At 51.7% G+C, this 60,948-nt stretch overlaps 3 protein-coding genes across 3 annotated transcripts; 1 reads left to right on the top strand and 2 right to left on the bottom strand.

Annotated features, from left to right (window-relative positions):
• Positions 1–258: 258 nt before the first annotated feature.
• On the bottom strand, positions 259–23,209 carry LOC139685218 (olfactory receptor 14I1-like). Its single transcript, XM_071581856.1, has 2 exons — positions 23,163–23,209; positions 259–1,466 (listed from the first exon to the last, which is right to left on the bottom strand). The coding sequence occupies exon 2, from the start codon at positions 1,441–1,443 to the stop codon at positions 1,042–1,044; it is 402 nt and encodes a 133-aa protein (XP_071437957.1). The 5' UTR covers positions 1,444–1,466; positions 23,163–23,209; the 3' UTR covers positions 259–1,041.
• Positions 11,855–35,915, top strand: LOC139685212 (olfactory receptor 14J1-like). The gene is made up of 2 exons (XM_071581851.1): positions 11,855–12,297; positions 35,424–35,915. Exons 1-2 carry the CDS (start codon positions 11,866–11,868, stop codon positions 35,913–35,915), a joined length of 924 nt encoding a protein of 307 aa, XP_071437952.1. The 5' UTR covers positions 11,855–11,865.
• Positions 35,916–50,177: 14,262 nt separating this feature from the next.
• On the bottom strand, positions 50,178–51,155 carry LOC139685201 (olfactory receptor 14J1-like). Its single transcript, XM_071581830.1, has one exon. It carries the CDS (start codon positions 51,153–51,155, stop codon positions 50,178–50,180), a length of 978 nt encoding a protein of 325 aa, XP_071437931.1.
• Positions 51,156–60,948: the final 9,793 nt, after the last annotated feature.

The following is a 60,948-nucleotide window of genomic DNA, read 5'->3' as shown; positions in this document are numbered from 1 at the left end:
GGGAGGGGAGCCCAGCCATGGAAAGACCATGTGCTGCTGTCCTTGGCCAGGGATTCAGGGGAGCAGCAGCCACGAGTCAGAGGCACAGAGAGCGAGTGCCCACCAAGGCACCAGGGACAGTCCCAAGGGCACCAGGGCTGCTCCTCCACGGGGCAGCTGCACATTGGGCTGCTGAGACCCTCTTGAGAGCTGGGGCTGCTCCAACAGCTCCAGAGGGTGGAATAAATGGGAGCTGAGAGAAATAATTTTTTCCTGTGTCATTTAATGAGATCATCATCACAGGGATCCATCTGTACTTGAGTAGGTTGGGTTAAGAATAAGCTGAGAGAAGGCCAAGATAATACAGAGAAACCTGACTAATACCAACATGAGTAACCTGATCTAGTGAGTGCCACCCCTGCCAGTGGTGGAAGAGTTGGAACTAGATTGATCTTTAAGGTCTCATCCCAACAGAACAGTTCTGTGATGATTCAATTCTATCACAGGTATGGAACAGAAAAACGGAAAAAGAAAAGTTATTTCTGGCTATTCTTGAGGTACAATTGGAGCCCCAGTGGGGTAATTGGAAATCTTAATCTGAAGTGGACTGTGTTCAAAGACTTTGCAGAGGGCATCCTTGATTTCCTTGTTTCTCAGGCTGTAGATGAGGGGGTTCAATACTGGAGGAACCACTGAGTACAGAACTGACACTACCAGATCTAGAACTGGGGATGAGATGGAGGGAGGCTTGAGGTTAGAAAATACGGCAGTGATGACAAACAGGGAGACCACAGCCAGGTGAGGGAGGCACGTGGAAAAGGCTTTGTGCCGTCCCTGCTCAGAGGGGATCCTCAGCACAGCCCTGAAGATCTGCACATAGGAGAAAACTATGAAAATGAAACAACCAAAAGCTAAACAGACACTAACGACAAGAAGCCCAACTTCCTTGAGATAGGAATGTAAGCAGGAGAGCTTGAGGATCTGTGGGATTTCACAGAAGAACTGGTCCAGGGGCAGGGAAAATGTATTGGCTGTGTGCCATGTGGGCACAAGCTCTGCTGCTCAGGAGGGTCCCGTAGTGCAGGGGTTTGCAGATGGCAACGTAGCAGTCGTAGCACATGATCGTGAGGAGGAAAACTCTGCTGAGATGAAGAAGACAAAGAAAAAGAGCTGTGCAGCACATCCCATGTAGGAGATGGTTGTGGTGTCCCAGAGGGAGTTGTGCATGGCTTTGGGGACAGTGGTGCAGATGCAGCCCAGGTCTGTGAGGGACAGGTTGAGCAGGAAGAAGTGCCTGGGGGTGTGCAGGTGGTGGTCGCAGGCTACGGCGCTGATGATGAGGCCGTTGCCCAGGAGGGCAGCCAGGGAGATGCCCAGGAAGAGCCACAAGTGCAGGAGCTGCAGCTGCCGCGTGTCTGCCAATGGCAGGAGGAGGAACTGGCTGATGGAGCTGCTGTTGGGCATCTGCTGCCTCTGGAGGTGGGGCACTGTCCAAAGAGGAAATAACAGTGACAAATAAGATGAGACATTTTTCAAAGAGTCACAGCCATTTCCCAATACCCCTTTCCCTTCTGCTTACACTCCCCACTTTTCCTTTTTCAGGAAACTTTACTTCATATCCATGGCTGGAGCCCTGCTTGGTGCTCACTACATTTCCCATGAGGAGCAGCCCCTCTGCCCACTGGCTGTGAGGGTCACCCTGCTCTGCTCCAGTGGGGTGATGGGCATGGCGGGGGCAGGGCCCATCCTGGTGTTCAGCTGTGTCAGATGAAACTGCTCCTAAAGCAAAAGTTCTCATGGGCATCTGCACTCCCAGTTTTGAGAAGATTTCAGGATTCCAGAAGACAGTTTCAGAGGTTTGGGTGTTTTGTTTCTGACTCCCCTCATCTTCCCTGTGGAGTTTTCCTGGATGGCAGAACCCCTCAGCATTTGTGCTGCCCTGAGGAAGAGCAGAGCAGGGCTTCCCAAACAGGACGATGTCTGTGGCTTAGTGCAGAGTGAGGGGACCTGCTCTGTCCCTCTGCCTTCTTCCAGCTGACCTGGACTTGCACCTTCCTCAGACAAAGAGTGATCACACTCCCATCTTTGTTTGAAATACCACTAGACACTCTTGAGAGCAGAGAGATCCATCACAGATCACTCAATGTCTCAGCCTGGCTCAAGGTCTCAAGGACACACATGGTTCATCTCACCAACTCAACGGCATTTCCTGGGATGGGCACAGCATCTCTGCCCCTCTGCACTGGGGATTTCAGATAACACAATTGTGCTATGAAGATGATTTGCACTCTTGAGGGCAGCTCCCAGCTTGGAAGGACATCTCAGAGAAGAGCCAAGTGTCCTGACAATGGGGTTTGATTCTGGGAAACACACCTCATTCTCCAGGCACACAGAATTCACTACTGACAGCCCCAGAGGTCAGAGGAAAATTGGAATGTCTCATTCCCAGGGACCCACCTGCCTGAGGGGGATCACAGGATCACTGATTGACTCTGTAGCTTGAACTCCCATTCCCAGTGAACCTGACTGAGAAGGAGGAAACAACCCCAGCAACATGAGCAAGTTGAGGAAAAAGGAAATGCACACTGAGGGTCCGGCTGGGAGAAGCCAGGGCAGAACCAGGTGGGCACTCATGGCATTGTCACCCTGAGCCAGCTGTGCCACGTCCCAGACACCAACAATACCAGGTAGTTCTCAGCTCCTCTTCAGCTCCTCAGTGTTCCCTCTGCATGACAAACCACCAGGTATGTGGTTTGAGAGCCTGATAGAAATCCCTCCTTTCACCTTGTCCTTGAAGTATCCCCTGGAAAATATCCTGCAGTGCTCTGGTTCTGTAAGCAGTCCTCACCTATGAAACTCTCACTTGATAGCTGAACAAACCTGCCCTGCCCTGCCCTGCCCTGCTCCACCAGGGTTTGCTCTTTCCACCCACAGCCTCTCCCCCAGCACTGAGGGCGCTCCCCAGACCAGCTGAGAGCTGCCCCTGGCAGGTGGCAGAGCTCCTGCCCTGGCACAGCACCCTGGGCTGCAGGACCCTGCTCTGCAGGACACTTTGGGACAGCCTGGGTGGCACAGCCAGGGTTCAAACCCTACAGCCATCCCCGGGAGGAGGGAACCCTGCTGGGATGTCCCTGGGATGGTGCAGCAGAGAGTCCCTGCTTTGCAGCCCGTCCTCCTCTTCAGCACCAGAGACACTGTGATATCCCACATTAGAGACCCCCCAGGCTGTGGGATGTGCCAGCGTTGGGAGATCTTCCCACAAACTGCACATACATTGCCCTTCATGCAGACTTACCTTCTGAAAGCCTGGAAAGATTCCTCTGCTGTGGATCTTCCTCTCAACTTTCCTCACACCCCAGACTGTGTGTAACCTCTCTCTGCCCTGCTTTTCTGCCCTCGGTGTGTGCAGGCAGTGCCCTGAGCCCTGCTGGGCTGTGCACAGGAGCTGCTCCTGGGCAGAGCTGTCTCTCTGCAGCGCTGCCCGCTTGCCAGGAGCTCCCTGTGTGCCAGGAGCCCGGCCCAGCTCAGCAGCACAGCAACAGCCCAGGGCATTTAATGGCCCTCTGGGGGGTTTGGTGCTGAGTCCGTGAAGATCAGACCCTGAGGAAAGGTGCAGGAACCTCATGAGAAAGCAAAGTCAGAATGAAACTTTAAAGTTTCTTGTAATGCTAATGGGTCCCATTGAGGAATCAAACTCAGAAAACATTTCCAGCATCTTGTAAAATCACAAAGCTGGAAAGAGTAATGACAGGTCACAGAATCACCAAACCATCAGGGTTGGAATAGACCTTCAAGGTCCTCTGGTCCAACTCTGAGTGAAAACCACCATAATCATCCCTAAACCACTTCCCAGAGTGTTACATTGATGCCGAAGGGGGTTTTGGTTTCTGATTTTTCACATTTTGTAGATTTAGGAACACAGTAGCTATAGATTTTTTGTAGGTTAACATTTCTAGCTTAAGTTTAATGTTTTTCTATCTCTACCCCTGCCCCAGAACAGGCAGCAAGATTCTCTAGCTGTTTAGTCTCTTTTCCAAGGTAAAGAGCTGAAGGATATCAGAAGGCCTACAGAATGAAACATAAACCATGTCAGAGTGACCCAGAAGTCAGGACTGGAAGAACTCCAAAAGACCCTTGTGTGCCCAAAGAAGAGGAGGTGGATGAAGACAGAGGGTCTTGACCATCCCAGACCCAGTTCCAGGGGGTGGAACAGGTGTGGAACCAGGGCTGGACTGAGAAATGTGTAAAGCAATGATTGGAGGGATCTTATTATAAAAGCCATGGCAACTAGAACTGGAGGGCACGTGCATGTCATGTATTCCTGTGGGCCGTAGGCCTGTGATGTTAAAGGACCTTTACTTTTTATCTTACCCTACACTAACGTGGCTCAGAGTCCTGCTATGGGGGGGCACTCATGGCATCAACACCCAGGTGCCATGTGAACACTTCCAGAGACACCAACACTTCACTGAGTTACTTATTCAAGCCTATACACTCAGGGAAAAAAAATAATTAATATTTATTCTGAACCTCAACTGACACAATTAAGGGTTGTTTTCTCTCATTTGGTCACTACAGCCTTGATAGAACAGAACAAATCCCACCCCACCAAAACCTCATTTTTGGTCTTTGCTGAGAGCAATGAGGTCCTCTCTGAGCCTCTTCTCCCCCAGACTCCAGAACACCAGTTCCTTTAGCCGTTCCTCATGACACATTATTTCCAGACTCTTCCCAAGCTCCACTCCCTTCTCTGGACACACTCCAGGCCCTCAATGTTCTTTTTGCAGTGAAGGGCCCAGAACTGGACACAGGACTTGAGGTGGGGCCTCACCAGCGCCCAGTACAGATGGACAATCTCTGTCCTGGTCCTGCTGGCGACACTAATTTTCATACAGGCCAGGACACCATGGGGCTTCTTGCCCACATGGGCACTCTCTGGCTCATATTCACCTGCTCTCAAACAGACATCCCAATTCCCTTCCTGATGAGCAGCTTTCAGGACACTCTGCCCACAGCCTGGAGCATTCCATGGGGTTGTTGGGACCCAAGGTCATGATCTGACACTTGGTCTTATTGATCCAGCTTGTCCAGATCCTTCTGCAGAGCTTTCCTGCCCTCCAGCACATCCACAATCACACCCACCTTGGTGTTGTCCACAAATTTACTGAGGGTGCACTCCATCCCCTTGTCCAGATCCTCAATAATGATGTTAAACAGGACCAGCCCCAACACTGAGCCCTGGGGAACCCCACTGGTGACCAGCCCCACCTGGATTTAGTTCCATTCCCCACCACTCTCTGGGCCATCAGTCAGTTTTTCACCCCGCAAACAGTTCCCTCATCCCAGCCATGAGCAGCCAGTTTCTGCAGGAGATGCTGTGGCAGGTGGTGCCAAAGGCTTGACTGAATTCCAGAGAGACACATCCACAGCCTTTCCCTCATCTCCTGAGTGGGTCATTTTGTCATAGAAAGGGGGTCAGTTTGGTCATGCAGGATCTGCCTTTCCCAAACCCACACTGACTGACCCTTATTCCTTGGGTTCCTTCACGTGCCGTGTGATGGCACTCAGGATGATCTGCTCCATGGACGTCTCTGGTACTGAGGTCAGGCTGACAGGTCTGGAATTGTTCAGATCCTTCTGGCCCTGTCTGTAAATGGGCATCACAGTTTGTCAGCTGGGACTTCTCCAGTTCACCAGGAGTGCTGGGCAATGAGTGAAAGTGGCTTGGCCAGCTCTTTCTCCAGCTCCCACAGTACCCTCAGGTGCATCTCATGTGGGCAGGGACTTGTGGGGTTCTCACTGACACAGCAGGTCACTGACCATTTCTCCCTGGGTTATGGGGGCTTCACTCAGCTCCCCATCACCACCTTCCAGCCCTGGGATCTGGGTATCCTGAGCACAACTGCATTTGGTGTTAAAAGACTGAGACAAAGAAGTCATTAATTCCCTCAGCCTTTTCCTCCTGCCCTGACCCTGCGCTGCCTCTGCATCCAGCAAAGGATGGAGACTCCCCTGAGCCCTCCTTTTGCTGCCCATGGATTCAGAGACACATTTTTTGCTGTCTTTAACTGCAGTGGCCAAATTCAGTTCCAGCTGGGTCTTTGGCCCTTCACATTTTCCCCCTCCATAACTTCACCATATCCTTGTAGTCCCCCCAGGTTTTCTGCCCCTCTTTCCAGAGGTGATACACTCTCTTTTTTTTCCTGACATCCAGCCCATGGTCTGTGTTTCACCAGGCCATACTTTTTGCCCTCAGGATTGTCTCAGGCCACAGAGGCACAGCTCCTGGAGCTTTGAGATTTCCTTCTTAAAACACCTGCATCCATCCTGCACTCCTTTCTCCTTCAGGACTGACTCCAAAGGGACTCCATCCATCAGTTTCCCAAACTGGCCAAAGTCTGTCAGCTGTCAGTCCAAGGTGTCAGTTCTGTTGGTGCCCCTCCTTTCACCCACAATGGAAATCCCCATTATTTCATGGTCTCTGTGCCCAAGACAGCCCTGACCACCACATCACCCACCAGCCACAGAATCACAGAATGCTTTGGGTCATGAGGGACCTTAAAGAGCATCTCATTCCAACCCCAGGGGCAGGAACACCTTTCACTAGACCAGGTTTCTCAGAGCCACATTCTGCTTGGCATTGAACAACTTCTAGTGATGGAGCAGCCAGAACTTCTCTGAGAACCTGTGCCAGGGCCTCGCCAGCCTCACCATAAAGAATTTCTTACCAATATCTCATCTAACCCTTCTCTCTATCAGTGTGAAGCAATTTCCCCCTTCTCCTGTCACTCCAGGACCTTGTAAAGTCTCTCTCTGCATCTTTCTTCTTGGCTGCCTTCAGGTCCTGGAAGGCCACAATTAGGTCACCCCAAGGCCTTCTCTTCTCCAGGCTCAACAATGCCAATTCTCTCAGCCTTCCCTCATGGCAGAGCTGCTCCATCCCTCTGATCATCTTGGTGGTCTGTTCTGGACTCGCTCCAACAGCTCCTTGTCCTTGCTGTGCTCGGACCCCAGAGCTGGAGGCATCTCTGCAGGTGGGGCAACATTCAACCAGGTGTGTTCCAGCAAGGACAGTGTGGAACCTCCTGGAACCAAAGGGACACTGTGACACCACAGAACCTCCTGGAACCAAAGGGGACATTGTGACACTTTAGGCCCTCATGAGAAAAAAGGAATCCAGGGAGACTGTGGAAGCTCATGGAATCAAGAAGTCATTGTGACACTCCAGGGCTTTTGGAACCCAAGTAAACCTGGGACACTGTGGATCCTCACGGAGCCATGGGGCAATTGTGACATGTGGGAACCAAAGGAATCCTCAGATAGTTTGGAACCTCTTGGAATCAAGGGGCCATTGTGACACTTCAGGGCCTTATGGAACCAAAGGAACCCTGGAACCTTTTGGAACCTCATGGAATGAAGAGGCCACTGTGACACCTGAGGCCTCATCAAACCAAATGAACACAGGGACACTGTGGAACCTCTTGGATATGAGGGGCCATTGCGACACTGCAGGGCCTCAGGGAACCCAGGGAACACTGAGACATTTCAGAACCTTATGGAACCAGGAGCTGTTGTTACACTGAGGAGCCTGATGGAATGAAGGGGCTTTGTGACACTGCAGGGCATCATGGAGCCAAAGGGGCCCTGGGGCACTGTGGAGCCTCATGGAATCAAAGGCTCTTGTGACATTGCAGGGATTAATGGAACCAAAGGAACCCTGGGAGACTGGAACCTCATGGAATCAACGGGCCATAGTGACTTGTGAAGAGCCTTATGGAGACAAAGGGACCCTGGGGCACTGTGGAATCTCATGGAACTAAGGGGCCTTTGTGACTTGTGGGGAATGCTGGAATCTAATGAACCTCAGGACATTTTGGAACCTCATGACATCAAGGGGCCATTGTGGCACTGCAGAGCCTTATGGACCATGGCAGGATGTTCTGCCCTGATCAGGCCCAGAATCCACTCAGAGAATGCAAACAATGCAGGCTCTCTGGGCTGAGTTACCGCTGCCACCAAGGGGCTGTTTGGGTGTTGAATTCTGCTAAAACCAGCCTGGTTCACCAAACTGCAAATGCTCATCCTGCTTTTTGGAACAGGATCTGACAGATAAGCTGCTCACTGGCCTGGAAATTCATGACTAGCAATCCCTCACTGTATAACTCTAAAAGCTCTGTCCAACTTCCATATGGCAGATCCTTTCACAGACTGTCTTGAAGCATGTGGAGCTTCTCCCATGAAGCAGGGACGGCTCTTCATGGTCACTGCCCAGAGGTTAAGGGAAGGAGAGAGATCTGCTCTCTTTAGTTGTGTGAGAATTACATCAATCTCTGCTTAATGATAGTTTCTTTGCTGGCTTCAACACAACTGTTTTAAAATAACTGCTTTGACACAGTGCACTGCACTATTTTATGCTATAATAGACTCTACTAGGAGGTTTTTAGCTTTTCCACAGGATAGTACATATTTAAGTAAAGGATTAAGATCTTTTATCTGTTCACTTGTCTGTTCTTTTGTCTACTCATTTCCCATAATAAGTAATTCATTTTACATAAGTATATCTGATTTGCCATCACTAAAACCTGTGCGAAAAAGTGATTCAATAACACCTCTGTAATTTACACTGCAGAGTAAATCTGAGGCTAAGATCACACTCAGGCTCCTCTCTGAGAAGGAGTTTAGAAAGCAAGGGGTCCTTTCAGCCCCTCACAGCTCAATGAGGCAGCTTCTCTAATAAACATTGTCTGAGATTTCTATTTCCACCATCACCCCATGAGGTTCCACAGAGTTCCAAAGTTCTTTTGGTTCCCTGAGTCCCTGCAGGGTCACGATGACCCTTTGATTCCATGAGGTTCTGCAGAGAAACAATGATCCCTTTGGATCAATAAGACTCTGCAGTGTCACACAGGGCCATTCATTCCATGAGGTTCCACACTGTCACACTGGTCCCTTATGCTCCACAAGACCATGCACTGTTATAATGGCCCCCTAAATCCATGAGATTCCACAGTGACCCCATGATTCCATGAGGTTCTGCAGTGTCACAATGTCCCCTTTGTTTCATCAGGCTCTGAAGTGTCACAATGACCCTTTGATTCCATGAGGTTGCACAGAGTGACAATGATCCCTTTGGATCAATGAGACTCTGCAGTGTCACAATTCCGTAAGGTCCCACAGTGTCACACTGGTCCCCTGTGCTCCACAAGGCCCTGCACTGTGACAAAGGTCCCTTAAATCCATGAGATTCCACAGTGACCTCATGATTCCACAAGGTCCTGTGTCGGGGTAAGGTTGATTTACGGCGGTCAGAGGAGGCAGAGACAAACTCAGGCAGCAGTTAAATCAGAAGGCTTACACTGAAGACAAAGGACTTTATTGTTAGTTACAGCTTTACATTTATCTACTTTCTTCCACAGCAAGTCATCTCAGAACTGGTCAGTCAGCTCAGTTAAGCATACATGGAAACATTCTACTGGCCAAAAGGTCTCCTGCATTCTGTAGGTGGCTCCTTCCCCCTTAAGGGTGCACTGCAAACTTCTTTCATTCTAGAATACACTCTGAACTGCACCATATCAATCTCTTAATCAATTACCTCAGACATTAGGGGGTCCAGAGACCCATTGAGTTAAACCCCATAGTCCTGCAGTGTCACAGTGGTGGTTTCAGAGATGGTGGAGCTTTTACTTTTGTGGTCAGAAATAGAATGAGAAAGAAATAATGTCACCAAGGGCAGCTGGGGAGAAAGAGCCAGGGAGGAGGGAGAGATGTCAGTGCAGGAAGGGGCCAGCGAGGTGGGGCAGCCGGGGGATGCCGACAGCCTGCAGGGAAAGGGGCAGGGCATGGACACCGTAGGACAGCCAGGGCTGGAGAGGAGACAGGGATGTGCAGAAGCTGAAAGGCCCCAAGAGAGCCAATTTGTGCAGGCCTTTGGCCATGGCTGCTGTGTGTGCCCCTGATGGCATGAGGAGACAAGTGAAACTTGCAGCCCTGGGGCCTCATTGCCTCCTTGTCCCTGCTCAGCAGCCTGGGAGGTGCCACCCCATTGTGCTGCCCTTGGCATTACATGTTCCCACATTCCAAGTGCCCCAGGAAGGGTCTGAAGGAAGGAGGGAGGGCCAAGATCTCCCTTCCCAGGGCCTGGGAGTCACACCTTAGCCTTTTGAATTCTGAAACACAGCCAGTTTTATTAAAGATGAGAGTCATCTTTCCCTTCCTTGTCTATACTTGTGCCATCACTCCTTCCAGTTTTCTGCTCTAGCTGGAATCTGGGGACACTTTCTCAGTCCTGTCCCTCAGTGGGACCCATTAGCACCACAAGAAACTTCAGTGTTTCACTCTCAAATTGACTTCTTAAGAAGTTGTTTGAAGTTACACTGATGGACTGAGTTTAATGTAAACAACACAAACCCCCCAGGGGGCCATTAAATGCCCTGGGCTGTTGCTGTGCTGCTGAGCTGGGCCGGGCTCCTGGCACACAGGGAGCTCCTGGCAAGCGGGCAGCACTGCAGAGAGACAGCTCTGCCCAGGAGCAGCTCCTGTGCACAGCCCAGCAGGGCTCAGGGCACTGCCAGGGCAGCTCAGGGACACCAGCAGGGCACAGACAGAGCTTAAAGGGGCTCAGCATTGGGAGGATGACTCAGAGTTCTTGGAGGACAAATCTCTGCAGTGCTGGACATGGTGAGTCTGTGGGTGCAGGGCAATGCAGGGGCAGCTCCTGGAGGCATCTCCTAAAGCTGGCCCAGCCCCAGCTGATGGGATGTGTGAGGAGGGGGCTGTTGAGGGACACTTTGGAATAGCTGTGGAGCCGGGGGGTGCAGCCAGGGGTGCCCAGGGCTGTGGGGCAGAGCAGGGTCCTGCAGCCCAGGGTGCTGTGCTGGGGCAGGGACTCTGCTGTGTGCCAGGGTCAGCTCTCAGCCAACCTGGAGTGCTGCTCACAGGGCTGGGGGAAGGAGCAAACCATGATAGGTGAGAGCAGGATCCTTCCACTCTCAGGGTGCTGACGGTGGCTGGCTGCTCACAGCTCCAAATCACAACAGGACATTCAAGAATGGAGTTTTAAAGAAGCACAGAAGGTTTTGTGACACATGATTGGAATTGGTCCTGCTCTTTATGTCTTCTGCTCTGGCTTGCCCAGGTAGGCAATGGGACACAGAAATTAATTTCTCAGTCCAGCAGCAGGCACAAAAATTCTCCATCTTCTACAATTAGAACTGAATAAAACAGGCAATATGAGAAATCACCACACTGTGCCCTACAGGCACCATCAGTGTCCCTTTTCCAGCCTTCTCAGGGTTGCTCTGACATTACCATCGGAACCTGCACAGATATTTTACTCTGCAATCAGCTCTGAAGCACCACAAATGGAAGTGCAGGGCAGATGGGAAACAGAGCAGTCAGCACTGTATCTATCTGTGCTGACTATGAACTAAAACACTGAGAGCTGAGCACTATTATCTGTCCCATCCTAAGGATGTTCACACTTTCATTCACCAATTTTTAGACTTAATAATACCACTTGATTGATATGGCAATAGAAAAAAAACAAAACAAAAAACTGTAACAAAAACCTCAGAGAAACTCACTATTAAGTTCAACTAAACCTGTCTTCTGCAGTCCAGAATCTTCTGCCACAAGAGCAGAGTGAAATTTTCTTACACCTTGCACTCCTTGTGAGTACTGGAGCTTTCACAAACCAGTTTCCATGTGCCCACTGCATCAGGGCTGAACTAACTCCCTGGACCAGCACAATCAGCCCAGAGAGAAAAATTGCATCTGAAATTTTTGGATTGGGCAGTAAATTCTATGAGATATTGGCTGATTTTTCCCTTAGAAGTCTGTCCTAAATTGTCTCTATCTTTCCCTACTTGGACAGTGCTCCATTGCCAGATGAAGCTCATGTCGAACAGCAGCTCCATCAGCCAGTTCCTCCTCCTGCCATTGGCAGACACGCGGCAGCTGCAGCTCCTGCACTTGTGGCTCTTCCTGGGCATCTCCCTGGCTGCCCTCCTGGGCAACGGCCTCATCATCAGCGCCGTAGCCTGCGACCACCACCTGCACACCCCCATGCACTTCTTCCTGCTCAACCTGTCCCTCACAGACCTGGGCTGCATCTGCACCATTGTCCCCAAAGCCATGCACAACTCCCTCTGGGACACCACAACCATCTCCTACATGGGATGTGCTGCTCAGGTGTTTTTCTTTGTCTTCTTCATGGTGACAGAGTTTTCCCTGCTCACCATCATGTGCTACGACCGCTACGTTGCCATCTGCAAACCCCTGCACTACGGGACCCTCCTGGGCAGCAGAGCTTGTGCCCACATGGCAGCAGCTGCCTGGGCTAGTGGCTTTCTCAATGCTCTGCTGCACACAGCCAATACATTTTCCCTGCCCCTGTGCCAGGGCAATGCCCTGGGCCAATTCTTTTGTGAAATCCCCCACATCCTCCAGCTCTCCTGCTCATACTCCTACCTCAGGAACCTTGGGCTCATTTTGGTTGGTGCATGTTTATTGTTTGGTTGTTTCATTTTCATAGTTTTCTCCTATGTGCAGATCTTCAGGGCTGTGCTGAGGATCCCCTCTGAGCAGGGACGGCACAAAGCCTTTTCCACGTGCCTCCCTCACCTGGTCGTGGTCTCCCTGTTTGTCAGCACTGGTGTGTTTTCCTACCTGAAGCCTCCCTCCATCTTCTCCACATCCCTGGATCTGACATTGTCAGTTCTGTACTCAGTGGTGACTCCAGCAATAAATCCCATCATTTACAGCCTGAGGAACCAGGAGCTCAAGGATGCTGTGAGGAAAATGATGACCAGATGCTCTCCAGATGCATGACACTAACTTTTGTTTTCTGCATAGTATTCAGAATGGAACTCATTTCAGGTCCATCCTGCTTTCTCAGCATTTTGATGGGGGGCATTGGTTCATCTTGTCATGAGTTTGTGCACAATTAAATTTTTTAATTAATCTCCAGTCCAGTCCAGTATCTTCCTTTTGTATTTGACCCAGAGACTGTCTAAATGAGGAATAGTTCTTGAGTAGTTACACAAAATAAAGGACTGTGGAGTCACTTGTTTGATCTTCTTAGGCATTCACAAAGGACAGGTCACTGCAGGACAGTCCATGTTTACAGAGAGGAGGGGTCTGTTCAGAGCTGCTTTTTCCACTTCCACACTCTCCTTCTGAGCCCTTGTGTTGGACCAAGGCCTTGGTCCTCTGCCAGGTTGGTTACGTCCTGCTGTGTGTCTGTCCTGGGATCACAGGCAGGGACAGGCCATGGGCACTGCTGGGACACAGCTGGGCTGCACAACAGCAGCTCCATCAGGAAAGGGGTTCTCCTGAGGGCGGGGCAGGGCAGGAAGGCTTTGGGCTTCCTTCAAAGTTGTTACTAAGAACATGCCAAAGGAAGAGACATTCAAGAGGCTCCTTGTGCTGCTTTGTCCTCCCTGGGGCTCAGTGTGATGAGATGATTGTCCCAGTTTGGTCCTCAGGGGACTTAGTTCTGCTTCAGGTTTTGCTTGCTGGTGACCAGTGTCCATGCAGACAGGAAATGGTTTATGATGATCCATCCTGGGTTTCCATGGCTTGTGACAGGGCTGATGGCAGGTGAATGTTTTTCCAAACAGGCTTGGAAGCTGTCAGGAGAACTCAGGGGAACTGCCAGGACAATTTGTGCAAGGAGTCAGCAGGAAAGTTTTGGCACTGATCATGAGTTTGTTCAGGTTGGTGTGATCCAGAGATAAAATTTTAAAGTCTTGGTGTGAACTGGCAAATGGCTCTTCATGGATAATAGGCTGGATCCAGCGCAGCCCCCAGACCCATCTCCCACCACTGGAACAAGGCAGGGCCCCTCTGAGCACCCTCCATGGCCAATCAAGAGCTTGTGTGGCAGGGGGGCAGTGGCAGCGACCACCATCCGCTGGCTCTGCCTCCCAGCCTGACCAGCAAGCCCAGCAGAGGCCCCCATGACCCTGGGCACCACAGCCCCTGTGCCCTGCAGAGCAGCATCCCCAGCTCAGGGGCTGTGGGGAGCACGGGGAGGGGCTGCAGGAATGGCTGGTCAGGCCAGCACAGACGTGTTTCCCTGGGGAAAGGCTCTGTGGGGAGATGGGATGTGCCAGGAGAAGAGCAGGACAGGCTGTGGGTGCAGAGGAGCCATGGAAAGAGGCTGTCCTGTCCCTAGGGCTGAGGGAGATGCCTGAGGAGCCCCAGGACTGATTCTCTCCTGCTGTCCTGGGGAATGGGGCTGGCCCTGGGGCTGCAGGAGATGCCTGAGATGATGGTCTCCTGAACATTCCAGACACAGAGTCACTGTCCCTCACCTCCATTGCCTCCATTTCTTGCTGCAGGGCCAGACATGGTTGTGCTGCTCTGTGGGGCTGGGGCTGGGGCAGGTGGATTGGTGAGACAGGGAGGGGCTGGAATGGGCCATGCCAGGGAGAGGAAAACCCCAGTGTTGAGCTGAAGTGTGTGAGTGTGCAGGGTGGGGGCTCTGCAGGGCTGAGGTGCCTCCAGCCCCGGGCAGTGGCAGCAGGAGCCCAGGGAGACACTGCACCTGCTGCCAGGAACTGTCTGTGTGTGTGCAAGGGAAGGACTCGTGTCTCTGAACAGCCCTGGGGGTGTGAGCAGGGCATGAGCCCAGCTCAGGTGTGGGCACTTGCCAGAGCCCTGATATTTCTGGGTGTGACTGCAGGAACAACCTCCATGTTCCAGGGACATTTATCTCACCAGCCTTGAGCATGCCCATTGCAAATGTCCATGTCTCCTCCATCCCTCTCCTCTGCCTTTATGTCCCTTTCTTCCCACACCAGGAAACAGCCTGGGGGAATCTCCTCTGTGCAGTCAAGAGAGGCTCTGTGAGCAGGAGTGACAGTGTTCTCCAGAAGGTGCATTTGTCCCCTTTGACATGGTCCAGAGCTCAGGACTGTGAAAACATTCCCAGGCACACACAGCTTGGAGAGATCTTGGAAGGCAAATTGGGAGAGGAAGAAGAGAAGAGGCAAAATTAGGGATATGAAACCAACCCAAAGAAGTTCAGTAGCTCCTCTGAGCAATGTTTCTGCATTCAAAACACTGGTAGGAAATGTACTCTGATAAATAGCTGCACAAATATTTTCACATAAACAGAGAGTGAATCAGATTAATAGAACAAGTGTGTGGTGTTGTCAGTAAAAAGAAAATTATGAAAAAATCTTGAAATTAAAAATAAACAGCACATCATAATGATAGGCAAGGAAGACTTCAACAATTACCAGGATTTCTTGTCTGCAGAGGTTTCAACTACCTCCCAAAACCCACACTCCTGGCTTCAGGCCATGACTTCCCAGAGCAGTCACAGAGTTGGCCACTGCCCCAGAGATGCCCCAGGGCAGCTCAAGGACCCAAGTGTGAAAAGTCCCCCAGTGTCTGTGAGCCCTTCTGGAACAGGAGCTGCTGGGCAGGAAGGACCAGCTGGGGAGGGGCAGGGAATCCCCCCCTGCAGCACTGCTGGCCAGGCTGAGGAGGGTCCTCTCCAGCACAGCAGAACATCCTGTCCCCTTGGGGGCTGGGCTGTCAGATGTGTTCCCAGAACAGACTGGCCAAGCTGGGCAGGCAGATGCTCAGGGGTCGTGAAGGGCATCACAAAGCTGAGCCCATCCAGCTGAAGGATTTGGGGAGGTCAGGAGGAACTGGGACAAATGGGATGGGATATTTGGGGGAGGGAAGAGGGGCTTGGCCAACAGAGAGGAAAGATTTTGGTGAGGTAAAACCAAGTTCAGGTAATGCTGAGGGTGTTGAAACACTGACTGTGCAAACACTCCTGATGGACCTTCACCTATAATTTGTGTACCATTGCAACTTCTGTGAGGATAACTTGATACTCCTCATTTCACCCCCAGCAATCTTCTCTCAGGAACCAAAGGGACCCTGGGACACTGTGGAAAGCCTTGGAACCAAGGGGCCATTCTGACACTTGGGAACCTCATGGAATCAAAGTTCCATTATGACCCTGCAGGACCTCAAGGAAACAGAAGCCCACTCTGACCCTGTGGAGCCTCATGGAATCCAGGGATCATTGTGACACTCCAGGGCCTCATGGACTCCAAGCAACCCTGGGACACTGCAGAAATTCATGGAATCAAGGGGCCATGATGACTCCGCAGCATCTCATGGATTCAAAGGAATCCTGGAACACTCTGGAATCTGATGAAATCATTGTTCAATTGTAACATTGCAGAAACCCAGGGGCAATTCTGACTTTTAAGGGCCACGTGGAACAAAAGGGACCCTGGGACACTGTGGAAACTCATGGAAAAAGGGGGTCATTGAAACACTGCAGGGCCTGAAGGAACCAAAGGTATCCTGGGACACTGCAGAGCTCACGGAACCAAAGGGTTCATTGTGACATGTGGGGCCACTTGGAAAAAAAGGGGTCTTGAGACAGTTTTTAACCTCATAGACTCAAGGGGTTATTGTCACACTGTGGAACCTCAGGGAACCAGGATGTCACCTGGACACTGCAGGGCCTCACAGACCTAAAGCAATCCTGGGACATTACTGAATGTTATGGAAATATTTTGGGTCTGGCTGAGCTGGAGCTCATTTCCCCACAGCAGCCCTCCCAGTGCTGTGCTTTGTGTTGGGAGCTGGAAAGGTGCTGAGAACACACCAATGTTTTGGCTACTGCTGAGCAGACCTGGCACAGCCCCAGCACTGCAACATTCCTTCCCCAACTGAGGGCAAGGTCCTGGGAGGGGACACAGCCAGGCCAGCTGAGCCAGTGACCAGAGGGATATTCCAGACCATGGGATGTCAGCTCAGATATAAAAGCTGAGGAAAGGAGGAGGAAGGGGAGCATTCATTGTTTCCAATGTTTCCCTGCTGAGCAGCTGCTCCGTGTGCTGAAGCCTGGCTTGCTGGGACATGGCCAGACATCACCGATGATGGGAAGTAGAGAATAAACCTGGTTATTTTCTTCTTTTTTTGTTTGTGTGCAAACTTTGGCTTTTGCTTTAGTAAAGTGCCTTATCCAAACCTACCAGTCATTTTCCACCTTATTCTCTCTCCCCTGTCCATCTGGGAAGGGCAGTGATAGAGCACCTTGATGGGCAGTCTGTAATTCTCCCCATTCTCATTTTGCTGTTTTTAAAGATGGGCTTGGCATCTGCCTTTTCCAAGGACCCCAGAACCTCTCAGATTGCTCTGGGCCTTTTGAGAGCAGAGCCCAGAATCCCAGGCAAGGGTGATGCAGCAGTTCAGGAGCACTTGGAATCAACTGTCCAAGACCACTTAGGTGAATCTCACTGGGCCAGTGGAGTTTGTTCCTGGAGTCACTCAAAGAAATGTCAAGGTCCAGCAAGACATCCACCTCTGAACTGGGATTGTGGGATTCTCATGCACCCAGGAGTGATCAGAGAGTCTTTCCCTTTTACACCCACGGGGAGATCATTGCAGGAGTCACAGTCTCTCCCTGGGCTCTCACTGCCACTACCATGGACTGGAGGCACCTCAGCCCTGTGGGGTGTCACCTGCTCTGCCCCTCTCTGAGATGCCCCACGGCCTGAGGGATGGACACAGGGGGAGCTCTGTGCTCAGAAGCACATCCCAGTGCTGCATCCTGGGGGTTTTCCAGGGGATGTGGGGCCCAGAGTGAAGTGACCTCGAGACACTGTGTGTCCCACAGCCCTTCCCAGCATCTCCAGGATTAGCTGATGGTGTTTGTGTTCTCTTGGGTTCATCTCCCCACACACACACTGTGCATGCTGAAGTCTCCTCTGTACAATTGCAGCATGGCCTTGTGAGCTGCTCATTTGGTGTCCTCATGGAGGGACAAACAACCTGTCAGTGGTGGGTGAGAGGCCAGTGCTGGGAATGGTGTTTGCAGGTGGTGATCTGTGACAATTGCCCTGGGGCCCCTTGGCCAGGGTGTCCAGGAAACAAAGACAAAGCCCAGACCCTGCTCTGCTGCTCCTTCAGGTGTGTCCCTGGAGGCCTGGCTGTGGAAGGGACACTGCTGTGCCCTCTCCTGCTCTCACACACTTTGGCTCTTCACTGTGCTTGTCTGCAACAGGGCAGTTTCCTGGGGCTTGACAGCCTATGAGAAGAAACCAGTTCCTTACAGCCCCAGGGCTTGTCACCTCCTCACCCACTCCATAGAGCTGTGGAGGTGTCCTACTGCTCTCCTGCACTCCCCATTCCACACCCCACATCACTCTGCTCCAGGAGCATCCTGTGAGGAACCAGAGATGGGTGGCAGGGCTTGGCTGTCCTGCTTGGCAAAGTCCATCAGGCACTTTCACAGCCACATTCCACAGTCCCTTTTCCACCTGTAACCAATGACTCTGAGCTGCTGCTTCCCCAGCCCTCAGGAATGGTCTCCTTGTCTGCTCTTCCCCTCTGGGGTCTCTTTTCAGTGATGGCCTGAGCAGAGCTTGGTGACATCCTCAGGAACCTGGAGCTTTGCTGATGAATTTTACTTTTTTAGAGACTTGTTCTGTCTTCAGATCTTCAGTTAGGGAATTCAGTGCCAGAGTGCTCATTAACATTCAAAACAACCTAACAAGACAAGCCTCTGGGAATAATTTACTATTAAGTCTTGAAATTTTTGTGGTTAATTAGACAGATTTCAGAAGTGTATTCAAAGTGAGTGTATTACAGTAACAAAAAAAAAAGAAAGATTTCTTCTTGTCCCGTTTACTTTTTTCCCTGTTAATACACTGAGAGCAACAATCCCTAACTGATATTGCTCCTGATCACCAGGAATGGTCTCTTTTTCTGCTCATTCCCTCCATTTATTCAGTGATCTTAATCAGATAACCCCCTGGGAATAATTTACTTTCGATTTTCAAATCTTCTGTGGTTAAATTCGCAGATAAAAGAAGCACATTCAAATTGAATATCTTTTACTATTTAAAAAAAAAGAGAAAATAAGTCTTTTTTGTAGCCTGTTTATTTTTTACTGTTTAAACATTAATATCAGCCATCCCCAAATGATAATCCTGAGTGTCTCTTAATGCAGTCTAAATAGACATGAAAATCAAGATATTTTATGTTTCACAATCAATGAAACATTATCCCTAATCCCCACCCCACCATTTCCCTCATCACACCCCTGGCACTCAAAGCAGCCTTGTGGAATCTGAGCTTCCTCCACTAAAGGCTGGACCTGCAGGTTTCAGCTCCTTGGCACCAACTCCCACCTGCTGTACTTGGAGAAAGAGCTGCAGGAGACACACAGGGATGTTCGTGTATTGTCAGCAAACAAAACCAAAGAGAGGCACAGCTCAAAAATAGAAGAAATTCCTCTGCTGTATTTTAAGTTCACATTACTGACGTCCACATTCCACAGCAGGCAATTTTAGACCAATGGAAAACATGTTATGTGTCAAGCACAGATCTAAAGGTCCCTCCAAGTGCTCCCTACCCCAATTCTGTCCATTTTGCTCTTTGCACAAAGTGAGTCACACACTGATGTCAGAAGTTCCCTTGATCCAGAGAGGGAGGAAAAGAGAGAAAGTGAATGAATTACTTTGTTGTGCAGAGATAAATCTCCACTAATCCAAATATTTTGGGGTTTCAGGAACTTTACTGAGCATGTTCTGCAGCATTTGTTCAGATGACAACAGGTTAGGTGGGATTGTTGATCTGCTGGAGGGCAGGCAGGCTCTGCAGAGGGGTCTGGACAGGCTGGATCGAGCCAGGGATGGGGAGTTCCTGTCACTGCTGGCATTTGGCAGGTGTAAGGGACACTTCTAGGTACTCACCTGCACTGCTCTGCAGCCTGAGACTTACCCTGGCAAAGGGCTGTGAAGATTCCTCTCCTGATGAGCTCTCACCTGTCCGCCCACCCCAGGACACCTTCAACCTCTTTCTCACTTCTCTTGTCTGTCTTTAATGCCTGCAGGTCCTGCCCTGCTCTGCCATGTGGTCACCTTCTCTCCACTGAAGAACTGTGGGAGTCCTTCTGAAAGATCCTGCATGCTGTGGGATGTGCCAGCTTTAGGAGATCCCTGCAGGAAGGGAAGATTAACTTTCCTATAGCCAGAGAATTCTTCTTTCAAATACTGTGGAGGTTTCTCCTATAGTGAGAGCTCAGTCCCCTCCCAGCCCAGGCTGCCTCTCATCTCTGTCCCTTCTCTGCTGTGCCCTCGGTGTGTGCAGGCAGTGCCCTGAGCCCTGCTGGGCTGTGCACAGGAGCTGCTCCTGGGCAGAGCTGTCTCTCTGCAGCGCTGCCCGCTTGCCAGGAGCTCCCTGTGTGCCAGGAGCCCGGCCCAGCTCAGCAGCACAGCAACAGCCCAGGGCATTTAATGGCCCTCTGGGGGGTTTGGTGCTGAGTCCCTGAACATCAGACCCTGAGGAAAGTTAAAGTGAGATTCAAACTGTAAAGTTTCTTATAGTGCTAACGGGTCCCACTGAGGGACACAAATGTGAAAACATCCCCAGGGTTTTTTTGAGCAGAAATTTGGAGGCACTGATGACAGGTCTGAGACTCACAGATTTATCAAGGCTGGAAGAGACCTTCAAAGTCTTCTTGTCCAACTGTCATCCAAGCACCACTAGAATCATCCCTAAATCGTATTCCAAGATGTCACATCCATACACCACTTGAGCCCTTCAAGATACCACCACCTCCCTGGGCTAATTATTTCATTGCATAAACACCCTCTCAGTGAAAAACATATTTTTAATATCTAATCTGATCCTTGACATACTCAAGTCTGTTTCCTCTCTTTCCCTCCCTACAGGGTTGGCAGAAGAGAAGGGGGCCCCTGCTCACTAAGACCTCCTTTTGGGTCTTTGAAGAGAGCAATGAGGTCCTCCCTGAGCCTCCTCTTCTCCAGACTCAAGAACACCAGTTCCTCATCCAACATGTTTTCCAGACTCTTTTCCAGCTCCATTTCCTTCTCTGGACACACTCCAGTCCCTCAATGTCCTTTCTGTAGAGAGAGGCTCAGAACTGAGCACAGGACTTGAGGTGAGGCCTCAGCAGTGCCCAGCACAGAGGGACAATCCCTGTCCTGGTCCTGCTGGCCACATTATTCCTTACACTGGCCAGATGCCTTTGGCCTTCTTGCCCACCTGGGCACACTCTGACTCATATCCAGCCACTCTCCAGCAGCACCCCCAAGTCCCTTCCTGCTGAGCAGCTCTCAAGCAACTCTGCCTCCAGCCTGGAGCATTCCATGGGGTTGTTGGGACCCAAGGTCAGGATCTGACACTTGGTCTTATTGATCCAGCTTGTCCAGATGCCTCTGCAGAACTTTCCTGCCCTCCAGCAGACCCACAATCACACCCACCTTGGTGTTGTCCACCAATTTACTGAGGGTGCAAACAGTTCCCTCATCCCAGACATGAGCAGCCAGTTTCTGCAGGAGATGCTGTGGGAGGTGGTGCCAAAGACTTGACTGAATTCCAGAGAGACACATCCACAGCCTTTCCCTCATCTCCTCAGTGGGTCATTTTGTCATAGAGGGTGATAAGGTTTGTCAACCAGGACCTGCCTTTCCCAAACCCACACTGACTGTGTGATGGCACTCAGGATGATCTCCTCAATGGACTTCCCTGCAGACTAAGGAGAAAGCTGAGCTCTGCCTTGCTCCCTGCGTCAGTTCTGCTCCTGCTGACCCAGCCCTGGCCCTGTTCAGCCTGGGGTGGCTGCGCCGCTGCTGCCCGTGAGCGACAGCTCCGCGGAGCCTGAGAGCTCTGCAGAGAGCGAGGAGCAGCCCTGCTGCACAAGGGAGAGCAGCACAGACTGAGCATCACATCTGCACTGCAAGAGCTGCATTCCACACCTCTGCCTACAGGAACAGACACAACATCGCTTATCCCCCACACACACTAAGATGGCAGAAAAATACTTTGTTTTGGTGGTAAACTTTTTTTTTTTTGGTTCTCAAAAGTATTCTTATTGTTTTCCTAGCTGTTCTTATTTCCCTCTCCTGAATTTCTTAGCAATTTCTTAATAATAAAAAATCAGGCTTTTGAATTAACAGAGAACTTAGTTTAATTTTGTTGGGGAAAATATTTTGAACCTAACTTCTTTCAGTGATATTTAAGCAGTTTGTAACACCATCCTGCCTCTCCCAGACTCCACACTCCCTTTTCCTTTACCCTGGCACCCACTGGACTCCCCTTTTCTGGGCAGAGACCCCCCGCACTCCCAAACCACCTCTCCCCACCCCTAATCTTCCCTGTCCTTCAGCTTGGCACCTTCCTGATCCCAATTTCCAGAACTGAGATGCTCATGCACCCCCTTATCCTGCACACCCTTTCCTGGCCATCCCACCACTTCCTGCCCCCACATCCCCCTTTTCCTTGACTCTGGGACTCCCAGGATCCGCACTCCTGCATTTCCCAGACCCCAGGCACCCCTTTTCTGAACAATGGGGGACATCTTGAACACCCTTTCCTGGCCATTCTGGGTCTCTGTAACCCATGATCCCCTTTCCCCAACATCGGGGAACCCTGGACCGCCCTTTTCTAAGCACAGGGTTTGCCTGGACCCCTCAACCCAATTATTCAAGCCCCTGCACCCCCCTGTCCTTGGCACTGGGATGCCCTGGAATATTTTTTTTTCAGTACTGTGTTCCCCCTGCACCCCCGAAATTCAACCCAAAAACCACAAACACTGAGCCCCCCCAAAAACCCTGCCAGGAGTTCTCCCTCTCTGGTCTCCCCACTTTGGGGTTTAGGGTGTCCCCCCTCTCCGGGCTGCCAACGAAGGGCCTGACCCAGGCACACCAACCCCCCAAGGGGGTCCCGTCATCCCCCTGCTCACCAAGTGGCTCTGCCGGGAACCGACACTGAGACCCCCCAGAACACCTCCCGGGGACCCCCAGTATCCCCAATATCCCCCAAGGGGCATTCCCAGCTCAGCTTTGGGGTCCCTCAAGCCCCACCCATCCCCCGAACACAACCCAACCCCCCAGAGCCCCCCCAGGCTATTCGGGGCTCGGCTCGGGAGTCCCGCAGCACTTTGTCGGGGCCCTTTGCCGTCCCTGTGTGCAGCTCCGGCCCCGCCCCGCGGCAGCCCCAGCGCGGGCTCCAAGGAGCGGCACATCCTGGTGCCCTTGGGGGCTTTGGCCGGGCCCATCCCGGCTCTCGTGTTCCATGGCACAGCCCGCACGGCCCTTAGGAGGGCACTGTGCAGTTTGGGGGGGCCCAGCTCCCCTTTCCCCTTTCCCCCTTTCCCCCCCTGTTTTCCTGCTCACCCGAGAGTTCCTGGCGCGCAGTCGGAGCGCTGGAAAGGAAGAGGAAGAGGAGGAGCGTGGGTGCCCCCTCCCCTTGTCCCGGGGGTGTTCCTGGGTTGGCAGCGCCCACTCCGTTGGAAGGCGGTCCCGGCGGGGCGGCCGGAGCGGGTTTGGGAGCGGGTGTGGGCGGCGGTGTGAGAGAGAACAGGTCTACCCGCCCGCCGCCGCTACCAGGTCTACCCGGGGACGCCCAGGCTCCGGAAACCAGCGGCTGAAGCGCAAAGTCCGGCAGAGACAGCAGGTCTACCGGCTGAGCTTAGAGAACAGGTCTACCCGCCGCAGTGAAACAGGTCTACCCTCTGGACTGAGGTAGTGATCAGGTCAACCCGCCAGACTAAAAAGGCTTCCCGCCGGACTGGAAAAGTGAACAAGTCAACCCGCCGGACTAGGAGAGAGACCAGGTCTACCTGCCCCACTGAGCGAACAGTACTAGCCGTGCTTAGAACAGGTCTACCCGTCGGGCTGAGGAGTACCCGCTGGACGGGAAGAGAGAACAGGTCTACCTAGAGACTTGAAAATACCCGCCGACTGAGAGCAAACAGGTCTACCCACAAAACTGAAAGAGAACAGGTCTACCCGCCGGACTGAAAGAACAGACATCCGCGCTGGAATGTTCAAACAAACAATGCCCTGTTTGCACATGTATGGGTCTGACTTCAACACCTAATTAACATCCTGATGGTGAGGCAACCACTGGACTCAAATGACTGTCAGTCAATCCCTTTATACTATAAAAGTCCAGACTCCTTTCACAGAGGCAGGTTCTTCCCAGGTAACCCCTCCTGAGGGGTGTGTGTAGAGATTCCTCCCTTGGGTGGGGACCCCAGCTAATGTCACTCCTGGAGGCTGAGAGCAGACATCTCCCCAGCATCCTTGGGCTGTCTGAGCTACATCAATTGCTAATTAATAATTATTTCCTTTTTGGTAGCTTTAGTAGAATTGCTTCAAGAATTGCTTGAGGACAGTGCACTGTCCTCTCTTATACCGTAGTTACTGTAGTTTTAGGATTTATATTGTGTAATAAATAATTTTGATTAACATATTTTATCTCATCATTTCTAGTAATAAGTAATTCTTTTGTTATCAACTTTGTCTAAGCTTTCCACTCCCCCCTGCCCCACGGTGCCCCCTCCCCACCCAGCAACCCCAGCACCCCACAGCAGGTTGGGAGCTCAGGGAGCCACCCGTGCATCCCCTTTTCCTGCGTCCCCGTCTGACCAAAGACCCTCATGAAACCGTCCATCCTGCCAGCCCACCCCTCCTTTTCCACCCTTCTACCTATTCCCTCCCATTCCCATCATCCCCTCAATCCCCAAGCCCCCACAAGATCAGTTTGGGGGTCACAGCTCACACTTTCCCTCTTCTCCCATCCCTTACATATCATCCCGCCAATTCTCATCCACCTCCTGAGCAGTTCTGGGGGCCCCACCCTCTCCTTTTCCCTGCTCTTCTCACCTCTCCAGCTTCTTTCCCATCATGGGTGGCAATGCTGTGAGGAGTCAGCTGGGCCTCAGCATCTCCAGGGGCCCGTGGCTGAGAAGGGGCTGCCAGGTCACATCTGTCACCTCCCTGACAGGCAGCAGCAGCCTTGGGCACCCAGAGGCAGCTGAGCCACCTGTGCACACACCCTGAGAGCTGCCCCAGCTGAGAGTCCCTCTCAGGGGCCCTGAGGAGCTCTGGGCTCTGGCAACACAAACCTGCTGGAGTTTTAGAAGGCAAAGAGGCCAGTCCTGCCCTGGGGTCACAATGACCCAGAGATGAGGGCAGGGACCTGAACAGCTCTGGAGTGACCCTGAGGGGAAGGGCCTGGGCTGTGTGAGGGATGTCCTGAGGCACAGGATATCAGGATCAAAGTTAATAAGGACAACAGGACATGGGGCTGCCTTGAAGGGAGTGTGGCAACCCAGACAAGGGAGGTGTCACCCCCTTGGACTGAGCCCTGGGGTAACACATCTGGACTGATGTGTCTGAGTTTGAGGTTCCCCATTGTGGAGGAATGAGGAAGAACTGGAGATGGTCCAAGGAAGATCTGGTTGGGCATTCGACAGGCTCCATGGGGCACTGGTCACAGCTCCAAGCCTGATAGAGCTCAAGCAGCGCTTGGATGATCCTCACATGGTGTGACTCTTGGGGAAGGTCCTGTGCAGGACTAAGGGTTGGACTCAATTATCCTTACAGGCCTCTTCCAGCTCAGCATATTCTGTGATTCTGCCAGGATGACAGAGCTTTTCTTGGTACTGGAAAGAGAAGGAAAGTCACAAAGTGTAGCTTGGAAGTTTCTGAGTGGAAGGGAGGAAAAAGAAATGTCACTCAGAGAGTAGCCTTGTGGTACAAGAGGTCACCAAGAGGGTGTCAGTATCATCCCATGGCTTTGTGTTCCAGGGAACAGTCAGAGATGGTGCAGAGACATCAGTGAGGGCACAGAAATGCTGCTGGGAGGGCTGGTGGCAAAGCAGGATGGGTGTGTGCAGCCTGCAAGGCCAGAGGAGCAGCAGGGACAGGGCAGGAGAGGCTGCAGGACAGATGGCCAAGGACTCCGGCAGGGCTGGAAGGCACAAAGGCACCCAGGCCTTTGTCCCCTGGGCTCTGGCAGCTGCCTCTGCCACTGAGAACAGCAGAAAGAACTTTCCTTTGAGGTTCTGGACTTGGTTTCTCCCTCAGCCCTCCCTGAGGAGTCTGGGAGGGGTTGCAGATTTGAACATTTGTTGTTCCTCCCCCTCCCACCCCACTGCCCCACAAACAGCCCTGAGCCACCTGTGAGGGACAGGACCTGCTGTCCCAGGGCCTGGGGCTCAGGCCTTGGCCTTTGTGCTTCCTCCAACCAGCCCAGGGTTTTCTCAGCATTGCAGGTGCCTGCACAGAGCCTTTGTCTCCCTGCAATCAGGGCCTCCAAGGATCTGCTCCAAGGAGTCCCTGGGGAGGCTTTGTCAGTGCCTGCCCTCAGTGGGGCCCATTGATGCTTCAAGGAACTTGGAGTTTGGCCTCTGACTTCTTGAGCAGTTTTTCAAATTTTGTCTCACTACTTGAGGATCATGGACTCATCTCCAAATACACATGGGGGCTTATTAAGACACATAAAAACAATTTATTTCTCTTTCTTTAATTGCTTTCAAGTCTTCAAGACTTGTACTAATTGGAGTTGTTTTGTAGTTTTGCTAAGGAAAAAATTTCAAAGTGGACTGCACAAAAAATATATGTTTTTTTTAGTGAAAGGGAATGATTTATACAGAGACTTGAGCTGCAAGAGGTTCAGGGTGCAAAGTATTTGGATACAAAAATGTTAAAACATATTAATGGCACTTTATCATTGACAAATTTAACAGTTATCAAGTGAATTGATGCCATTTGCTACAATTTTAACAGTGACTCAATTATAGATTCACAACAACAACATTCACACCACACTCAATTCAAACACACACAGGCAGAGATGTTTGGACACATCAATATCTGTGTGTGTAAAGGTGCCCATGCACAATTCTCCTGGTTGTCAGTGAAACACTCCCATCCCATCCCTTTGTGTTTCCCAAGAGACAAGGGGGGCACCTGGAGGGGTGTGTTTGTTGAGGGGGGATCAGAATTGTCCTGGACATCAGCGACGCTCTTTGGAGTGTTGCAAACTTGAGGGTTCCCGAGCTCTGAGAGGCTCCCACAGGTGCCCACTGAGAGGGAGGTGCTGGGGAGCTCCAGGAGCCTCCCTCAGGACCTCTGTTTGTGGGGTCACAGGGTGACTGGCTTTAGTTCTCTGCTGAATTTCCATCCTCATGTCAGGAATGACTGGAGTTTCCAAAATGTTTGGGAATTGTTCCACTTGTGCTACATACAATTCATGTAGGGAAATGTTCCAAGGCTTTCAGAGAGTGGGTGATTGTACTGTGATCCCCACCTGTTATGGGCAGGATTGACCCCACCTTTATCATACAGGAGCACTTGGCACAGTCAAGGGACACTTCACCACACACCTGGAACAGCCAAGGGACCTTTCATGGCTCATCTGATTTGGTCAAGGCTTGTCAGGAGCACCTGAAAGACTTTTCAGCAGGGCCTGGGCAGATGAGCTTGATGGGCTTGATGAGACAAGAGATAATGGTTTTAAGCTTACAGAGGGCAGATTCCAACTAGATATAAACAAGAATCTTTTACATTGAGGGTGGTTGTCCAGAGCAGTGGTCGGTGCCCCACCCTTGGAAACATTCAAGGGCAGCTTGGATGGGGATCTGAGCAACCTGATCTAGTTGAAAATGTCCCTTTTCATTGCAGGGGTCTGGATTGGATGACCTATAAGGGCCCTTCTGACTCAAACTGTTTATGATTCTGTAGTTCCTTATTGTCCTACAGGAACCAAGGCTGGCAAGGCTCACACAGGTTTCAGCATCCCCTTTACTGGCCCAGGTGGCAGCTCTGCTAAAAAGCTGCTGCAAAGAACCTCCAGACCTAAAGGAGCTTTTGTCCTGAGCTCAGCTGGGACTGTCAAGGGACTGGGAGGTTGATGTGACTTCCAGGTGCCCACTGAGGCTCTTTGTCACTCCTCACTGGAACACAGAAAGCTGGTACCAAGTGCCCAAAGTCCCAGGCAAGCAACAGGTTTCATTCAGAGCCTGCTGGGGTGGGTGGCAATGAAAGAGCAACTGAGGTGTCCCCAAGGAGTAATCCCTGCTGTCCCCAGGGCCAGAGAGATGCAGAGCTGGGCTGTGCAGCCTGGCAGGACAGGGCTTGGCTGCCTGTGGGGTCTGTGCAACTGAGGGTTGTAGAGCATTGGAGGAGAATGTCCAGGGAAGTGTCTGAGTCACCATGGAATCAGAGTAGTTAAGGTTGGAAATGACCTCTAAGATCATGGAGCCCAAGTTATCATCACTGTCACCTTCACCAACAACTAAACCATGTCCCAGGTGCCATGTCCAGACATCTTTTGGACTGTTTCAGGGATGGTGACTCAGCCCCTTCCCTGGGCAGACTCTTTCAATGCTTGGCAGCTCTTTCAGGGAAGATCATCCTTTTTGGCCTTGAAATATCCCTTGAGGCATTTGTCCCTCCTCTCTGACACTCTCATGTCTTCAATCCCTTCCACAAGCCTTGGCTCTGCACCACACTCCCTCTGATTTCCAGTGACAACAATTCCCAATGGTGCTGATCCATGTGGGCTACAAGTCAGGTAAATAGTTCACCAGGGTTACAAGGGCTAATTACTCCTCCTTTGTTTCCCACCCCTGTTGGCCCCTTCTGTTTCTGCCTGTTCCCACCGCTACCATGCAAGAGCTCCTGGTACCATCAGGGAGTCCCTGTGGCTTGACTGGAACAGTCCAGGGACACTTTCCTGCTCAGCTGGGTCAGTCAAGGCTTAGGAGGAGCTTCTGAGGTCAGGCCCCAGGATGGGGCTGGGCCTTGGAACAGGCTGCCCAGGGACCTGGCAGAGTCACCATCCCTGGAGGGGCTTACAAGGGGTGTGGATGTGTCACCTGGGTACATGGTTTGTTGGTGGACTTGGCAGGTCTGGATTGTGGTTGGACTTGGTGACCTTGGAGGGCTTTTCCAACCTCAGTGATTCTCTGATGCAATGACTCATCAGCTCTATGATTCTGATAATTTTTCTCCTGCAATCACATTCTGATATGATGGAAATGGTATTGACATTTCCTTGAAAGTATTGAATCATTTCAATTGATAAAAATACGTCATTTAAAACTCAAAATATCAAAAAAAATTCTTTGGTTTTCAGATTGAGCTGCACTGACTCACCATCACCGCCCAGAGCGACTGGAGGCCTAGATGTATTTGAGGTCCTTCCCTGGCACTGGCAGCTGTCACAGAGGACCTGCAGGATATCAGAAACCTGTTGGAGCTGCAGATGGAACCTGGGCAGAGGGTCCCAGGGAAACTGCATAAGAGTATCAGGTATTTGTGTCCTGGTAACACAAGAAGAAGAACACAAAAGAATATTAAAAGCTTAAAATTTTCTTCCCTCTGGATGGTTTTTGGATACCTGTCTGTCTAGGAAAGTGCCCAGTGGTCCAGTTAAACCCTTCCTGCCCATCACTGCCCCTGCCCCAGCCCACACAAGGAGCTCTGTGAGGTTTCTGAGGTGGAGCTCTCTCACCTGACACAGGGGAGCAGTGACCAGTGTCAGTGACACCCCTGGGGTTTGGAGGACCAACTTTGCACTCATCTCACACATCTGTTACAGTGGCTTCCTGTAAGATTCCCTAAATCATCAAATCACTTTTCCTTTCTATCCTCTCCAGGGTACAGGATGTGTGACTCTGGTTTAGGAGATGAAATAGGTGGGAATGGTCTCACTTGGAGCTCACAGGAGGCATCGAGCTCACAGGCCCTTGTCCTGCTGAGCGAACCTGCTCAACATCTCCTGGGAAAGCAGCATAGAGGGCTCTGGGCACTGCAGGAGACTCCTGGAATGAATGGGGGGAAACTTCCTGACCCAGGTAATACAAGGCCTTTCCAGGGGGGATGTGTTACTGGATCTTTGGTCACCAAGGCAAGTGGTGACCAGTGGTGTCCTGGGCTGCCTCCAAAGCAGCCTGGGCAGCAGGGGAGGGGGATTCTGCCCTCTCAGGTGAGACCCCACCTGCAGAGCTGCCTCCAGCTCTGGGGTCCCAGCACAGCAAGGACATGGAGCTGTTGGAGCAAGTCCAGAGGAGGCACCAAGATGATCAGAGGGATGGAGCAGCTCTGCCATGAGGGATGGCTGAGAGAGCTGGGATTGTTCGGCTGGGAGAAGGGAACCTTTGGGGTGGCCTAATTGTGGCCTTCCAGTACCTTAAAGAACAAAACAGAAGATGGAGAGAGACTATTTACCAGGGCCTGGAGTGACAGGAAAAAGGGGAATGACTGAATTAGAAGGTTTAGATGAGGTATTAGGAAGAATATTTTCCCTCTGAGGGTGCTGGCACAGGTTTCCCAGAGAAGCTGTTGATGCCCCATCGCTGGAGTGTTCAAGGCCAGGCAGGGCAGAGCTCTTGGGCAACCCAGTCTAGTGCAAGGTGCCCCTGTTCATGTCACGGAGGTTGGATATAGGTGATCTTTGAAGATCCCTGAAACTCAGGACACTCTATGATTCTGAGTTACTTCAGGCAACTGTGAAAGAGCCCAACATCTTGACCCAATTGGGGAAAAGGTAATTTTCAAAAAATGGAAATTAAAGTCAGTAATGCAAAGACCCATCAGGTCCAGCCCCATAGAAAATGACATTTCTTATGCTGTGGGTGCAGAAGGCAGTAGGTGTTGGGTTGTGCCTCAGAACACTCAAGCAGATCTAATCAATGCAGCCACGAGCCAAGGCAAACACTGAGCAGAGTGAGGGGCAGAGAGTGGGGGCCTGACATGCAGAAGAAGCAGATTGCTGGGGGAGGAACTGCCTTTCCTGTGCCAGGACCAGGGCACATCCCACTGCAGGAAAAGCCCCAGGCCAGCCCCAGCACATTGAAGGCCACGGTCACAACTCAGAGTGACTTGGTGGCGCCTCTGCTAGGGAGAGCCTGAAACCCCAAATGCATCTTGGCAGCAGCAGGTCCTGCCAGTCCATGGCCAGGAGCCCTCCCTTGCCAGCCCAGCCTGGTGGGCAGCCCTGCAGAGCTGCTGGTTAAGGGTGTTCTTTCTTGCTGGGCTCTGCAAAGCCACTTCTGCTACAGGAGCCTCATGGGGAAGCAATTGGGCCCCAGTAACTTCGAGACAAGATATTAATCAAAACCTGCTCATGCTGTTGCCAAACCCCTCTGAAATGATTGGGGTAATAAAACCCCCTAACACTGCATGTTTGGTGTTAGAAAGGAAGGCATCACTTTATTCCCAGTGCTCTGTGTGTGTCCAACAGAAATCCTTTCACACAGACACCAATGCATCACTTTTTTACCTATTTAAACACTTTTAGCAAACAAAAGAATCAATGTCCATTGGTTCTGAATCACAAAATTCCCTTGAATTAATTAATATTCTATTTCTTAGCAATGGAGGGATTAAGAAAATGGGAAAGATTGTGGGATCAGTTGCAGGACATGGCAAGGGAAAGGCACTGACCAGTCACCTCTTTGCACATGCCCAGCTCCTTTCATACACTTTTCTCTTTATTTTCTCGTGCCTGTTCCTCCACATATCACTTCATTCATTTCCTGGACATCCCATGGCACATCATGCACAATTCCTAAATGCACTTTCTGGCTTCTCACCCTGAGTCTCAGGACCTGAGTGAGAAAACCCCCAACCTCAGCTGCAAGGCCATCCTGGGGGGCTGTCACTGATCACTTGGGGAGCCTTTCATGCTGAGATGTTGGAAATCTCTATTAGTTCCTTTGTAACTTTTGAGATTTGAAAGGTTCCTCCAACGTCATTGAAATTCATGTCCCTAAAAGGACTGTTTTTCCATTTTCATAAAGTGTTGGGGATTAGGTCACATTAAAATGACAACATGGTGCATGTAGGTATTTGCAACCCTGTGGAGAAGGAGTTGGGGTTACAGGAAAAAAGAATAATAAACTGTTTGTGTTGGAAGAGACATAAGATTACCACTAGTCAAGGTGCACTTCAGTTACTCAGGGACACCTTCCACAAGTTTAGGTTGTAGAAAATTCCAAACCTTGGGCAGCTCCAGGGATGGGGTTTCCACTTACTCTGTAACCTGGCCCAGGTTCCTGCCACCCTCAGCACAAAATATTTCTTCCTGACATCCAATGGAAATCTCCCCTCATTCAGTTGCAGTTCCTGTGCCTTGTTCTGCCAATACAACCTTTGGCAAAAAGTGTCACTGTGTCTCTCCTGCACTAAGAGCACAACATTTTCATGGCTAAATACCAGAGATATCGTATGAAGGGGTTTGGAAGCCTCCAAGCCCTGGGCCCAGTGGTGTGGAGACTGAGGAATGAACAGGAGAAGCCTGAGAGTCCTTGAAGAGAAACTCAGGACGTCCAGACTGCACACAAGGAGAAAGGAATTTCTGCCCAAGGGCAGTGTTGTGGTGCAACACATCCCCCTGAAGGAGTCTGGATCAGCCCAAGGCTTTGTGTCCCAAGGCAGAGCCAGGGAGGAGGGAGAGATGTCAGTGCAGGAAGGGGCCAGCGAGGTGGGGCAGCCGGGGGATGCCGACAGCCTGCAGGGAAAGGGGCAGGGCATGGACACCGTAGGACAGCCTGGGCTGGAGAGGAGACAGGGATGTGCAAAAGCTGAAAGGACCCAAGAGAGCCAACTTGTGCAGGCCTTTGGCCATGGCTGCTGTGTGTGCCCCTGATGGCATGAGGAGACAAGTGAGCCTTGCAGCCCTGGGGCCTCATTGCCTCCTTGTCCCTGTTCAGCAGCCTGGGAGGTGCCACCCCATCATCCTGCCCTTGGCATTGCACATCCCACATCCCAGTGCCTCAGGAAGAGCCCTGAGGAATGAGGGAGAGACAGGACCTCTCTTCCCAGGGCTGGGGGCCACGACTGTGACCTTTGGGTTAATGAAATGCTTCTTACTTTCCTCAGCATCAGAGTGACCTTTCTTTCCTAGCCCATATTTGTCATCATTGTCTCTTTCTTTTCTAACTGGAATCTGGGGACACTTTCTCAGTTAAGTCACTCAGAGGGACCCATTAACAACAAAAGAAACTTTAAAGTTTGATTCTGACTTTTCTTTCTCAAGAGGTTCCTGCATCTTTCCTCAGGGTCTGATGTTCAGGGACTCAGCACCAAACCCCCCAGAGGGCCATTAAATGCCCTGGGCTGTTGCTGTGCTGCTGAGCTGGGCCGGGCTCCTGGCACACAGGGAGCTCCTGGCAAGCGGGCAGCGCTGCAGAGAGACAGCTCTGCCCAGGAGCAGCTCCTGTGCACAGCCCAGCAGGGCTCAGGGCACTGCCTGCACACACCGAGGGCAGAAAAGCAGGGCAGAGAGAGGTTACACACAGTCTGGGGTGTGAGGAAAGTTGAGAGGAAGATCCACAGAAGAGGAATCTTTCCAGGCTTTCACACCGTAAGTCTGCATGAAGGGTAATGTATGTGCAGTCTGTGGGAAGATTTCCCAACGCTGGCAAATCCCACAGCCTGGAGGGTCTCTAATGTGGGATATCACAGTTTCTCTGGTGCTGAAGATGAGGACGGGCTGCAAAGCAGGGACTCTCTGCTGCACCATCCCAGGGACATCCCAGCAGGGTTCCCTCTTCACAGACATGGCTGCAGGGTTTGAATCCTGGCTGTGCCACCCAGGCTGCCCCAAACTGTCCTGCAGAGCAGGGTTCTGCACCCCAGGGTGCTGTGCCAGGGCAGGAGCTCTGCCACCTACCAGGGGCAGCTCTCATCTGGTCTGGGGAGCTCCCTCAGTGCTGGGGGAGAGGCTGTGGGTGGAAAGAGCAAACCCTGGCTGGGCAGGGCAGGGCAGGGCAGGGCAGGGCAGGGCAGGGCAGGTTTGTGAAGCTGTCAAGTGAGAGTTTCATAGGTGAGGACTGCTTACAGAACCAGAGCACTGCAGGATATTTTCCAGGGGATACCTCAAGGAGAAGGTGAAAGGAGGGAATTCTATCAAGCTCTCAAGCCACATACCTGGTGGTTTGTCATGTAGAGGGAACACTGAGGAGCTGCACAGGGGCTGAGAACTACCTGGCATTGTTGGAGCCTGGGAGGTGGCACAGCTGGCTCAGGGTGACACTGCCCTGAGTGCCCACCTGGTTCTGTCCTGGCTTCTCCCAGCCGGACCCTCAGTGTGCATTTCCTTTTTCCTCAACTTGCCCTTGTTACTGGGGTTGTTTCCTCCTTCTCTCAGTCAGGTTCACTGGGAATGGGAGTTCAAGCTACAGAGTCAATCACTGATCCTGTGATCGCCCTCAGGCAGGTGGGTCCCTGGGAATGAGACATTCCAATTTTCCTCTGACCTGTGGGGCTGTCAGTAGTGAATTCTGTGTGCCTGGAGAATGAGGTGTGTTTCCCAGAATCAAACCCCATTGTCAGGACACTTGGCTCTTCTCTGAGATGTCCTTCCAAGCTGGGAGCTGCCCTCAAGAGTGCAAATCACCTTCATAGCACAATTGTGTTATCTGAAATCCCCAGTGCAGAGGGGCAGAGATGCTGTGCCCATCCCAGGAAATGCTGTTGAGTTGGTGAGATGAGCCATGTGTGTCCTTGAGACCTTGAGCCAGGCTGAGATATTGAGTGGTCTGTGATGGATCTCTCTGCTCTCAAGAGTGTCTGGTGGCTTTTCAGACAAAAATGGGAGTGTGATCACTCTCTCTCTGAGGAAGGTCCAAGTCCAGGGCAGCTGGAAGAAGGCAGAGGGACAGAGCAACTCCCCTCACTCTGCACTAAGCCACAGACATGGTCGTGTTTGGGAAGCCCTGCTCTGCCCTTTCTCAGGGCAGCACAAATGCTGAGGGGTTCTGCCATCCAGGAAAACTCCACAGGGAAGATGAGGGGAGTCAGAAACAAAACAACCAAACCTCTGAAACTGTCTTCTGGAATCCTGAAATCTTCTCAAAACTGGGAGTGCAGATGCCCATGAGAACTTTTGCTTTAGGAGCAGTTTCATCTGACACAGCTGAACACCAGGATGGGCCCTGCCCCCACGATGGCCATGACCCCCCTGGAGCAGAGCAGGGCTGACCCTCACAGCCAGTGGGCAGAGGGGCTGCTCCTCATGGGAAATGTAGGGAGCACCAAGCAGGGCTCCAGCCATGGATATGAAGCAAAGTTTCCTGAAAAGGGAAACGTGGGGAGTGTGGGCAGAAGGGAAAGGCGTATTGGGATATGGCTGTGATTATTCTCAGAAATATCTCATCTGATTTGTCACTGTTATTTCCTCCTTGGACAGTGCCCCACCTCCAGAAGCAGCAAATGTCCAACAGCAGCTCCATCAGCCAGTTCCTCCTCCTGCCATTGGCAGACACATGGCAGCTGCAGCTCCTGCACTTGTGGCTCTTCCTGGGCATCAACCTGGCTGCCCTCCTGGGCAACGGCCTCATCATCAGCGCCGTAGCCTGCGACCACCACCTGCACACCCCCATGCACTTCTTCCTGCTCAACCTGTCCCTCACAGACCTGGGCACCATCTGCACCATTGTTCCCAAAGCCATGCACAACTCCCTCTGGGACACCACAACCATCTCCTTCATGGGATGTGCTGCACAGGTCTTCTTCCTTATTTTATTCATTGGAACAGAGATTTCCCTCCTCACCATCATGTGCTACGACCGCTACGTTGCCATCTGCAAACCCCTGCACTACGGGACCCTCCTGGGCAGCAGAGCTTGTGCCCACATGGCAGCAGCTGCCTGGGCCAGTGGCTTTCTCAATGCTCTGCTGCACACAGCCAATACATTTTCCCTGCCCCTGTGCCATGGCAATGCCCTGGGCCAGTTCTTCTGTGAAATCCCACAGATCCTCAAGCTCTCCTGCTCACACTCCAAACTCAGTGAAATTGGGCTCCTTGTGGTTACTGCCTGTTTACTGTTTGGTTGTTTCATTTTCATAGTTTTCTCCTATGTGCAGATCTTCAGGGCTGTGCTGAGGATCCCCTCTGAGCAGGGACGGCACAAAGCCTTTTCCACGTGCCTCCCTCACCTGGCTGTGGTCTCCCTGTTTCTCAGCACTGATGTGTTTGCCCACCTGAAGTCTCCCTCCATGTCCTCTCCATCTCTGGATGTGGTGGTGGCAGTTCTGTACCTGGTGGTGCCTCCCACACTGAACCCCCTCATCTACAGCCTGAGGAACCAGGAGCTCAAGGATGCTGTGAGGAAAATGATGACTTGATGCTCTTCAGAAGCATAAAACTGTTGTTTCTCTTGATGTCTGCATAGCATTGGGACTGGAACTCATTACAGCCCCATCCTGTTTTCTCAGCATTTTGGTGGGGGTCATGAGATAAGTTTGTGCACAAATAAATTTTTAATTAACCTCCATTATAATCTAGTATGTTTCTTTGGAGTTTGACCCAGAGACTGTCTAAATGAGTATTTCTTCCACTTGAGTAGTTACACAAAATAAAGGACAGTGCAGTGACTTGTTTGATCCTTCTTCTTAGGCATTCAGAAAGGACAGCTCACTGCAGGACACTGCATGTTTACAGACAGGAGGGGACTGTTCAGAGCTGCCCTTTCTCTTCCACACTCTCCTAAGCCCTTGTGTTGGTCCAAGGCCTTGGTCCTCTGACAGGCTGGTCACATCCTGCTGTGTGTCCATCCTGGGCTCACAGCCAGGGACAGGCCATGGGCACTGCTGGGACACAGCTGAGCTGCACAACAGCAGCTGCATCAGGAAAGGGGTTCTCCTGAGGGCAGGACAGGAAGGCTTTGGGCTTCCTCCGAAGTTGTTCTTAAGAACATGCCTAAGGAAGAGACATTCAAGAGGCAACTTGTCCTGCTTTGTCTGCCCATGGCTCAGTGTGATGAGATCAGGGTCCCAGTGTGACTTTCAAAGGACTTAGTTCTGGTTCAGGTTTTACTTGTTGGTGGCCAGAGACCATGCAGATGAGATTAACCTTCCTGGGGCTCAACAGCTTGTGACAGGGCTGATGGCAGGAAAGTGCTTTGCTTAAGACACTTTGGAGCTGCCAGGAGAACACGAGACCTGCAGCAACAGTGTGAGCAGGAGCTGACAGTGAATAGAGCCCAAGGAGAACAGGCCTGTCCAGCTCGGAGTCACCCAGAGATAATATTCTACATCTGAGTGTGAACTGAAAAAAAAGAGCCCTGCAACCCCAGGGAATACAGCAGGTTAAGGGAAAGGAGTCCTGTGATTCATTTTACTTTCCATAAGCATTCATGGTCTGATCCAATGCAGCCCCCAGACCCATCTCCCACCACTGGAACAAGGCAGGGCCCCTCTGAGCACCCTCCATGGCCACACAAGAGCTTGTGTGGCAGGGGGTCAGTGGCAGGGACCACCATCAGCTGGCTCTGCCTCCCAGCCTGACCAGCACAGCCCAGCAGAGCCCCCCCACGGCCCTGGGCACCACAGTCCCTGTGCCCTGCAGAGAGGCACCCCCAGATCAGGGTCTATGGGGAGCACGGGGAGGGGCTGCAGGAATGGCTGGTCAGGCCAGCACAGACGTGTTCCCCTGGGGAAAGGCTCTGTGGGGAGATGGGATGTGCCAGGAGAAGAGCAGGACAGGCTGTGTGTGTAGAGGAGCCATGGAAAGAGGCTGCCCTGTCCCTGGGGCTGTAGGTGATGCCTGAGGAGCCCCAGGACTGATTCTCTCCTGCTGTCCTGGGGAGTGGGGCTGGCCCTGGGGCTGCAGGAGCTGCCTGAGATGATGGTCTCCTGAACATTCCAGGCACAGAGTCACTGTCCCTGACCTCCATTGCCTCCATTTCTTGCTGCAGGGCCAGACATGATTGTGCTGCTCTGTGGGGCTGGGGCTGGGGCAGGTGGATTGGTGGGACCAGGGAGGGGCTGGACTGGGCCATGCCAGGGAGAGGGAAACCCCAGTGTTGAGCTGAAGTGTGTGAGTGTGCAGGGTGGGGGCTCTGCAGGGCTGAGGTGCCTCCAGCCCCGGGCAGTGGCAGCAGGAGCCCAGGGAGACACTGCACCTGCTGCCAGGAACTGTCTGTGTGTGTGCAAGGGAAGGACTCATGTCTCTGAACAGCCCTTGGGGTGTGAGCAGGGCATGAGCCCAGCTTAGGTGTGTGCACGAGCCCAGCTCAGGTGTGGGCACCTGTCAGAGCCCTGACATTTCTGGGTGTGACTGCAGGAACAACCTCCCTGTCCCAGGGACATTTATCTCACCAGCCTTGAGCATGCCCATTGCAAATGTCCATGTCTCCTCCATGCCTGTCCTCTGCCTTTATGTCCCTTTCTTCCCACACCAGGAAACAGCCTGGGGGAATCTCCCCTGTGCAGTCAGAGAGGCTCTGTGAGCAGGAGTGACAGTGTTCTCCAGAAGGTGCATTTGTCCCCTTGGACATGGCCCAGAGCTCAGGACTGTGAAAACATTCCCAGGCACACACAGCTTGGAGAGATCTTGGAAGGCAAATTGGGAGAGGAAGAACAGAAGAGGCAAAATTAGGGATATGAAACCATCCCAAAGAAGTTCAGTAGCTCCTCTGAGCAATGTTTCTGCATTCAAATCACTGGTAGGAAATGTACTCTGATAAATAGCTGAACAAATATTTTCACATAAACAGTGAGTGAATCAGATTAATAGAACAAGTGTGTGGTGTTGTCAGTAAAAAGAAAATTATGAAAAAAGTCTTGAAATTAAAAATAAACAGCACATCATAATGATAGCCAGGAAGTCTTCAACAATTACCAGGATTTCTTGTCTGCAGACGTTTCAACTACCTCCTAAAACCCACACTCCTGGCTTCAGGCCATGACTTCTGTCCTAGTTCAGCTGGAGGGACCAGCTAACCCTGTGTGGTGGTGATCAAACCTGTGTATTCCACCCCCTCTATTCATTCCCCAAGGACAATGGGCCATTAGCAGCAGCTGCCCAGGGAGCCATTATCACTTCACACCCAGCCTGAGGGGGGCGGAGCTGCTAATTGGCCATCAACAGCTCAACAACCCCTGGCTCCCAGAGTTAATCGCCCATTGTGTGAGTCCCCGCCCAGGGGGAGGGACTGAGTGCTCCCTGAGGGTACATAAGTGGTGGGTAAGAAGACCTCAGGACCTTCTCGTCGGATCCAGAGCAGCAGCAGGACCTCGACAGCAGGAGATCACCGCTCTCGCCCAGACCACAGCCCTCGCCTGCACCAACAGGTTTTTCTTTTCCTTTTGCTCTGGACTTGGGGGAGCCACAGGGGTCTCAGCAGAAGGGCAAACAAACCCCCTTGGGTTTGTGCCCCAGGACACTGGGTTATACTGCTGGGGTATTGTGAGTTGAAAGCAATTTCCCTTGTGTATCAGTGTTGTTATTGTAATATTATTATTAAATTTTAGCTCTGACTTATAATCTCTCTCGTGGTGAGTTCATTTCCCCTGCTGGTTCACCTTCAAACCAGCACATCTTTTGGCGCCCAATGTGGGGCATGAGAGAGAAGTCAGAACTACAATTTCATTTTGTGTATTTGGGTACAGAAACTCCCTGACTACCATGTTGCTTGATGTATTCATGTGGATGGTGTATCTGGGCCTGTTCATATTTCGACACATGGGGAACCATGTGCCTGTTTTGATGCTCTCTTTAGTACCAGGGAGAAGGATCAAAATTGCTTTATTAATATACTATGTTTATGTTGTCATAACATCAGAAGCAATGAATTTCATTGTGAATGTATATTCAGTCTGGTCTGCCTGTCCTGGTTTGGGTTGTTACCTCTGGGGTCTCATTAAAAATAGCACCCAGACTGTGGGGAAAACAGGCGGAGATGGTTACTTCCACCTTTTCACCTCTGCTACAACAATCATTGAAAATATTGAGCTTCCTTTTGATGTTAGGGACAGCATAATCTTACTGTTAGTGTTGCTTTGTCTCCTCTGTACTGTATACACCATGTTTAGGGTCAGAACTGGGCTCTCTAAGGAGACTTGCTGGAGGCCTGCCCTGGGAGCGGATGATGTTGAGTGGCATGGGAAGTGGGAAGATATGGGCCAGTATTTGGAGACCTTCTCTCCTCAAATGATCTGGAAATTCACCCCGGAACAACTGCAGGACCCTGCCAAAATGCTAAGCTATGTGAAAGGAAGATGCTCTGGTAGTCCCAGAGATGTGCAGCTCACAGCAACCTGCTGGGCCCTGGCCACTGCCTACCGCACACTGCTTGGGGTGGTACAGCATCATCAGGAGGAGGAGAAAAGGAGCAAACCCACCAGCACCATGTCCACCCAGACCATGACTGAGCCAGAGAGGAAGAGAGATACATCAACTAGCGCCATGTCCACCCAGACCATGACTGAGCCAGCGAGGAAGAGAGATATATCAACTAGCGCCATGTCCACCCAGACCATGACTGAGCCAGAGAGGAAGAGAGATACATCAACTAGCGCCATGTCCACCCAGACCATGACTGAGCCAGAGAGGAAGAGAGATACATCAACCAGCGCCATGTCCACCCAGACCATGACTGAGCCAGAGAGGAAGAGAGATACATCAACTAGCGCCATGTCCACCCAGACCATGACTGAGCCAGAGAGGAAGAGAGATACATCAACCAGCACCATGTCCACGCAAACCATGGAGGAGCCAGAAGGACAACAGAAACCGATAGCAGTTGCCCCTGTCCAGAAAAGAAAATCAAAGACCAAATCAGTTCGTATAGTGCATGACGAGGAAGAGTCAGGACCTTCATCTCAAGCAGAAGAAATGGAGCCAGAAATAATCACCCGGTCCCTATCCCTGGGAGAGCTGCGTGAGCTCCGGAGAGAGTTCACACGACAGGCAAATGAGTCCATCTTGACCTGGCTACTTCGAATCTGGGATGCTGCAGCCAATGATACAATTCTAGATGGGAGTGAGGCAAGGCAGCTGGGATCCCTGTCTCGAGATGTTGTCATTGATCAGGGCATTGGAAAGAGACAGGAAACTCTCAGCCTCTGGCGGCGACTGTTGTCAAGCGTGAGGGAGAGATATCTTTGTAAGGAGGACCTCCACGTACAGCAAGGACAGTGGAACACGATGGAACAAGGTATCTGGTGCTTAAGGGAATTAGCCGTACTGGAGATAATCTTTTCAGAGGATGAGAGATTCCCTAAAAGTCCAGATGGTGTCCAGTGCACATCCCAGATGTGGTTAAAATTTGCACGACTTGGGCCAGAAATGTATTCTCGCTACCTTGCAACATTGCAGTGGAGAGAGGGAGAAGACAAGGTGGGTGCACTGGTCAGCAAACTCAGGATTTATGGGGACACTGTCACTGCTCCATTACGAGCCCACGTCTCAGCTGTGGAAACAAAACTGGCTGAACTGGAAGAGAAGATTAAGGAAGGACTCTTCCATATCTCTCCAGAACAAACAAGAGTCTCCGCCATCAGAAGCAGGCGTCTCCCAGCTAAGGAGAAAGGGTACACTCCATGCGGCAATCTGTGGTTTTACCTCCATGAGCATGGAGAAGATATGAGGAAGTGGGATGGGAAACCCACCTCTTCCTTAGCAGCTCGGGTACGTGAATTGCAAAGAGGCACAACTAACACAGGCAATTCTTCAAGGTTGAAGGCTGCTCCGGTCTCTCGTGGGCAAGGCTCCAGACAGTATAGGAATGATGATGTTATGCCCGATCCTCTTGAAGGAACCTCCCGGTCATATTCACAGGGAGAGCGCAGTGAATACCATGACCAGAATTAGGGGGGCCCTGCCTCTAGCCAGGTAGAGGAGAGGGACAATCGGGTTTATTGGACTGTGTGGATTCGGTGGCGTGGCTCATCAGACCCACAGAAATACAAAGCTTTAGTGGACACTGGCGCACAATGCACGTTGATGCCATCAGGATACGTTGGGGCAGAATCCATCTCTATTTCTGGGGTAACAGGGGGATCCCAACAGCTGACTGTACTGGAAGCTGAAGTCAGCTTGACTGGCAAGGAATGGCATAGACACCCCATTGTGACTGGTCCAGAAGCCTCATGTATCCTTGGCATAGACTACCTAAGGAATGGATATTTCAAAGACCCAAAGGGACTGCGTTGGGCCTTTGGCATAGCTGCTGTGGAGACAGAGGAAATCAGACAGCTGAGCACCTTGCCTGGCCTCTCAGAGGACCCTTCTGCTGTGGGACTGCTGAAAGTTGAAGAACAATTGGTACCGCTGGCCACAGCCACAGTGCACCGTCGGCAATACCGCACTGACCGAGACTCTGTGACCCCCATACACAAGATGATTCGTGAGCTGGAGAGCCAAGGGGTGGTCAGCAAGACTCACTCACCCTTTAATAGCCCCATATGGCCAGTACGAAAGTCCAGTGGAGAGTGGAGGCTGACGGTGGATTACCGTGGTCTCAATGAGGTCACACCCCCCCTGAGTGCCGCTGTGCCGGACATGCTGGAGCTTCAGTATGAGCTGGAGTCCAAGGCAGCCAAGTGGTATGTCACCATCGACATTGCCAATGCCTTTTTCTCCATTCCGTTGGCAGCAGAGTGCAGGCCGCAGTTTGCTTTCACCTGGAAGGGGGTGCAGTACACCTGGAATCGACTGCCCCAGGGGTGGAAACACAGTCCCACCATTTGCCATGGACTGATCCAGACTGCATTGGAAAAGGGTGAGGCTCCAGAACATCTACAGTACATCGATGACATCATTGTATGGGGGAACACAGCAGGGGAGGTTTATGAGAAAGGAAAGAAGATAATCCAGATTCTCCTAAGAGCTGGTTTTGCCATTAAACGAAGTAAGGTCAAGGGACCTGCTCAGGAAATTCAGTTCCTAGGAGTGAAGTGGCAAGACGGGCGTCGTCAGATTCCAACAGAGGTGATCAACAAAATAGCAGCTATGTCCCCACCGACCAGCAAGAAGGAAACTCAGGCTTTCCTAGGCGCCGTGGGCTTTTGGAGGATGCATATCCCTGAGTACAGTCAGATTGTAAGCCCTCTCTACCTTGTGACACGGAAGAAAAATGATTTCCAGTGGGGCCCTGAACAACAACAAGCCTTTGAGCAGATTAAACAGGAGATTACCCATGCAGTAGCCCTTGGGCCAGTCAGGACAGGACAGGATGTGAAGAATGTGCTCTACACTGCAGCCGGGGAGAATGGCCCATCCTGGAGCCTCTGGCAGAAAGTACCTGGGGAGACTCGAGGACGACCGCTGGGATTCTGGAGCCGGGGATACAAAGGATCTGAGGCCAGCTACACCCCAACTGAGAAAGAGATCCTGGCAGCGTATGAAGGAGTTCGAGCTGCCTCAGAAGTGATTGGCACTGAGGCACAGCTCATCCTGGCACCCCGACTACCAGTGTTGGGCTGGATGTTCAAAGGAAAAGCTCCTTCTACCCATCACGCCACTGATGCCACATGGAGTAAGTGGATCGCTCTGATCACACAGCGAACCCGGATAGGGAATCCTAATCGCCCTGGGATTTTGGAAATCATCACCAACTGGCCGGAAGGTGAGAGTTTCGGATTGTCCTCTGAAGAAGAAGAGGAGCAGGTGACACGAGCTGAGGAGGCCCCACCATATAACCAGCTACCAGAAGAGGAGAAGCGATATGCTCTCTTCACAGATGGCTCCTGCCGCATTGTAGGGACAAGCCGGAAATGGAAAGCAGCTGTATGGAGTCCTACACGTCGAGTTGCAGAAGCGACTGAAGGACAAGGTGGATCAAGTCAGGTCGCAGAGCTGAAAGCTGTTCAGCTGGCTTTGGATATCGCCGAACGAGAGAAGTGGCCAAGACTCTACCTTTACACTGACTCGTGGATGGTGGCCAATGCTCTGTGGGGATGGCTGGAGCGCTGGAGAAAGGCCGGCTGGCAGCGCAAAGGGAAACCCATCTGGGCGGCTGAGATGTGGCAGGACATCGCTGCCCGGGTAGAGAAGCTGAGTGTGAAGGTCCGTCACGTAGATGCTCATGTACCCAAGAGCCGGGCTAATGAGGAGCATCGTAACAACAAGCAGGTGGATCGAGCTGCCAGGATTGAAGTCTCTCAGGTGGATCTGGATTGGCAGCATAAAGGTGAATTGTTTCTAGCCCGATGGGCCCACGATGCTTCTGGTCATCAAGGCAGAGATGCAACATACAGATGGGCTCGTGACCGAGGGGTGGATCTAACCATGGACAGTGTCTCACAGGTTATCCATGACTGTGACACATGTGCTGCCATCAAGCAGGCCAAGCGGGTGAAGCCTCTATGGTATGGTGGACGGTGGTCGAAATACAGGTATGGGGAAGCCTGGCAAGTTGACTACATCACACTTCCCCAAACACGCCAAGGCAAGCGCTACGTGCTCACCATGGTAGAGGCAACCACTGGATGGCTGGAGACATACCCCGTATCTCACGCCACTGCCCGGAATACCATCCTGGGCCTTGAGAAACAAGTCCTGTGGAGACACGGCACACCAGAAAGAATAGAGTCTGACAACGGCACCCACTTCAAGAACAGCCTCATAGACACCTGGGCCAGAGAGCACGTCATTGAGTGGGTGTATCATATCCCCTACCATGCTCCAGCTGCCGGGAAAGTTGAGCGATGTAATGGACTGCTGAAAACAACCTTGAAGGCGTTGGGTGGGGGAACTTTCAAACACTGGGAGCTGCATTTGGCAAAGGCCACCTGGTTGGTCAACACCCGGGGCTCCATCAATCGAGCTGGCCCTGCCCAATCAGAACTCTTGAATACTGTAGATGGAGATAAAGTCCCTGTGGTCCATATGAGAGGTATGTTAGGAAAGACTGTTTGGGTTAGTCCCACCTCAAACAAAGGCAAACCCACCCGAGGGATTGTCTTTGCTCAAGGACCTGGTTGCACTTGGTGGGTAATGCAAAAAGATGGAGAAACACGTTGTGTACCACAAGGGGACCTAATTTTGAGCGAGAAGAGTTTGTAATGTTTCATTGTATACATGTGTATATATATGTATAGGTAAAAAGGGGGTTAATTTGGGAATGACTAGATGGAGTGGAATAAGGGGTGGATAATGTCCTAGTTCAGCTGGAGGGACCAGCTAACCCTGTGTGGTGGTGATCAAACCTGTGTATTCCACCCCCTCTATTCATTCCCCAAGGACAATGGGCCATTAGCAGCAGCTGCCCAGGGAGCCATTATCACTTCACACCCAGCCTGAGGGGGGCGGAGCTGCTAATGGGCCATCAACAGCTCAACAACCCCTGGCTCCCAGAGTTAATCACCCATTGTGTGAGTCCCCGCCCAGGGGGAGGGACTGAGTGCTCCCTGAGGGTACATAAGTGGTGGGTAAGAAGACCTCAGGACCTTCTCGTCGGATCCAGAGCAGCAGCAGGACCTCAACAGCAGGAGATCACCGCTCTCGCCCAGACCACAGCCCTCGCCTGCACCAACAGGTTTTTCTTTTCCTTTTGCTCTGGACTTGGGGGAGCCACAGGGGTCTCAGCAGAAGGGCAAACAAACCCCCTTGGGTTTGTGCCCCAGGACACTGGGTTATACTGCTGGGGTATTGTGAGTTGAAAGCAATTTCCCTTGTGTATCAGTGTTGTCATTGTAATATTATTATTAAATTTTAGCTCTGACTTATAATCTCTCTCGTGGTGAGTTCATTTCCCCTGCTGGTTCACCTTCAAACCAGCACAGCTGGGACCCCAGAGCTGGAGGCAGCTCTGCAGGTGGGGTCTCACCTGAGAAGGCAGAATCCCCCTCCCCTGCTGCCCAGGCTGCTTTGGAGGCAGCCCAGGACACCACTGGTCACCACTTGCCTTGCTGACCAAAGATCCAGTAACACATCCCCCCTGGAAAGGCCTCCTATTACCTGGGTCAGGAAGATTTTCCCCCATTCCTTCCAAGAGTATCCCTTGACTTTTCCAGGTGTGTGGTGAAGTGTCTTTTGACTGTGCCACGTGCTCCTGTATGATAAAGGTGGGGACAATCCTGACCATAACAGGTGGGGATCACAAGACAATCACCCACTCTCTGAAAGCCTTGGAACATTCCCTACATGAATTGTATGTAGCAGAAGTGGAACAATTCCCAAACATTTTGGAAACTCCAGTAATTACTGACATGAGGATGGAAATTCAGCAGAGAACTAAAGCCAGTCACCCTGTGACCCCACAAACAGAGGTCCTGAGGGTCCCCAGCACCTCCCTCTCAGTGGGCACCTCTGGGGGCCTCTCGGAGCTCGGGAACCCTCAAGTTTGCAACACTCCAAAGAGCGTCGCTGATGCCCAGGACAATTCTGATCCCCCCTCAACAAACACACCCCTCCAGGTGCCCCCCTTGTCTCTTGGGAAACACAAAGGGATGGGATGGGAGTGTTTCACTGACAACCAGGAGAATTGTGGATGGGCACCTTTGCACACACAGATATTGACGTGTCCAAACATCTCTGCCTGTGTGTGTGTGAATTGAGTGTGGTGTGAATGTTGTTGTTGTGAATCTATAACTGAGTCACTGTTAAAATTGTAGCAAATGGTGTTGATTCACTTGATAACTGTTAGATTTGTCAGTGATAAAGTGCTACTAAACTGTTTTAACATTTTTGTATCCAAATCCTTTGCACCCTGATCCTCTTACATCCCATGTCTCTGTGTAAATCATTCCCTTTCACTAAAAAAAAAAAATATATTTTTTGTGCAGTCCACTTTGAAATTTCCTCCTTAGCAAAACTACAAAACAACTCCAATTAGTACAAATTTTGAAGACTTGAAGAAAATTAAAGGAAGAGAAATAAATTGTTTTTCTGTGTTTTAATGAGCCTCACTGCTCAAGAAGTCAGAAGCCAAACTCCAAGTCCCTTGAAGCATCAATGGGCCCCACTGAGGGCAGGCACTGACAAAGCCTCCCCAGGGACTCCTTAGAGCAGATCCCTGGAGGCCCTGATTGCAGGGAGACAAAGGCTCTGTGCAGGCACCTGCAATGCTGAGAAAACCCTGGGCTGGTTGGAGGAAGCACAAAGGCCAAGGCCTGAGCCCCAGGCCCTGGGACAGCAGGTCCTGTCCCTCACAGGTGGCTCAGGGCTGTTTGTGGGGCAGTGGGATGGGAGGGGGAGGAACAACAAATGTCCAAATCTGTGCAACCCCTCCCAGCCTCCTCAGGGAGGGCTGAGGGAGAAACAAAGTCCAGAACCTCAAAGGAAAGTTCCTTCTGGTGGCCTCAGTTGCAGAGGCAGCTGCCAGAGCCCAGAGGGACAAAGCCCTGGGTGCCTTTGTGCCTTCCAGCTCTGCCAGAGCCCTTGGCCATCTGTCCTGCAGCCTATCCTGCCCTGTCCCTGCTGCTTCTCTGGCCTTGCAGGCTGCACACACCCATCCTGCTTTGCCACCAGCCCTCCCAGCAGCATTTCTGTGCCCTCACTGATGTCTCTGCTCCATCTCTGGCTGTTCCCTGGAACACAAAGCCATGGGATGATAGTGACACCCTCTTGGTGACCTCTTGCACCACAAGGCTCCTCTCTGAGTGACATTTCTTTTTTCCTCCCTTCCACTCAGAGACTTCCATCTGCACTTTGTGACTTTCCTTCTCTTTCCACTACCAAGAAAAGCTCTGTCATCCTGGAAGAATCACAGAATATGCTGAGCTGGAAGAGGCCTGTAAGGATAATCAAGTCCAACACTTAGCCCTGCACAGGACCATCCATAGGAGTGAAAACATGTGAGGATCATCCAAACCCTCCTTGAGCTCTGTCAGGCTTGGAGCTGTGACCAGTGCCCCAGGGTAACTGTTCAATGCCCAACCAGATCTTCCTTGAGCCCTCACCAGTTCTTCCTCAGCAGCATTTCTGTGCCCACACTGATGTCTCTGCTCCCATCACTGGCTGTTCCCTGAAACACAAAGCCATGGGATTATACAGTTCTTCCTCATTCTTCCACAATGGGAACCTCAAACCCAGACACATCAGTCCAGATGTGTTGCCCCAGGGCTCATTCAAAGGGGGTGACACCTCCCTTGTCTGGGTGGCCACACTCCCCCCAAGGCAGCCCCATGGCCTGTTGTCCTTATTAACTTTGATCCCGAGCCCCTGTGCCTTAGGACATCCCTCACACAGCCCAGGCACTTCTCCTCGGGGTCACTCCAGAGCTGTTCAGGTCCCTGCCCTCATCTCTGGGTCATTGTGCCCCCAGGGCAGGACTGGCCTCTTTGCCTTCCAAAACTCCAGCAGGTTTGTGTTGCCAGAGCCCAGAGCTCCTCAGGGCCCCTGAGAGGGACTCTCAGCTGGGGCAGCTCTCAGGGTGTGTGCACAGGTGGCTCAGCTGCCTCTGGGTGCCCAAGGCTGCTGCTGCCTGTCAGGGAGGTGACAGATGTGACCTGGCAGCCCCTTCCCAGCCATGGCCCCCTGGAGATGCTGAGGCCCAGCTGACTCCTCACAGCATTGCCACCCATCTGCTCCTTGTGTGCCATGAGCGGATCAGGTCCAGGTCACCTCACATTCCTCTCCAACACTTGTGCCTGGTCTGGGCCCTCAAGGTCTTTTCCCTGATCCCAGGAAGGGGCATGGAGAGTAAATGGTTGCAAGCTTAGAGTGTGGGAAGAAATGCCCTCGGTTGTGGTGTTGAGGTAAGGATTGATGTATTAGGGTTTAGAGTTTGACATTCAGGGATAGGGCTTGGGCAGAAGTTTAGGAAGGTTTGGTGTTGTGCTGAGTGTCTGATTTGTCCTTAGCAAGTGGGGTATATTTGTAAGGGAGTGTTAGGATTAAATTGAGAGGTTTAATGCTTGTGATGGGGCCATGGATTAGTGCCAGCAACAGAGTCCAACTAAGGGTACAGGGAGCTTGAGCTTTGACTTCCTGGTAAAGCTGAGATTGGGATCAGAGTAGTGGATTCCTTCCCCTGTGAGGGCAGCACCTTTAGGTGGTGTCAGGTAAGAAACTGGGTAAAGGCCTATCAGGAATGTTTGCACCGTCAGCATTGCAGCACCCTCAGTGTTACCTGAACCAATTTTTACCCCATCAAATTCTTTCATCTCTGTTTGCCAAGCTACTTTTCTCTCCCCTAAATTCACTCTATTTCTTCAGAGTCATCTCTCTCCAGAGAGCCTTTCCCCACATGAGTGTGTCCATACTGGCCTGGGTGGCAGCTCCTGGTTCCCACTCCCTGCTCCCTGCAGGGTCCTGAGCTGGTGAAGCTGCTCTGCAGAGGGAGGGGACTGTAGTGCCCTGGGGCCATGGGGTGACCCTGCACTGGCCATGCTGGTCAGGGTGGGAAGCAGACACAGCTGGGTGGGGATCACAGCTGCTGAGCTCCTGTCCATGTTCCCAGATGGCTCAGGAGCCAAGGAGAAGGCCGGGCAGGACCAGGGAGTGTCTCCAATGGCACCAGGCCAGGGTGGGGTTGCACTACATCCAGCCCATGGGCTCCTCTGAAACATGCCTCAGGCTTGTGTCCCTTTGCGTGCTGGCTCCCCAAAGCAGCTCCTGGCATTGAGGGGCAAGGAGTGTTCTCCACAGGTTCACCTTTTCCTCTATATGACTCCTCTTTCAATGGTCATTCATTTTAGGATGCCCCAGGCATCCCTGGAGCTTTCCCAGATGCTACAATAGGTTCTCTCCAGGATGGCATCAGCCACCAGTCCCTCTGCAGGTGGGACAGCAACAGGCACATCCATCAAAGACCTGTAACACTCTGCTTGAACATGTGCAACCAAGAATGGAGCTCTTGGTCCAGCCCTTGGTCCCAACAGATTCCCGTGGGTATCTGATCCCGTCCCTCTGAATCCATCAAGAACCCAAGAGCCAAAACCATTTTAAGGGATGAGCTCCCTGGGTGTGTTCCTGCCCCCAGCTCTGAAGAGGTGTCCAACCCCTGGTCCTGTCCTGCAGTGAGACCCTTTGGCCATGGTGGTGCCTGCCCAGAGCTCAGCTCTGACACTGGGGTCACATGGCCCGTTCCTGCTGCAACCACTGGGATGGCTCTATAGGGACAACAGGACTGTCACAGGTTACAGGACACCTTGGGGCTCCCACAGCACCCAGGGCACAAGAGGACACTGTGGAAGGGAGGGGAGCCCATCCATGGAAAGACCATGTGCTGCTGTCCTTGGCCAGGGATTCAGGGGAGCAGCAGCCCCGAGTCACAGGCACAGAGATTGAGTGCCCACCAAGGCACCAGGGCCAGCCCCAAGGGCACCAGGGCTGCTCCTCCACGGGGCAGCTGCACATTGGGCTGCTGAGACCCTCCTGAGAGCTGGGGCTGCTCCAACAGCTCCAGAGGGTGGAATAAATGGGAGCTGAGAGAAATAATTTTTTCCTGTGTCCTTTAATGAGATCATCATCACAGGGATCCATCTGTACTTGAGTATGTTGGGTTAAGAATAAGCTGAGAGAAGGCCAAGATAATAGAGAAACCTGACTAATACCAACATGAGTAACCTGATCTAGTGAGTGCCACCCCTGCCAGTGGTGGAAGAGTTGGAACTAGATTGATCTTTAAGGTCTCATCCCAACAGAACAGTTCTGTGATGATTCAATTCTATCACAGGTATAGAAGAGAAAAACAGAAAAAGAAAAGTTATTTCTGACTATTCTTGAGGTACAATTGGAGCCCCAGTGGGGTAATTGGAAATCTTAATCTGAAATGGACTGTATTCAAAGACTTTGCAGAGGGCATCCTTGATTTCCTTGTTTCTCAGGCTGTAGATGAGAGGGTTCAATACTGGAGGAACCACTGAGTACAGAACTGAGAATACCATATCTAGAACTGGGGATGAGATGGAGGGAGGCCTGAGGTTAGAAAATACGGCAGTGATGACAAACAGGGAGACCACAGCCAGGTGAGGGAGGCACGTGGAAAAGGCTTTGTGCCGTCCCTGCTCAGAGGGGATCCTCAGCACAGCCCTGAAGATCTGCACATAGGAGAAAACTATGAAAATGAAACAACTAAAAACTAAACAGGCAGTAACCACAGTGAGCCCAATTTCCCTGAGGTAGGATTGTGAGCAGGAGAGCTTGAGGATCTGAGGCATTTCACAGAAGAACTGGTCCAGGGCATTGCCCTGGCACAGGGGCAGGGAAAATGTATTGGCTGTGTGCAGCAGAGCATTGAGAAAGCCACTGGCCCAGGCAGCTGCTGCCATGTGGGCACAAGCTCTGCTGCTCAGGAGGGTCCCGTAGTGCAGGGGTTTGCAGATGGCAACGTAGCGGTCGTAGCACATGATGGTGAGGATACAATACTCTGTTGTGATGAAGAACAGAAATAAAAACACCTGAGCAACACATCCTGCATAGGAGATGTCCATGGTGTCCCAGAGGGAGTTGTGCATGGCTTTGGGGACAGTGGTGCAGATGCAGCCCAGGTCTGTGAGGGACAGGTTGAGCAGGAAGAAGTGCATGGGGGTGTGCAGGTGGTGGTCGCAGGCTACGGCGCTGATGATGAGGCCGTTGCCCAGGAGGGCAGCCAGGGAGATGCCCAGGAAGAGCCACAAGTGCAGGAGCTGCAGCTGCCGCGTGTCTGCCAATGGCAGGAGGAGGAAGTGGCTGATGGAGCTGCTGTTGAACATTTGCTGCCTCTGGATACGGTTATCTATTGAGGAGGAAAAGGCAGGACTGAGTTAGGCCAGACCATATTAGCAAAATGTATTCGACATTCAGGGTCTCTCTTTTAAGGAAGACCTTTTTGCACCCATCTCCCCTGAGTTCTGGGTTTTTCTGGCTCATGGGGACATTGAGAGCAGGGATCCTGTAATGGGCTCCTGAGGATTCATTCTTGCTGTGCAGTAAGAGGCAACTGAGAACTTGGGGTTACATCAAATTAAATGCACATCTGATGTTTCAAAGTGTTCCCAGCATTGCTGGTCACAGCCTGCCCAACTGTGGAACAGACCTGAGGAAATTTGGTGTCTTTTCATTGGTTTCAGTTCAACTTGCCAGGAGTGGGTTTGGATGGCTGAAAACTCTGGAATTTCTAATGTGCTCCAAGTGAAATCTTGTCAGTCCTGAGAAGCAAAGGACTTGTCTCTTACTGCAATGGCAGGAGAGCTGCTCTGGTCATCAGTCCTGTTCTCAGCTGACCTGTGCTGGCAGCTTGGCCTGGAGGAGGATCACACAGAGGAGTCCCCTCAAAAAAGAAACAAGTCACAACTGTGATCAGAGAAATTCAGGTTCAAAGGGACTTCTCATCTTTCCTCAGGGTGCCCCATATTTTTCTCCTCCCGGACTGAGACACAGAGGGATCAGTTCAGCTGCCCAAGTACAGCTGCCCACAGCACTTCCATGGATTTAGCCCTGAGGTGTCCTCTCCATGGGATCTTATACAGAACAGAGACCCTATGGGAGAGCTGTGCCCTTCTGGAGGGCACCCTGCAGTCCTGCAGGACACCAAGGGAAGCAGCTGAATGTCTTCAAGTTGCCTGGAGGGGACTTGGGCACTTTGCTCCCACAGACACTTCCTCACAGCAGGACCCAAACAGTTTGTGTCTCAAAAGGAACTAAACCTACCGCTCTCAATCCCCCATATGGGCTCAGAAGTCCAATTGTGAGAACAAGAGCAGCACAGGCCACATCCTTTCCTGGGCTCTGGCTGCTGCAGGGCAATGCACACCTGAGTCCCCACGGGCCTGAGGGCAGAGGCTCTGCTTAGGCTGGGAAAGGAGCCCAGGGAGGAGGTGGCCAGGGGAGGGTGTCTGTGCCACAGGGCCAGCAGGGAGGTGCCCACATGCCCCTTCCCAATATTTGTGGCAGCAGCTCCCTCTCCCTCCCTGCCTGTCTGTGCTGTGAGGAGCTGTTCCTGCCAGCAGCCACCTCCCTGTGCCCAGCTCAGCTCCCTCCAGTACTCACACAGCCCATGCCCACCCCACTGCCCAGGGGCAGCTCTGCATGTGCAAGTGCTGCAGAGCAGATCCCAGACAAGCTGAGGTGTCTGGGAAGGGGAAGGTGTTTTGAGTGGATGTGTTTCCTGAGAAGTGCCCTTGGACATGGCAGGAGGTCAGCTGAAGGTGAGAGAAGCCCAGAGCAATAGTAGCTGAAGGACCCTGCCCTGCCCTGCTCATTCCTGCCCTGCTCATCCCTGCCCTGCCAGGAGGGGGTCACTCCTTCCACCCACACCTTCTCCCTGCAGGGCCATGGGGAGCTCCTTGACCAGGCTGAGCTGACCCTGGCAGGCAGCAGAGTCCCTGCCCCAGCACACAGAGCCCTGGGCTGTAGGATCCTGCCCTGCAGGACAGCCCTGGGCACCCCTGGCTGCACCCCCACTCTCACACCCAACAGCCATCCCTGGGAGAAGGGAACCTTCTTACCCTGTGCCTCTGATGCTCCACACCAGGAAATCCAGGAGAGCCATCCTGACAGATCCTGTCAGTGATGGCTTTTGGCAGCTTTAAGAGACATCTCCGGAACTCACCTGCACTGCTCTGCAGCCTGGCAAAGGGCAGTGAAGGTTTCTCTCCTGATGAGCCCTGACCTGTCCTCCCACCCCAGAATCCCTTCAACCTCTTTCACACTTCCCTTGTCTACCTTTAATGCCTGAGGTTCTGCCTTGCTCTGCCTTATGGCATCATCCTCTCTGCTAGAGGAACTGTGGGAGTCCTTCTGAAAGATCCTGGAAGCTGTGGGATGTGTCAGCTTTAGGAGATCCTTGCAGGAAGGGAAGACTAACTTTCCTATAGCCAGAGAATTCTACTTTCAATTGTGTGCAGTTTTCTCCTTTAATGAGAGCTGAGTTCCCTCCCAGCCCAGGCTGCCTCTCACCTCTGTCCCTTCTCTGCTGTGCCCTCGGTGTGTGCAGGCAGTGCCCTGAGCCCTGCTGGGCTGTGCACAGGAGCTGCTCCTGGGCAGAGCTGTCTCTCTGCAGCGCTGCCCGCTTGCCAGGAGCTTCCTGTGTGCCAGGAGCCCGGCCCAGCTCAGCAGCACAGCAACAGCCCAGGGCATTTAATGGCCCTCTGGGGGGTTTGGTGCTGAGTCCCTGAACATCAGACCCTGAGGAAAGTTGCAGGAACCTCTTGAGAAACCAAAGTCAGAATCAAACTTTAAAGTTTCTTTTGTTGTTAATGGGTCCCTCTGAGGGACATAACTGAGAAAGTGTCCCCAGATTCCAGTTAGAAAACAAAGAGACAATGATGACAAATATGGACTAGGAAAGAAAGGTCACTCTGTTGCTGAGGAAAGTAAGAAAACATTTCATTAACCTAAAGGTCACAGCTGTGACCCGCAGCCTCTTGGAAGGGAGATCTTGTCTCTCCCTCATTCCTCAGGCCTCTTCCTGGGGCACCAGGGTGTAGGATGTGGAAAACCACGGCCAGGAGGATGGGGTGGCACCTCTCAGGCTGCTGAGCAGGGACAAGGAGGCAATGAGTCCCCAGGGCTGCAAGGCTCACTTGTCTCCTCATGCCATCAGGGGCACACACAGCAGCCATGGCCAAAGGCCTGCACAAGTTGGCTCTCTTGGGGCCTTTCAGCTTCTGCACATCCCTGTCTCCTCTCCAGCCCAGGCTGTCCTACGGTGTCCATGCCCTGCCCCTTTCCCTGCAGGCTGTCGGCATCCCCCGGCTGCCCCACCTCGCTGGCCCCTTCCTGCACTGACATCTCTCCCTCCTCCCTGGCTCTGCCTTGGCACACAAAGCCTTGGACTGATCCAGACTCCTTCAGGGGGATGTGTTGCACCATAGCACTGCCCTTGGGCAGAAATTCCTTTCTCCTTGTGTGCAGTCTGGACCTCCCCACTTTCCCTTCAAGGCCTCTCATGCTTCTCCGGTTCTTTCCTCAGTCTCCACCACACTGGGCTCAGGGCTTGAAGGCTTCCAAACCCCTTCATACGATATCTCTGGTATTTAGCCATGAAAATGTTGTGCTCTTAGTGCAGGAGAGACACAGTGACATTTTTTGCCAAAGGTTGTATTGGCAGAACAAGGCACAGGAACTGGAACCGAATGAGGGGAGATTTCCATTGGATGTCAGGAAGAAATATTTTGTGCTGAGGGTGGCAGGAACCTGGGCCAGGTTACAGAGTAAGTGGAAACCCCATCCCTGGAGCTGCCCAAGGTTTGGAATTTTGTACAACCTAAACTTGTGGAAGGTGTCCCTGAGTAATTGAAGTGCACTTGGGGTAGTGGCTATTTTAGGTCTCTGCCAACCTAAACAGTTTATTATTCTTTTATTCTTATATTCCCAACTCCTTCTCCACAGGGCTGCAAATACCTACATGCACCATGTTGGCATTTTAATGTGACCTAATCCCCAACATTTTATGAAAATGGAAAAACAGTCCTTTTAGGGACATGAATTTCAATGACTTTGGAGGAACCTTTCAAAAGTCAAAAGTTACAAAGGAACTAATAGAGATTTCCAACATCTCTGCATGAAAGGCTCCCCAAGTGATCAGTGACAGAGCCCCCAGGATGGCCTTGCAGCTGAGGTTGGGGGTTTTCTCACTCAGGTCCAGAGACTCAGGATGGGCAGCCAGAAAGTGCATTTAGGGACAGTGTAAGACTTGCCATGGGGTGTCTAGGAAATGAATGAAGTGATATGTGGAGGAACAGGCATGAGAAAATAGAGAGAAAAGTGTATGAAAGGAGCAGAGCATGTGCAAGCAATTGACTGGTCAGTGCCTTTCCCTTGCCATGTCCTGCAACTGATCCCACAATCTTTCCCATTTTCTTAATCCCTCCATTGCTAAGAAATCTCTGGGACAAGGGATCTCTGTGCTGTGAGTGTGGGGGGTGATCCAAGTGCCAACCTCTAGAGTGGGAGGCAGAAACCATCAGGTCTTGAGTCTTTTGAGGGTTCAGACACTGCTGAGAAAGATGTGTGTGCACAGAACACTGGTGGGGGTGGGGGTGGGTGGAACCACCAGGGAACATCAAACCAGAGTAACCAGTGACTGGCAGAGGCCTGGGAGCCGCTGTCTGAGATCATCTTCTGAGGGATCCACATTGTCTGTGTGTCTCTGGAGCTCCACATCTTCTCCTGACATGGCAGAGCACACAAACAGCCCATCCTTGTCTCCCTTTCCCCACTCACTGTGCTTTGATTTGGCTCAGAAACCTCCCAGGGTCCCTTTCAGGATGAGTCCCTGTGCATTTCCCTCCCTCGTGGACCTTCCCTTCCTGATGCAGCATCTGTGGGGAAGCAGAGCTGGGTCAGTGCAGGGCCAGGGCTGGCTGTGACAGGGGCCATGAAGCCACTGCCAGGAGGTGACAGCAAGGACAGTTTGCAAAGAAAAAATTTAGATGTGGGGACTTTGTTTTTTGAGGAAAGGAAGGCTTGGCTGGAGCTGGCAAGTGAAGAGGATGAAAGACAAGGGGTGTTGAGGGAAACAGGGAATGCTTATCCTGGAGATGAGGAAAAGACTTTTTCCCAGTTTCAGGGCCAGTGCAGAGCAGGGTGGCCACGAGCCCAGGCTGCCTTCCTGCCTGCCAGGATTGGTGGGGTTGTGTGACAGAGCTGCCCCCAGAATCAGAACCTGGGGGCTCTCCCACCTCCCCCACTCCTTCAGCTCTCCAAGGATGGAATTTCTGTTGTGTGGGTTCCCTGATGTGCTGGATGACCTCACAATGCTCCCTGGCCAGAATGTCTCCTGAGGGCCACCCAGGCTGCTGCAGTGGAAGTGACCTCACAACCATCACATTCCAGTCATATCCCCCATGCCTGGCCTCCCCTTTTCTCTGCCCCTGTCTTGTCTCTGATTATATTGTAGGAATGGTTTTAATTAGCCTCTTAATGAACTGCTTGAATTAATGACAAGTTGTGTGTTGGGGCTTAAATCACTTTTAGCCAGCATTCAGCAGAATTTAACCAAAGCTGCCATTGTGAGAACAGAGCTTGGGAAAAGCCTCCCTGAGTGGTCTGAGGCACAACCCATTGCCTTCTGCACCCACAGCACAAGAAATATCAGCTGCCCTTTGTGCCAATGGATCTGCAGTATCTGGAAGGGAAGAAGTCTTGTCAGAAATGGACTTGTGAAGAAGATGAAAAAGCTTGCCCAAATGCCTTAAAAACAGAACTTTTACTGTTGTATAAATGCATGTCACAACATGGATTCTTTTGTTCTCTTTTGCCTAGTCACTGTCCTCTTCCCAAAATCCCACAAGATAATCCTTACCTCGCCTCTCAGGAATGCATGTAGTGTCCTAGAGGAAGCTTCAAGTTTTCTTATTGGTTCTTATTTACTCTTTTCTCTTGGTTGTTAACCCTGGATTTCTATTGATAGTCCAAATCCCCCCTTGATCACTATTGGTGGTATTTTGAGTCCCCCAAAACCTTTATATACACCTACCCTTTATCAATAAACTCTCTCATTCCTCTCCTGTGGTCTCTGTGTGGCTCTTTTTGGGCTCCCTGGAGACCTCGTGGTGAGGAACAGAATGGGAGCACATCCCCTCCAGGGAACAGGCTGACTCCCGGCACCTGGAGTCTCTGTCAGCCGGTGCATCCCTTTCTATGGGGCTGGACCTGGTGGGTCTTTCTGCAATACTCCCTTTAATTTCCCTTTTTGGAAGGTGTATATTTTCCCCAGCTTGGTCAAGATGTTGGGGTCTGTTACAGCTGCCTGAAGTAACTCACCATCATAGAGTGTCCTGAGTTTCAGGGACCTTAAAAGATCACCTGGGTACAACCTCAGTGACATGGACATGCACAACTTCCACTAGACTAAGTTGCCCAGAGCTCTGCCCAGCCTGGTCTTGAACACTAGAGATGGAGCAGCCACAGTTTCTCTGGGAAACCTGTGCCAGACTCTCAGCACTCTCACAGGGAAGAATTTCTCCATAATACCTCATCTAAACTTACTCTCTGTCAGTGTGAAGCCATTGCCTATTTTCCTGTCACTCCAGGCCCTGATAAATAGTCTCCCTCCATCTTTCTTGTTGTCTTATTTCAGGTTCTGGAAGGCCACAATCAGGTCATCCCAAAGGTTCTCTTCTCCCAGCCTTTCCTCACAGCAGAGCTGCTCCATCCCTCTGATCATCCTGGTGCTTCATCTGGACTCACTTCAACAGGTCCAAGTCCTTCCTGTGCTGGGAGCCCACAGTTGGATGCAGCACTGCAGGTGGGGTCTCACCTGAGAGGGCAGAGGGGCAGAATCCCCCTCCCCTGCTGCCCAGGCTGCTTTGTGTTGGAATTTTTTATGGTATTTCACCTAAAAAGCAAGCCATATGCTGAACTGCCTATGCAAATTAGTGCTGTAGCCTTAAGAACTAATTAATGAGATCAGAAATGGCTGCTGCCGACTTTCTCAGCAGATGTGCATGGTCAGCCAATTATGAGAAGCTTTGTAATATAAACAACATTGTTAGCCAATAATCAGTGCCAAAGTGTCAGCACCTGTGGAAGGTTACAGTCTTAAAGATGTATATTAGTGTGTGTGCGTATGAATAAAGGGGCCTGTTGCTGCTGACTCCTGTGGAGTCGTCTCGGCAGGTCCAAAAACCCGCCTCCCACGGTTACACCCCAGGGTCCCTTTGGCTCCATAAGGCTCTTCACAAGTCACTATGCCCTGTTGATTCCGTGAGGTTCCAGTCTCCCAGGGTTCCTTTGGTTCCATTAATCCCTGCAATGTCACAGGGGCCTTTGATTCCATGAGGCTTCACAGTGCCCCAGAGTCCCTTTGGCTCCATGATGCCCTGCAGTGTCACAAAGTCCCTTCATTCCATTAGGTTTCTCAGTGTAACAACAGCCCCTTGTTCCATAAGGTTCTGAAATGTCTCAGTGTTCCCTGGGTTCCCTGAGGCCCTGCAGTGTCACAATGGCCCCTCATATCCAAGAGGTTCCACAGTGTCCCTGAGTTCATTTGGTTTGATGAGGCCTCAGGTGTCACAGTGGCCTCTTCATTCCATGAGGTTCCAAAATGTTCCAGGGTTCCTTTGTTTCCATGAGGCCCTGAAGTGTCACAATGGCCCCTTGATTTCAGAAGGTTCCAAAATATCTGAGGATTCCTTTAGTTCCCACATGTCACAATTGCCCCATGGCTCCGTGAGGATCCAAAAGCCCTGAAGTGTCACAATGACCTTTTGATTTCAAGAGGTGGTTCTGTGGTGTCACAGTGTCCCTTTGGTTCCAGGAGGTTCTGTGGTGTCACAGTGTCCCCTTTGGTTCCAGGAGGTTCCACACTGTCCTTGCTGGAACACACCTGGTTGGATGTTGCCCCACCTGCAGAGCTGCCTCCAGCTCTGGGGTCCGAGCACAGCAAGGACATGGAGCTGTTGGAGCGAGTCCAGAGGAGACCACCAAGATGATCAGAGAGATGGAGCAGCTGTGCCATGAGGGAAGGCTGAGAGAATTGGGATTGTACAGTCTGGAGAAGAGAAGGCTCTGGAGTAACTTAATTGTGGCCTTCCAGGACCTAAAGGGGCCAACAAGAAAGTTGGAAAGAGACTATTTACATGGGCCTGGAGTGACAGGACACGAGACAATGGTTTCACACTGATAGAGGGAAGGGTTAGATGAGATAGTAGCAAGAAATTCTTTACTGTAAAAGTGGTGAGGCCCTGGCAAAGGTTGTTCAGGAAAGTTCTGGCTGCTCCATCGTTGCAAGTTCTTCAAGGCCAAGTAGAATGTGGCTCTGAGCAATCTAGTCTGGTGAAAGTTGTTCCTGCCCCTGGGGTTGGAATGAGATGCTCTTTAAGGTCCCTCATGACCCAAAGCATTCTGTGATTCTGTGGCTGGTGGGTGATGTGGTGGTCAGGGCTGGCTTGGGCACAGAGACCATGAAATAATGGGGATTTCCATTGTGGGTGAAGGAAGGAGGGGCACCAGCAGAACTGACACCTTGGACTGACAGCTGACAGACTTTGGCCAGTTTGGGAAACTGATGAATGGAGTCCCTTGGGAGTCAGTCCTGAAGGAGAAAGGAGTGCAGGAAGGATGCAGGTGTTTTAAGAAGGAAATCTCAAAGCTCCAGGAGCTGTGCCTCTGTGGCCTAAGACAAGCCAGGGGTCAAAAAGTATGGCCTGGTTAAACATAGACCATGGGCTGGATGTCAGGAAAAAAGGAGAGTGTGTCACCTCTGGAAAGAGGGGCAGAAAACTTGGGGGGCCAAAGACAAACTGGAACTGAATTTGGCCACTGCAGTTAAAGACAGCAAAAAATGTGTCTCTGAATCCATAGGCAGCAAAAGGAGGGCTCAGGAGAGTCTCCATCCTTTGCTGGATGCAGAGGCAGCACAGGGTCAGGGCAGGAGGAAAAGGCTGAGGGAATTAATGACTTTTTTGTCTCAGTCTTTTAACACCAAATGCAGTTGTGCTCAGGATACCCAGATCCCAGGGCTGGAAGGTGGTGATGGGGAGCTGAGTGAAGCCCCCATAACCCAGGGAGAAATGGTCAGTGACCTGCTGTGTCAGTGAGACCACCACAAGTCCCTGCCCACATGAGATGCACCTGAGGGTACTGTGGGAGCTGGAGAAAGAGCTTGCCAAGCCACTCTCACTCATTGCCCAGCACTCCTGGTGAACTGGAGTAGTCCCAGCTGACAAACTGTGATGCCCATTTACAGACAGGGCCAGAAGGATCTGAACAACTCCAGACCTGTCAGCCTGACCTCAGTACCAGGGAAGTCCATGGAGCAGATCATCCTGAGTGCCATCATACGGCACGTGAAGGAACCCAAGGAATAAGGGTCAGTCAGTGTGGGTTTGGGAAAAGCAGATCCTGCATGACCACACTGATCCCCTTCTATGACAAAATGACCCACTCAGGAGATGAGGGAAAGGCTGTGGATGTCTCTCTGGAATTCAGTAAAGCCTTTGGCACCATCTCCCAGAGCATCTCCTGCAGAAACTGGCTGCTCATGGCTGGGATGAGGGAACTGTTTGCGGGGTGAAAAACTGGCTGATGGCCCAGAGAGTGGTGGGGAATGGAACTAAATCCAGGTGGGGCTGGTCACCAGTGGTGTTCCCCAGGGCTGAATGTTGGGGCTGGTCCTGTTTAACATCATTATTGAGGATCTGGACAAGGGGATGGAGTGCACCCTCAGTAAATTTGCGGAGAACAGCAAGGTGGGTGTGATTGTGGGTCTGCTGGAGGGCAGGAAAGCTCTGCAGAGGGATCTGGACAAGCTGGATCATTAAGACCAGGTGTCAGGTGCTGCCCTTGGGTCCCAACAAACCGCATGGAATGCTCCAGGCTGTGGGCAGAGTGTCCTGAGAGCTGCTCAGCCGGAAGGGACTTGGGATGTCTGTTTGAGAGCAGCTGAATATGAGCCAGAGAGTGCCCATGTGGGCAAGAAGCCCCATGGTGTCCTGGCCTGTATGAAAATTAGTGGGGCCAGCAGGACCAGGACAGAGATTGTCCATCTGCACTGGTCACAGGTGAGGCCCCACCTCAAGTCATGTGTCCAGTTCTGGGCCCCTCACTCCAAAAAGGACA

The sequence above is a fragment of the Pithys albifrons genome, unplaced genomic scaffold, assembly GCF_047495875.1.
Source record: "Pithys albifrons albifrons isolate INPA30051 unplaced genomic scaffold, PitAlb_v1 scaffold_44, whole genome shotgun sequence".
NCBI classification, from domain to species: domain Eukaryota; kingdom Metazoa; phylum Chordata; class Aves; order Passeriformes; family Thamnophilidae; genus Pithys; species Pithys albifrons.
This window is presented reverse-complemented; position numbering and strand designations above follow the sequence as displayed.

Coding starts and splice junctions, on each gene's coding strand:
- LOC139685218 (XM_071581856.1), bottom strand. CDS start 1,443: ATGCCCAACAGCAGCTCCATCAGCCAGTTCCTCCTCCTGCCATTGGCA.
- LOC139685212 (XM_071581851.1), top strand. CDS start 11,866: ATGAAGCTCATGTCGAACAGCAGCTCCATCAGCCAGTTCCTCCTCCTG. Junction 12,298..35,423: donor GCAGCAGAGCTTGTGCCCAC/ATGGCAGCAGCT, acceptor GCTTGTGCCCAC/ATGGCAGCAGCTGCCTGGGC.
- LOC139685201 (XM_071581830.1), bottom strand. CDS start 51,155: ATGTTCAACAGCAGCTCCATCAGCCACTTCCTCCTCCTGCCATTGGCA.